We start from the raw sequence: 56,980 nt of genomic DNA, 5'->3' as shown, positions 1-56,980 counted from the left end.
GATATTAATTGAATTTCATCTTTATATTCAGACATTTATATTTATTTAAATGTAGTACATACATATAGATTGGTTTATGTTTCAAAATATTTATATAAAGATGAATTTCCACGATTTATCCCACTCCTTCTTTCCCCAATATTAATAGATTTGTTCACTAGATGACTGACCAAAATTGTGAAAATCATATGAGACAGAAAACATGAAATGATGTTAAAAGTTAAAAAGAAAAAGAATTAAAATAAAAAAGAAAACACGTTAGAAGATGTTGGTTAGGATATATTTTCCCCCTGGAACCTGCCATAGTATTTTATAATATTTATAGATTCCTCAATAATCTTCAATTCCTTTGAAAATGGACAAAATCTCTGAGGTCCCCTTTAGAATTCTGTTTATCAATATTTTTTAAAAATGTATACATCAAAAATCACCAATTCCATATCAAACCATTCCACAACAAAAAGAAATTCCCAGCAACTACTCTAAAACAAATAATTCCACAATTTATCAAACTGCCACCCTTCCAACCCTTAACACATCCTACCTCCTTGGTTTCCTTTGCAGGAATGACCTCCCCAGTCTCCTCGCTTTATTTATAATCCTCCTGATTCCTTGGTAACCTGACAGTTGTTCTATGTTCTATGATCTCTTATTGGCTGTTGAGTGTTTGGCCCTCTTAAGGGAACCACCAGTCATTTCTTTTGAATCAACTCTTCAGTTGCCTTGAAACTCAGAATGGTCAGCCAGCAGTCAAAAAGCAGCAGTAAAAGTTAACAGATACCTCAGCTTAGGCCTACCAATCTTTCCATTTCACCACCTTTATACATTTAATATTTAGACTTCTTTTTCTTTCTTGAGACTTACATAATTTTACTTCCTAAGTTTCAAAACAAGCTCCCCTAGCAACGAGTGTGTAAACAATTCCATTTATCAATCCAGTTAGCCAACAAGTATTTATGGTGGGCACCGAGCTTGAGAGAAACAACCAGCCCTCAAGGAGGATAATATGGCTTAGCCCAGAGGTAGCAAGTACAGAACTGTCTGTGCTTCCTCAGACATATCATATATATAGAAATATGTGTTCTTACAAATTCATGGACTCCTTTTTCTGGCATTCTTTAGAATCTGCTGTTATTGTTTCCCCACAGGTGACTGGGTAAGTTTCTAGGGAACATTTTTCTCATGTTAGCTTCAGTTCCTCAGAAACCATCTAAAAGAATTTATGAGTTTCAGGGATACTTGGATGACTGGAATCATTCATGTAACTCATCAAAAGAAAAGTAACTTTTTTCAATTTTCTTTCAAGAATGAACCAGTTTGGAGGCAGTTGGGTGACTCGGTGAATTGAGAGCCAAGTCCTGGGTTCAAATGTGGCCGCAGACACTTCCTAGCTTGGTGACCCTGGGCAAGTCGCTTAAACCCCATTGACTAGCCCTTACCACTCTTCTGCTGTGGAAACTATACACAGCATTGATTCTAAGTGAGAAGGTAAGGGTTTTTTTTTTTTTTTAAGTGAACCAGGGCTTTTAAACTAAGGCTCTTGTAACTATGTAAAATTAAAAAGAATAAAAACCTTTTATGTAAATGTGAAAAGTGTTGAGAAAAAGATTTTTTTAAAGGAATTTTGTAATGTAATCAACTCAGGGACCCAAACCACTCTCACGTTTCCACATAGCTCCACTCCCAACAGCTAATATGAATTATTGCTGACATCAAAAAGCATGTTTTCTCTAGCTCTATGACAGCAGCAGTAGGCAGAGTGGTGAAGGAAGATCAGTCCTGATCAGAGGACAGTGAAAAAGAAGTATATTGGGGTGGGTTGTTTTTTTTTTTTGTTCTCCAAATATTTGGACTTTAATCTTTGGGTGTTGAGATTGTGGTAAGCTTTCCAGATCCCAGTCTGGAATTTTTGGTAGGTGATGCCTCTCTAAATTATACCATTGTCCTATAAACATCTGATATTCAGTATTTCCAAAGCTGAAATTCTTATTTTCTAATCAGAAAATCTCCCCTCTTCCTCTTCTCTCTCTCACTATTTCATCATCCTGCCTCACCAACTATTGTCTTCTTCACAGGCTCAGTCCATCTTTCCTCCTCCATCCAGCCAGTTGCCAAAGCTTATCTGTGGAGACGTTTCCAACATTTCTCTCTAACATGGCCTGCCCTTCTGTCACACAAAACTTCTTAGCAGGTCTTTCTCCCCTGAAGCCTGCATTATTGCTGCAAAATCTGTTGTATCCTTCCCTAATCCAGTGCTTCCAGCATTGAGCTTTCAAAGAAAGGTATAACTATGTCACCTTATGTCTGTCTTTCTACACAGTAGTCTGTAAAGATTTCCTATCTCCTCCTAGATTTAGTATTAAATATTGTTTGCAATTGAAAATGATTCAAAACACACACACACACACACACACACACACACACACACACACACACACACACAGCTGCCACCGTAACTTCTTATTAAACTTACCTTTGTGACAGAATTTATTCACATGTAAAAGGGAATCAGGCATTCTTGAATCTCCTATTGTTTTAGTCCTGTTGAACTGAAATTTGATTCTTCTTCCTAGGCCACATCATGCCTACAGAAGTCGGTCCCTTTAGAAATACACAAGTCCCTATCTCTGGCTTTAGCCTTTAGAATAAAACTGTCATTGTGTTCTCAGGTTTGTCCTTACTTTCAGCAACAGCAGTCAATGGAGATCTTCCCGTGGATTATTATTCTCATGGACATTCTCAGATCCCAAGAAATTATCTTGGATCATTTATATTTCCATATGCACTAGGGAAACTTAGATGATACATATGATCCTCTAAACCAAGTAACTTTTCCTATTTTCTTTCCTAGTGCACATGGCTCCTTCAGGCCACAGGTCTAAAAACAAAACTAAAACAAATGATCCTTGTGTCTATTAAAAGCTTATAGTAAGAATTAAAAAACAAAGATTCTAAAGCTAAATAGCTCAAGGGTGCTATAGCGTATAGTCCATGCATGTTTCTATAGTTCTTCACTCTTTACAACTATTGCTTCATGTTGTCGATGTCCTAAAGCACGTTTTCCTTTTATCTCTTTGGGAGCAGAAGTGGGCAGAGTTGTTAAAGATATTGTCCTGGGAGAGGACAACAAAAGCACCTCGTTGGCCATTGGTTTAACTGAATAACATTCTTTAACAGATTGATAAATGTAAAACAGTATTTTGGAGCACTTGAGCTATGATTTGGAGAGTATTATGACCAAAAAACTATGGAGAAGTCAATGTAGTAGTTAATGGGAGAAGGTAAGAAGGAGGTCTCATGGGCAATATATATGTATGCACACACACATATCATATATACCGTATAGATATATATTTATTATATGTATAAATTTTTATATACTTTTATTTCTTTTGTTCATATTTGGATTCTGAAGTAAAATTAACAAAGAATAGAGAGGGCTGGACTTGGAGAGAAGAACATTAAGGTTCTGCAATTAATGTCTATTAAGGACTCTGGGACAATAAGAAAGCTGTTGCTTATTTATTCAATCTTTGAGGCAGATTTTTTACAGGTGGTCTAGGCAGAGGTAATGAAAAGTTGAACAAGATTGAAAACATCTAAGAGTTTCTGTTATACTAGGAAAATTGCTTTTGGCACTATTCCTTCAGTTGTACTGAGGAAATTCCATATCCATTTCCTACAAAAATGAGAGCATATGTGTATATTATAATCAGTTTATTCAGAAATACAGTATAATATGTGTAATGCTTATTATGGATGATATTAATAATTTTTCAGCAATGAAAAATTATTCTATATCAAAATAATATGTTGAAGTAGTAGATTAAAGGTAAATATCATGTAATTATATTTTTCTCATTTTTGCTGTATCTTCCAGAATTATCTTTTTGATATATTTAATTGTTAGATTGTATTAATTTTTTTCTGTCTGTTGAATTTTCTTTTTCCCTTAAGGATTTTCTTGCGATCTCTTTTCTTAGTGATTCCAATGCACTTTGGAAAAAAAATTAAAGCTGTTACTTTACATGCATGCATTCAAATGAATATATTTTATAACTCTTTACATAATGAGCCTGAACATTAAATTAAGTATCATTTCTGAAGAACTCAGATTTTACAACATTAGGAAAATATTCAATATCTCTGAATGAAGTAAAAAAATTACATTGTAGAACTCTAAAATGCATTAAGGAATTCACATAAAAACTATCTTTTCTAAGAAGAGTGTTGGTCCTTCTTATTGGTATCATAATTATACTTGAAGCTACATTTCTCATCTATTAATTTTTATTTGCTTAACTGGTTGGGAGCCCAGAGATGGTTGCATTTGAAACACTATACATTTTTTTTATTATTTTTAATTGCATAATTTTCATTTGTCTTCAAATTGAAGAACCCAGAATATCAGAAATTTACAGCTTACAGGTACTTAAGTAGAATACATTAGGAACATTTTAGAAATAATTGTGAAAGAAGCTACATTTTAAAAAATCCTCCTAATATTTTCTTATGTGGCAAATGAATCCAAGTAGAATATATTTCAGGGTTTTGTGTAGTCAATTATCATATTCCTCTAGTACCTCTAGTCAATGACAAAGATGTTATTCTAACCAATATTTGATATTTAAAGCTTAAAATATTGATATTGTATTTACTATAAATGAAATGAAAGCTTGCCATTTCCCATGATTACTGTTTTTTAATCTGTTTCAGTGAAGTTAATCTGCCTGGTCAAAAATTAAAATATTCCTTTTCTGCTTTCCAGTGTTTGTTAATACATAGAATTCTTAAAAAAACAAAGAATGATGGCTCAATAGATGGCGGCTTAGAGAAAGCTAAAGCTCAGATCTCCGGAAAACCCTTCCCGACCGATCTCAAACCAAAAGCTCCTAAGGCGCCGAAATTCAAAACGATCAACAGCACAGACCCTGGGAAGCCTCCTCCTGGACCTGGACCCGGTTCAAAAGGTACGGCTCCCCTCAAAAGCCAGAACCCGAGATCACTCGGACCTCAGGGGTAGGAGCGCAGAGTCCAAGGCTCCCGGAAGCCGCAGCCTGGCCGGGCTCAGAGAGCAGAGTCCTCCGAACCACAACCCTCAGGGCCTTCTACCCGAGTCCGGGTGAAAGTAACAGCAACCCTCAGGGCGGGCAAAACAGCCTCACGGGCTGGATCCTGCTATCCAAGTCTCAGTGAAAGTCCTTGCCCTCAGAGCTTGGGTTATCTGCAGCCCATCCCCCCGCAGGCCGAGGAAACAGCCTCACAGCCAGCGATTCTGAAGGCAACTTCCGGAAAGCGAGCCGGGGGGAGAGTGTGGCCTTGTGGTCCGACCCTTCCATTCCAGTTCCAGTGAGGCATATTCAGTTTAACCCAGGGAAAGCTCATAGAAGGGACAATCTGCCCAGGACTAAAGCCTCTGATCACCAGACAGAGATAAGAAAAGCTAATCATCCACATTCAGAGATGGCAGCAAACTTCACAGAAGCACAGAAGCCCCAAAATACCAAGAAAAATAAGAAGAAAGGGGCGACTTTAGACACATTCTATGGAGCCAAAATACAAAATACAGAGCAGATAGAAGAAGATATACAAGAAAATTCTCTAAAATCTTCCAAAGGAAATAGAAACTCTCCACAAACCCATGAAGAATTTGAATCAGAAATGACCAAAAAGATGGAAGCCCTCTGGGAGGAAAAGTGGGAAATAATGCAAAAGAAATGCATGCATCTACAAAACCAGTTTGACCAAACTGTAAAAGAAAACCAGGCTTTAAAGCAAGAACTAATAAAGCAAAGCCAAAACACCAAGAAATTAGAAGAGAACATAAAATATCTCACCGACAAGGTGATAGATCTGGAAAATAGAGGGAGAAGAGAAAATTTAAGAATAATTGGACTCCCAGAAAAGCCAGAAATAAACACCAAACTGGACATGGTGATACAAGATATAATCAAAGAAAATTGCCCAGAGATTCTAGAACAAGAGGGCAATACAGCCACTGACAGAGCTCACAGAACACCTTCTACACTAAACCCCCAAAAGACAACTCCCAGGAATGTAATTGCCAAATTCCAAAGCTATCAAACAAAAGAAAAAATCCTACAGGAAGCCAGAAAAAGTCAATTTAGATATAAAAGAATGCCAATCAGGGTCACACAAGACCTTGCAAGTTCTACTCTGAATGATCGTAAGACATGGAACATGATCTTCAGAAAGGCAAGAGAACTGGGTCTCCAACCAAGAATCAGCTACCCAGCAAAACTGACGATATACTTCCAAGGGAAAGTATGGGCATTCAACAAAATAGAAGACTTCCAACTTTTTGCAAAGAAAAGACCAGAGCTCTGTGGAAAGTTTGATACCGAAAATCAAAGAGCAAAGAATACCTGAAAAGGTAAATATTAAGGAAAGGGGAAAAATGTTATTTTCTTTTACTCAAACTCTCTTCTATAAGGACTACATTTATATCAATCTATGTATACTAATATGTGGGGAAAATGTAATGTATAAATAGGGGGTAAAGAAAGACCAAATAGAATAATCGTTCTCACACAAAGATTCACATGGGAAGGGGAGGGGAAGAAAACTCCTATAAGAAGGAGAGGAAGAGAGGGTTTGGTTTTTTTTACTTAAACCTCAATCTCAGGGAAATCAACTCTGAGAGGGAAAAACATCCAGATCCATTGGGATCTTGAATTCTATCTTACCCAACAAGGGTAAGGAGAAGGGAAAACCGAGGGGGGTAGGGGGAGAGGGAGAACAAAAAGGGAGGGAAAGAGAGGGGGGAGGGGGAGAGGGAGAACAAAAAGGGAGGGAAAGAGAGGGGGGAGGGGGAGGGAAGAAAAAGGGAGGGACTAAAAAGGGAAACATCAAGGGAGGGGACAAGGGGACTGATTCAAAGTAAATCACTGGACTAAAAGGTAGAGCCTAAGAAGAAAAGGTTAGAATTAGGGAAGGCAATCAAAATGCCAGGGAGTCCACAAATGACAATCATAACTTTGAACGTGAATGGGATGAACTCACCCATAAAACGTAGACGAATAGAAGAATGGATTAGAATCAAAACCCTACCATATGTTGTCTTCAAGAAACACACATGAGGCGGGTTGACACCCACAAGGTCAGAATTAAAGGATGGAGTAAGACCTTCTGGGCCTCAACTGATAGAAAGAAGGCAGGAGTGGTAATCATGATATCTGATAAAGCCAATGCAAAAATAGACCTGATCAAAAGGGATAGGGAAGGTAATTATATTTTGTTAAAAGGGACTATAGACAATGAGGAAATATCATTAATCAACATGTATGCACCAAATAATATAGCACCCAAATTTCTAATGGAGAAACTAGGAGAATTGAAGGAAGAAATAGACAATAAAACCATACTAGTGGGAGACTTAAACCAACCATTATCAAATTTAGATAAATCAAATCAAAAAATAAATAAGAAAGAGGTAAAAGAAGTGAATGAAATCTTAGAAAAATTAGAATTAATAGACATATGGAGAAAAATAAATAGGGATAAAAAGGAATACACCTTCTTCTCAGCACCACATGGCACATTCACAAAAATTGACCATACATTAGGTCACAGAAACATAGCACACAAATGCAAAAAAGCAGAAATAATGAATGCAGCCTTCTCAGATCACAAGGCAATAAAAATAATGATTAGTAATGGTACATGGAAAACCAAATCTAAAACCAATTGGAAATTAAACAATATGATACTCCAAAACCCTTTAGTTAAAGAAGAAATCATAGAAACAATTAATAATTTCATCGAGGAAAATGACAATGGCGAAACATCCTTTCAAACCTTTTGGGATGCAGCCAAAGCGGTAATCAGAGGCAAATTCATATCCCTGAAAGCTTATATTAACTAACAAGGGAGAGCAGAGATCAATCAATTGGAAATGCAATTGAAAAAACTCGAAAGCGATCAAATTAAAAACCCCCAGCAGAAAACCAAATTAGAAATCCTAAAAATTAAGGGAGAAATTAATAAAATCGAAAGTGATAGAACTATTGATTTAATAAATAAGACAAGAAGCTGGTACTTTGAAAAAACAAACAAAATAGACAAAGTACTGGTCAATCTAATTAAAAAAAGGAAGGAAGAAAAGCAAATTCACAGCATTAAAGATGAAAAGGGGGACAGCACCTCCAATGAGGAGGAAATTAAGGCAATCATTAGAAATTACTTTGCCCAATTATATGGCAATAAATACACCAATTTAGGAGAAATGGATGAATATATACAAAAATACAAACTGCCTAGACTAACAGAAGAGGAAATAGAATTCTTAAATAATCCCATATCAGAAATTGAAATCCATCAAGCCATCAAAGAACTTCCTAAGAAAAAATCCCCAGGGCCTGATGGATTCACCTGTGAATTCTATCAAACATTCAGAGAACAGTTAATCCCAATACTATACAAACTATTTGACATAATAAGCAAAGAGGGAGTTCTACCAAACTCCTTTTACGACACAAACATGGTACTGATTCCAAAACCAGGCAGGTCAAAAACAGAGAAAGAAAACTATAGGCCAATCTCCCTAATGAATATAGATGCAAAAATCTTAAATAGGATACTAGCAAAAAGACTCCAGCAAGTGATCAGAAGGATCATTCACCATGATCAAGTAGGATTTATACCAGGGATGCAGGGCTGGTTCAACATTAGGAAAACCATCCACATAATTGACCACATCAACAAGCAAACTAGCAAGAACCACATGATTATCTCAATAGATGCAGAAAAAGCCTTTGATAAAATAAAACACCCATTCCTATTAAAAACACTAGAAAGCATAGGAATAGAAGGGTCATTCCTAAAAATAATAAACAGTATATATCTAAAACCAACAGCTAATATCATCTGCAATAGGGATAAACTAGATGCATTCCCAATAAGATCAGGAGTGAAACAAGGATGCCCATTATCACCTCTACTATTTGACATTGTACTAGAAACACTAGCAGTAGCAATTAGAGCAGATAAAGGAACTGAAGGCATCAAAATAGGCAAGGAGGAGACCAAGTTATCACTCTTTGCGGATGACATGATGGTCTACTTAAAGAATCCTAGAGATTCAACCAAAAAGCTAATTGAAATAATCAACAACTTTATCAAAGTTGCAGGATACAAAATAAACCCACATAAATCATCAGCTTTTCTATATATCTCCAACACAGCTCAGCAGCAAGAACTAGAAAGAGAAATCCCATTCAAAATCACCTTAGACAAAATAAAATACCTAGGAATCTATCTCCCAAGACAAACACAGGAACTATATGAACACAACTACAAAACACTCGCCACACAACTAAAACTAGACTTGAACAAATGGAAAAACATTAACTGCTCATGGATTTGACGAGCCAATATAATAAAAATGACCATCCTACCCAAACTTATTTATCTATTTAGTGCCATACCCATTGAACTACCAAAATACTTCTTCACTGATTTAGAAAAAACCATAACAAAGTTCATTTGGAAGAACAAAAGATCAAGGATATCCAGGGAAATAATGAAAAAAAACACATATGATGGGGGCCTTGCAGTCCCTGACCTAAAACTATATTACAAAGCAGCAGTCATCAAAACAATTTGGTACTGGCTAAGAAACAGAAAGGAAGATCAGTGGAATAGACTGGAGGAAAGTGACCTCAGCAAGACAGTATACGATAAACCCAAAGATCCCAGCTTTTGGGACAAAAATCCACTATTCGATAAAAACTGCTGGGAAAATTGGAAGACAGTGTGGGAGAGACTAGGAATAGATCAACACCTCACACCCTACACCAAGATAAATTCAAAATGGGTGAGTGACTTAAACATAAAGAAGGAAACCATAAGTAAATTGGGTAAACACAGAATAGTATACATGTCAGACCTTTGGGAGGGGAAAGGCTTTAAAACCAAGCAAGATATAGAAAGAATCACAAAATGTAAAATAAATAATTTTGACTACATCAAACTAAAAAGCTTTTGTACAAACAAAACCAATATAACTAAAATCAGAAGGGAAACAACAAATTGGGAAAAAATCTTCATAGAAACCTCTGACAAAGGTTTAATTACTCATATTTATAATGAGCTAAATCAATTGTACAAAAAAACAAGCCATTCTCCAATTGATAAATGGGCAAGGGAAATGGATAGGCAGTTCTCAGATAAAGAAATCAAAACTATCAACAAGCACATGAAGAAGTGTTCTACATCTCTTATAATCAGAGAGATGCAAATCAAAACAACTCTGAGGTATCACCTCACACCTAGCAGATTGGCTAACATAACAGCAAAGGAAAGTAATGAATGCTGGAGGGGATATGGCAATGTAGGGACATTAATTCATTGCTGGTGGAGTTGTGAATTGATCCAACCATTCTGGAGGGCAATTTGGAACTATGCCCAAAGGGCGACAAAAGAATATCTACCCTTTGACCAAGCCATAGCACTGCTGGGTCTGTACCCCAAAGAGATAATGGACACAAAGACTTGTACAAAAATATTCATAGCTGCGCTCTTTGTGGTGGCCCAAAACTGGAAAACGAGGGGATGCCCATCAATTGGGGAATGGCTGAACAAACTGTGGTATATGTTGGTGATGGAGTACTATTGTGCTAAAAGGAATAATAAAGTGGAGAAGTTCCATGGAGACTGGAACAACCTCCAGGAAGTGATGCAGAGCGAGAGGAGCAGAACCAGGAGAACATTGTACACAGAGACTAATACACTGTGGTATAATCGAACGTAATGGACTTCTCCATTAGTGGCGGTGTAATGTCCCTGAACAACTTGCAGGGATCCAGGAGAAAAAAACACCATTGATAAGCAAAGGATAAACTATGGGAGTGGAAACACCGAGAAAAAGCAACTGCCTGAATACAGAGGTTGAGGGGACATGACAGAGGATAGACTCTAAATGAACACTCTAATGCAAATACTGTCAACAAAGCAATGGGTTCAAATCAAGAAAACATCTAATGCCCAGTGGACTTACACGTCGGCTATGGGGGGTGGGGGTGGGGGGGAGGAAAAGAAAATGATCTATGTCTTTAACAAATAATGCTTGGAAATGATCAAATAAAATATATTTAAAAAAAATTCATAGAATTCTTAAAAAAAAAAAAGAATGCTGGCTCAATAGATTAAGAACCATACCTAGAGAAAAGAGGTCCTGGTTTCAAATGTGACCCCCTAGAAGTATGATGCTGAGACAGTCACTTGCCTCACATTGCCCACCCCTTAAAATTCTTTTTCTTTGGAAATTTACATGTTATATATTCTAAGACAGAAGGCATAAGGTTTCAATGAATAAATAGAAATAAAAAGGAATGACCATATGGCAGGAATACTAAAAAAAAGGGGGAACAAATCACATTAAAAAACATTTCTTGAAACTACATTCAAAAAGGTAGTTAACATGTTTTCCTTAAAACCATAAGGTTGTCAAATGGGCCATATATAGGAATCCCATTATTTGTACTGTTTTTCATCCAATGCCCACCATAAAATAAGTTAATATATAATTGTATGTAGCATATATAAAAAGCCAATTCTGAAGCTTACTTTTAATGCATCATTGTCTAATTCAAGAAGTTCTTGACTGCTTACTCTTTTATAATCAAATTTCAGGATATATTTTTTCATTCCAATACTCTTTAACCAATGGCCAACTTGAGTTTCTGTCCAGTCAGACACCAGCAGCTTTGGGGTATAAAAGAAGCAGAGGCGTCATCAAATAGCTAGAGATCAAGAGAGACAATATTTAAAAGCTTAGATTGGCCTATGCTAATATAACCCTTGACAGTGAAAACTGCGAAAGGGTCTTAGAGATTATTTTAAAAGCTCATTCCCTAGTAATTAAAATGGAGATACGCACATAAATCTTTATGACAAATTTCACATAATGAAAATTTACCTTTAGGTCAGTTTCTTCCTGCTTGCGCACATTCTTTACTTGTTTATCATGTTTTTTAAAACAAAAGAAGTTCCTCCAATTGTATCCTTGGACATTGCTAGAATCATCCAAGATTTGAGAGGGAAATAATTAAAGCATAAAATATATTCTATTATGATGCAAAAAGTTACCTAAAGAGAAACACACTATAAAAATTCATAAATTTCAATTCCATAAGAAAGATAAAGCCATATGTTAAAGGAACTTTGGTTTTTTATGGGGCACATGTCTATGTAGGCATATATCGAAGAGAATAGGTATAACCTAACCTGACTTTTATGTTAAGAAAAAGAAACAAACAAGAAATGGAAGTCAATTAAGTTAAAAGTTTTGTGCATGTGGCATGGTATCATCTCTCTCTACCGCTTCCTCCTCTACATTAAACACAACTAATACATGATTTGTCTTGTAAGGAGTTGAAGTTTCCCTGATGTAGATTTGAAAGTAACACTGGATGTCAACTTGTGCCATCCCCTCATTTTATATAGATGAGAAATCTCAAACGTATTGATCAGAAATCACATAACCTCAATCACACAAGTTGAAGTGACAAAGCTCCAATTTGACCCTAGATACACTCTATGTCCTATATTTTTTCCTCTATGTTGGTGTTATCAAACTCAAAAATAAATGGATCTCTTGGGGCCACTCCATAGGCTGTGAGTTAGATACCTCTATGCCAGAGTCCATTTGAGGAAGATGTGAACAACTGAGAAACCATATAGAAATAATGAGGTTCTTTTATATAAAGGAAAAACACAGCAAAATGGTAGCCAATGGGGTAAAATCCAGCAGAAAATAAATCATTTTGTCTGTTAAGAATTTTGTTATCCATTTATAAAAAGCATATCTCTTACCAAAACCAGGAAAACTGCATTGGAGCTTTTCCCATTGCAGGTTTGCCACTGCTGATCTCCTGTTCTAGTAATTCTTCTACTTGTTCTTTTTTAATTGTGATATCTAAGAATATGAATAATTCAATGAGTAGAACAGTATAAGTTTCTTCCTAGGTTTAACCAGAGGCAACAGCAACCTTTAATTGCTTCCTATTGCTAATGACCCTCTATATTATCATGCATAGGTAAGAACATAGAGCATTGGATTTAGAGGCAAGACACTTGAAGTCTTAGCAGGGGAGCTAGTCATCTATATGTATTCTCTGGGCTTCATTTTCCTCACCTACAAAATGAGTGGATTAAATAGATAATTTTTGAGCTTCCTTCTGAAACACTGATCATTTGGAATCTATAAGAAAATATTAGCCAGCTGCAAGGGCAGTTTAAAACAAAGCTAGATTTAAGAAGATAAAAGGATGATTCAGTCAATAAAAAATATGTTCCATCAATTGGTGGTGGTGGTGGTGATCCTTCATTTCAAAGAATACCAGTGACATCACAGGGTAATATCTTAACTTATATGTGAATTGGATTTAAGTGAGTTGCCCAGAGTTGTCAGCCTCACTCTTTCTTCCAGAGTCATCTAAATCCTGTGGCAAGACAAAAGTCAGGATGACTGAAAATGCACCTGAATGATGTCAGTGTCTCTAATAGCCGTCCAAGTTTTAAGCACTCGAAAGTGTTTGCTTCAGCCACCTTCATGGCTACTGAAACAAATTTTGCCTCATCCATCTGTTCTGGCAGGAGAGGTCTTCACAAGCCTAGAGTTAGACATAAACCCAAGCTTAACCCATCTGCCTGGACAGTTTTAACAGGCTGCTGCTGAAAACTATAGCTTGGAGCCACAGGTAAGACCTGGGAAAGAGGTAGACACCAAACGGGAATAAGCAGCCCTGAAAAGCATTCAGCAAGCTCTCACAGTAGAGGTCCTAACCCTCCCTGAACACCAACTGAACATATCACCATAATAATGGTACTCAGCAGCCAAAAAAATAACAGCCCCTGATGTGCATCATCCACTTTCCCACTGTGACTCATTCACCCCAGACTCAAAAGGCTGAACCAGATTGCCTACTGTTAGCAATGGCAATGATGCTCCAAAAGTTGTCATATTCACAATACCAGACAAATTCAGGTAAAGGATGACACCCAAGAAAGTGATTTCTAATGAACCTTCTATATAGATAGGTTGTCTAACATCTATATAGGTTGTCTAACATCTATAGCTAAGAAAGGAAGCCATCTCTAACTTATTTGCCAACAGTTAAATTTAGATGGACAGTCATATAGATCGAAAGAGATAGATACAGATATATCTAAAATATTATTCATTTAAAACATTCAAAAATATATTTTTCCATTGTACTAGGTTTGGGAAAATTATAGCTAAAATAAGTTATTTGCAAATTTCATATGGAATCTATTTTTTATCTATGTCAGTGATTAAAATGTTTATTAATATCAAACACTGATGCTTATAACATCATCTCTGTTCTATAATATCCTCTCTGTTCCATTACAACCACTTTTTCATGATCTTTTCCTTTTCTTGGCACCTGGCCATTCGTTGTTCTAAATTCACCTGTACTTTTAAGCCTTTGCCAGAGTCAAAATAGGATCCATTTCTCTTTTCTCTATTGTGTTATTTTTGTTCTGAAAGAACTGTATTCTTTAAAAAACTTCACTGGTTGGTATGTGGAACTCATTCTTTTCAGAATATGTATATATGTATATGTATATGTAAATGTATATATAATACTTCTTTATTTAATTTGTCCAATATTTTTTCCAAGCATTTCTCCTTTGAAACTATGTACACCAAAAGGTCAGATTGGTGTTCTCACAGTACTACTTTTCATATGAGATTTAAAGAACATGAGTAGTTAAGTAAGTTGTTCAAAGTTCCAAACAGCTAGTAAATGGTATAGTCAAATCTGCAGAAGGCGAAATAGACTGAATCCTCCCCCCACCTCACTTTTCTCAAAAGAATCTTGACCTGCCTCACTTTCTGCATAACTCTGACAAAGGTGATGGTGAGTCTCATTAGAAAGGCAGCTAGAGACTCAAGCTAGAGTTTACACATTCATTTTAAGTAGGGAATTAGAGTGAGTCCCACGCTTAATAAAATCTTAGGGTGACACAGATTAACTAGGGAGAGAATGTATTCCATTCCTTCTTACAATTTGGATTCTGTAATATATCTTTAAAGTGACAATGCATTCTTTCTACAGAATCTTGGCTTGTCCATTTACTAGCTGGGTGTACTTGAACAAGTACTGTCTTATTTCCAGAATCTTCCTGTTTTTGTTTTCCGGAAAATCTGGAAAATGATATTTATGTAACCTCCTCCACAGAGTTGTCATGAAGATAAAACAAGATAATAAGCCTTACAGAGAGTATTTTACATTAAAAGAAATCAGATACATGTGACATTGTATAATGCACATCTCTTAAGAGTATGGCAGCGTTGATCTTAACGATAGGTAATTTATATATTTATGAGTAATTTTCTGTTTTTGCAATCTTTTCCCCACTCACTAGCTTCAGTTTTTTCACCAGCCTAGGTACCATTTGTATGTGTATTTGTGTTTTGTCTGTGTGTGTGTGTGTATGTCTATATGTTTCTTTTTCCCAGAAAATTTACTTATAATCAGCCAGAATATAAACTTTGTGGTAAGACACATGGGATTATTCTTGGCACAGAAGCATATAAGCCAAAGGTAATCATCAGCTCTGATTCTTAGTTTCCTCTTGTAGTAATAGGGATGATAAAGTGTTCTATCTCATCCTTGAGTGTTATAGTTCAAAAACTTGAAAGTCTTTGAAAAATGCACATTCTTCTTTTTATAAATAATATATCTTAAAAAAACAAATTCTAGGTTTTGAATAAGTCAACATCATTAGTAAGTGCCTCAAGTGTTCCAGGTACAGCACCAAGGATACAGAAAAAGACAAAAAAGTCAATCTCTGCTCTCAAGGAGTTCTTGGTGAAAAAAAACATTTTCAATGTCTATGAAAAAAATCTTTAAAATGCGGAAGGCATTCTATGCTCACACATGCATATACGTACAGACATATAGATATGTATATGTATATGTATATATGGATGTATATATGTGTACATATGTGTATATGTACATTTATGTGTATAGATACCTCAGCAGCTTCCTCTCTTTAGAACTGCCCTCTTCACTTTTATTCAGATTTTGCATGAAGACAAAAATTGCATGCTGAAAGATAAGATGTAGGAAGAAAAGGCACTCCATTTCCTCAATGCAAAAACAAAACAAAACAAATTGCCTCAAAACAAAGAAAAGCTGGAGCAACATCTCACTGTAGGTACGAGAAGAGAGCAATCTGATAGTACTGGCAGATCTTGGAACCCAGCTGGGGTCACTCTATACAGGTAGAGAAGGTAAGGAACCTTCAAACTCTCATGTGACATCAGAGCCTTGGGACTCCAAAGGAGTAAAGATGGAACTAGAATTAACAATGAACTATCCACTTCCAAATGGCAAAAGAATCTTGAGGTTACAGGGATGCAAGAAGGGGGAACTAGAAATACAGTGAAGTAATTTGCTTACTTACATGTGGTGGGGGAAAGCCTGGGGCAGTAGAAATCAAAACAGGGAGCCTTCTCCACCCAGGCTACTTGGTAGGGGCAGTGAAGCAACATAGTGGGGACCAGACTAACCCACAAAACAATGGGGGAACTGGTAAGTCATTATGCTAAATATAATTGGATGAAACAGTTGACAACCTCCCCAGAACATGCCAGTACTGCTGTCTCCTTGACAGACAAACCACGAGGAACAAGGGCAGCTAGTCCTACACCAAATACCAGAGAAGAGTACTCTGTAATCTTAGAACAATATACCCTTTTACTCCAGGAACAGAGAAGGATCTCAAAAGATAAATATGGTTACAAAGGAAAGAAAAAAATGGAAAAACAAGTAAAAAAAGAAAAAACTGACCTGGGAAATGTACTTTAGTGACAAGGAAGATCAATATATGGGCTCAGAAGAGGACAACAATGCCATAAAGGAAACATGTGAAGCCTCAAAAGAAAGTGGGCAAGGAGTTTAGATCTTAAAAAGAATCCCTGGAAGAAGTTAAAAAATATAAGGGAATTAATTGAAAAACTCAACAGCTGGGGGAAAAAATCATTGAAGAAAAAAACTTCCTAATTAATTGAATCCACCAAATGGGAATAGAGACCAAACAACAACAACAACAACAACCAAACAAACAAAACAAAAAAACAAATCCCAAACCAAAACAAACAAAACAGAACCTGAAGGAAACAACCCTTTAAAGAAAAGACAGTCAAGTGGAAAAGGAAACCCAAGAACTCAAGGAAGAAAACTCCTTAAAATTAGAATTGGACTGATAGAAGTTAATGAAACCATAAGCAAGAAACAATAAAACAAAATCCAAAATTAAAAAAAAAAATAGAAGAAAGTCTGAAATACTTCAATTGTAAATATGACCAGCCTAGAAAATAGACCCAGGAGAAATCATCTGAAGATCATCAGAATACCTGAAAACCATGATCAATAGAAAATCCTGAATTCCATATTTTAAGAAGTCCTCAGGGAATATTACGATATCCTCAAACAAGAGGGGGAAATAGAAATAGAGAGAATCCACCAATCTCTTCCTGAAAGAGAACCCAAAATAAAATACCCCAGTACTACTATAACCAAATTCCAGAACACTCAGGCCTCAGAAAAAGTAGTAGAAGCTGCCAGAAGGAAACATTTTAAATATTGAGGAGCCATAGTCAGGATTCTCCAGGACATAGCAGTTTTTACATTAAAGGACTGGAAGGCACAGAATATGACATTCTGAAAAGCAAAGATTCAAAGGACTGCAACCTAGAATTATACACCGAGTAAAACCAAGATTAAACTTCCAAAAGGTAACAACTGCTCTTTAATGAAATAGAGAAATTTGGAATTTTCTCATGCAAAAAAGTTGAAAACAAAATTTGATGACTAAATTCAAAACTCAAGAGAGGAATAATACTTGATAGTTTTGCGAAAGTTGAATTGAGTTCATTCATACCTGGCAAGATGATCATTGAAATAATTAAGACATCTATAATATTTCAAAGGCAAGCTAAAGCTAAAGAATCTAAAATACTTAATATTGAAAATAATACATAAGATTAAAGTATCTAAAATACTTAATATTGGAGCAATAAAAGGGGTATGCATCAAAGAAAGGAAGCTAAATAAGATGGGATGATATTAAATGGGAGGGAATGGGAAAGAAGAATAAATGGAGAAGAGAGAAAAGGAGATCTAGAAGGAGGCAAACTATTTCTCATTAACAGGCACATAAACAGCAAATCCAGTGGAGGAGATGTGCTTTAACTCTGATTGGACCTTACTCTCATCAGAACTAGCTCAAAAAGGAAATAACAGCCATATTCATCTGTAGAAACTTATCTTACCCTATAGGTTAGTAGGAGGTTAGAGAGAAGAAGGGGTTGAGGGTGAACAAAAAAGGAGGGTTGAATTGGGGGAGGTGATAGTCAATAACAAAACATCTATGAACATGGAAAGGCTAAGAAGAGAGAAAGAGAAAAATAAACGGGGAAAATAAGATGCATGAAAACACAATTAGTAATGATTATGTGGATTTATGAATGGGCTGAATTTACACATGAAACAGAAAAGGATAGCAGAGTTGTTTAAAAAAACCAGAACACCACATTATTCTGCCCACAAGAAACACATTTAAAACATGGAGACAACACACACAGAATAAAAGAGGCTCGAGTAGCATATACTATGCCTCAAATAAAGTAATAAAAGCCAGGATAGCAAATCTGATTTCAGACAAATCAAAAGCAAAGACTGATCTGATCAAAGGAAATAAGGAAAGAAAGTACATAATGATAAAAGGTTTGATAGATAATGAAAACAATATCATTATTAAACATTTATGCATCAAATGGCATAGCATCCATATTCATAAAGGAAGAATTAAAGAAGTTACAGAAGGAAAAATAAAATAAAAATATTACTAGTGGGGAATATCTCAACGTTCCCCTCTCAAAAGTAGATAAATCCAACCAGAAAATAAACAAGAAAGAAGTTAAGAAGGTAAAGAGAACTTTAGAAAACCCAGACATGATAGACCTCTGGAGAAAACTGAAGGGAAATAGAAAGGAAAGCACTTTTTCTCAGCAATATGTGTGACTTTCACAAAAATCAACCACATAAGTGGTCATAAAAGCCTCACATCCAAATGTATAGAAACAGAAATATTAAATCCATACTTTTCAGACCAGAATGCTAGAAAAGTGACACAAAATGCAGAAGACTAAAAATAAATTAGAAACTAATTTTTAGAATTAGAAACAATCTTTTCCTAAAGAGCAAATGGATCAAAGATTAAATCATAGAAACAAATAACAATTTCATTAACAACATTTATGGAATGCAAACAAAATTTATGGGATGTAACTAAGTACTACATAGAAGGAAATTCATATCTCATAGCTTATATTAATAAAATAGAGAAACAGAACATCAATTAATTGATTAGGCAAGTAAAAAAACTATAAAAGAACAAATTAAAAGCCCATAATTAAACGGCAATTTGGAAATCCTGAAAATCAAGGGAGATATGAATAAATTGAAATAAAACTATAGAACTAACAAATAAGAAAAAAATTTGGTTTTGTGAAAAAAAATCAAATATATAAATCATGGCTTACTTAATTTTAAAAAGTATTTTAATTTAATTAAATTTAAAAGATATTACTGAAATAAAACCAATGAGAAAGGAAACAACAAATCTAGGAAACAACCAATGGGGGGGGGTTATATAAAGTATCTGACTAAAGCCTCATTTCTCAAATATATAGAGAACCAAGTCAAATTTATAAGAATACAAAACATGAAGAAAATAGTGTCTGTAGCCAAAGACAGAATTTTAGAAGCTAAGGACAGATCAAAACCTGACATCTGCTCCTATAATATAAACTTCATGAGATTTATATTGTAAGAGTGATAGGTGTCTTCTATCATCTATGGACAGAAATAATATGGAAGTATGTATAACATGAAAGTATGGGTATATCCTCCTCTCTCCTATTAATCATCTTGTCTGGGAGCGGGAGGAGGGTAAGTAGCAAATCTGAATTTTAAAACGGTAAAAAAAAAAACTTGTCAAAAATTGTTTCTCCATGTAACATTTAAATTTTTTTTAATTTTAAAAAATTTTTTAATTTAAAATTAAAATTGTACAATTAAAAAATTAAAAATATTTGTGTTAATAGACCAACAGAATGCTTATCAGCTAAAATTCCATATTTACATTATAACCTCTGCTGCCTCTTTTCTTGACACTAATTGATTCCTTTCAGCCTAATCAAGAATCAAACTCTTACCTAAACTGATATCCTCTGCGGCCAATAATTGCCCTGTTGTTATATCTTCTTTTACTGTCTCCTCAGGCTGATTTCCGATATTCACTTCAGATATGTTCACGTATTTTTTAAGTTTCTCTATCAAGTTGTTAGTCTGAAATTTGTACAACCATAATAATTCTATTATTTTCAATTTATTCAATCCTTTTTTTCTCCAGCATTCATAACTATTCCATAAATAACTCATTTGTACCTGCTAGCCACTTATCTGGCCTCTCTGCTCTCCAATTAACCCCTTAATACTATACATGAAAAATACTTATACACAAATTCCATGAATAGGTTGTCAGGGAATAATAATCAAAATAGATTTAAGGATTAACATGAAGTTAGGGATAGGGATAGACATTCTTATAGAGGTCGAAATGGGGATGGGAAAGGGAAAGGGGATAGGAATAGACATAGTAGATGAGGTTAGGGATAGAATTCAAAGGCAAAAAGATCTCCCAGTGAAGAATTAACTTTTTGAAGGAAAGTGTCACTTCCATTGCTCTCTAGTTGCAGAGAGTTTCCCAGAGCACTAAGATGTTACCGACTTGGTGAGGTTTAGACATCCAGGATGGACATTAGAAGGAGGACTTCATTGTAGGTCTTCCTTCTTAATATTATAAAATGAAACCACTCTCTGTGTGTAGTATTGTATATGAAAGGGAAAAGACAGATTCTGTCTCCAGGGAGATTATAATTTTGTAGAATGGACTAGTAAAGATGTTCAAAGACAAAATTAGTGAAAGTGCCATAAGAACTGGGAAATTACAGGGACCAGACCATTTGCAGTTAGAATGATGTTAGGAGAGGTTTGATAAAAAAAGTATCCTGTTTTTTGATAGAGGTGTATATATAGATGTAAGTTACACACACAGAGACACATATATAAATGTGTGTATGTATATATTTATACATCTTGTCATGTGTATATAGAAAGAAAAAAATGACCTTTATTAATGCTTTTTATGTGTCTGGTCCTTTGCTAAGCTGTGAGTATATGAGATTTATATGCATATATGTATATATAATAAGATTTATTTCAAGGTAGGGTGGATATTAATCGTAGAACCCTCTGGTTTCAGTTTGGAAGTCACAGAATTTAGATTTTATTCACAAAGAAGAGGGAAAATATTTGAGCCAGACACTGGGTTTTTAATCATAGATACAGTTCATATATATATATATATGAACTGTACTCTCACACTTTCATCAATTTCCTTGAGGTCTTTTTTATATTTCTGACCTTCTTCTTCTATTATTCTTTTCAATTCCATCTCTTCATTTTTTAATTCCAGTTCTCTGCAGAAGAAAAAGGGATCGTTGGGAAAAAAGACCTAAAAAATAGATCCAGAAGAGACAATTTAAGAAACATTGGACTACCAGAAAATCATGACCAAAGAAAAAAGTCTGGATATCATTCTATAGGAAATTATTCAAGAAAACTGCTCAGGCATTCTTGAACAAGAGGATAAAGTAGAGATTGAAAGAATCCACAGACCACCTGCTGCATTTAATAGCTAATTGACAACACCAAGGAATATTATAGCCAAGTTCAAGAACTTCCAGATTAAGGAAAAGATGCTACAAAGAAACCATTCAGATATCATGGATGCACAGTTAGGATAACACAGGAACTGGCTGCATCCACTCTGATGGACTGCAAGGCAAAAAATATGATATTACAGAATATGAAGAAACTGGGTCTACAACCAAGAATCAACTACCCAGCAATATTGATTATAGTCATGCACTGGAAATTTTGGTAATTTAATTTTAAAAAGACTTCCAAGCATTCCTAAAGGAAAGACCTGACTTATACAGAAAATGTCATACCCCAAAACAGAACTCAAGAGAATCACCAAAAGGTAAGAAAGAAAAAAGAAAGAAAACCAAACTTTTTAAGGGACCCAATGAGGTAAAAATGATTTGTATTTCTATAAGAAAAGATATTGATAACACTTAAAAAATGTTATTTTCATCAGGTTAGCTAGAAAGAGGGTACAGTGACAAACTGTATAGGATGATATGTCAAAATGTATTTAAAAAACTAGGTGTAAACATAGGTTAATACTAAGAGAAATTGGAAAAGAGATAAAATGGGGTAAATATATTTTTCATAAAGAAGCTCACGGGGGAGGGGGAGAAGATCAATTCAATGGAAGAATGGAAGAGTTTGGCAACATGTAATACTTAAATCTTATACACACTGAAATTGACTCAGAGAGAGAACAATCAGATCCATTGGGGCAGAGAATTGTATTGTTTCTTATGGAGAAGTAGAAGGATAATAAATGGGCATGTGGGGAGGGGAGCTACACAAGAGAGGGAGAGGTTGGGGGGTCATTTAAAAGGCACTATAGTAAGAGGGGAATAAATAAGAGGGGAGGACATTGGAAAGGGAGTAACATTAGGGAGGGGAAAAGAGAGAGACTGACTAAAATCAAAAAGTTAGGGGGAAGGGTAAGAAGGCTATTTGGAAAGGAAACAAGACTGATAGTTGGTGGGGGAATTGGCAACTGGGAGTGGCAGTTGGGTCTTGTGACTAGCCCTTATTCCTGCCTGGTTGTTACTTCCTTCCTGGTGTTGGAGGTGGGAGGAGTGTTGGCTTCCCAGTCCTGATTCCCAGTGCCTCTTCTCAATTCAGCCCAAAGACACAGGCCCAACCAGTTTCTGAAAGTTAGAACTGTTCTTGTTTGCTTTCTATCTACTGCTAAGATTCTGAAATCAACAAAACTAGCACAGAAGATGGGAGTGGGAGAAACCCTCTGCCAGCCATATTTCCAACAACAATTCAGCAGCAAGACTTAGAAAAAGAAATTTCATTTTAATTGCCCTAGACAATATAAAATATTTAGCAATCTACTTGCCAAGACAAGCAGGAATTATATGAACCCAATTACAAAACACACAATTAAAACTAGATCTAAATAATTGGGAAAGTACAATGACTCATGGCTAGGATGAATTAACATAATAAAATGATACTTCCTACCTAAAAATTAATTTACTTTTTCAGTACCATATTAATAAAACTACCAAAAAAACTATTTTATTGAACTCGAAAAAATAATTACAAAATTCATCTGGAAGTACAAAGGAATATCAAGGGGACTAATGGGGGAAAAATGTGAATGGTGGGAGCCTACCAGTACCAGATCTTAAACTGTACTATAAAGCAGTGATCATCTAAACATTATGGTACTGTCTAAGAGACATTGGAGACTCAGTGGTATAGATTTGGGGTAATTGATCAAATATTGGGTTCTTATAAAAAAAAACCTAGGATCTCCATAAAAGATAACAGAAGGAAGCCCAGAATTAACCTTTTTATAAACCATAGAAACAGGATAAATTTGAAAGAAACATTTTGAATGTATTATATACCAATAAAAATAATTCTAGCTCCATATGGTAGAGATTCTTAATTCTATATACAAACCACTTTTCTACTTTGAGACATGCTCACTTTATGTAATGCTTAAGTTCAGAATAAAGAAATATTTTCAATCATTCTATGACACACTAGATGAATAATTTTAAATAAAAAACTAAATAATTGAATTTTTCACTTAAAATGCCCAACATTAGATCTTGTGACAGAGGCAGGCACTAAACAAAAAGTGCCAGGCTGAAGAGTGTGTGGATCTGATCACTTCATTGGGGAAGGGGCACCAGGAGCAGGAGGTTGGAATCTTGAGGAAGAGAAGGTTATCTTCAGAAGAGCAATTGGTCTTTCAGTGGGGAGAAGCTGAAGAGAGAAGGTGGAATAAGACTTTATCCTGAGGGTTACCCACTTTTTCCTGCTTGTGACAGGAAATTTCCCCCCAACACTTCTCAATTGAAGGGACTGAGGGAAGAGAAACCTGAAAAAAGGCATTTTGATTCTGTCAGGCTTTACCTCAGCTCCTGTTGCCCTGTTTCTGAACTGTGGCCAAGGGGCCAAACCCAGGGTCAGTCAACTTGACTAGCAAGGGACTCAGGATGCCAAAGCTTGAGTTCCCCCAAACTTGAGTAGGGAGAGAAAAGGGTTTTATTTTTATTTATTTTTTAATTTTTATTTGGTCATTTCCAAACATTATTCATTGGAAACAAAGATCATTTTCTTTTCTTCCCTCCCCCACTCCCACCACCTCTCCCACAGGCAACACACAATTCCACTGGGTATCACATGTGTTCTTGATTCAAACCAATTTCCATGTGGTTGGTATTTGCATTAGAGTGTTCATTTAGAGTCTCTCCTCAGTCATATCCGCTCCACCCCTGTAGCCAAGCAGTTGCTTTTCATCGGTATTTTTACACCCACAGTTTATCTTCTGCTTGTGGATAGTGTTTTTTAGATCCCTGCAGATTGTTCAGGGACATTGCATCTCCACTAATGGAGAAGTCCATTACCTTCGATTGTACCACAATGTATCAGTCTCTGTGTACAATGTTTTCCTGGTTCTGCTCCTTTCCTTCTGCATCACTTCCTGGAGGTTGTTCCAGTCTCTATGGAATTCCTCCACTTTATTATTCCTTTTAGCACAATAGTATTCCATCACCAACATATACCACAATTTGTTCAGCCATTCCCCAATTGAAGGGCATCCCTTCATTTTCCAATTTTTGGCCACCACAAAGAGTGCAGCTATGAATATTCTTGTACAAGTCTTTTCCCTTATTATCTCTTTGGGGTACAAGTCCAGTAGTGCTATGGCTGGATCAAAGGGCAGACATTCTTTTATTGCCCTTTGGGCATAGTTCCAAATTGCCCTCCAGAATGGTTGGATTAATTCTCAACTCCACCAGCAATGAATTAGTGTACCTACTTTGCCACATCCACTCCAGCATTCACTATTTTTCATAGCTGTTATGTTAGCCAATCAGCTAGGTGTGACGTGATACCTCAGAGTTGTTTTGATTTGCATCTCTCTGATTATAAGAGATGTAGAACAATTTTTCATGTGCTTATTAATAGTTTTGATTTCTTTGGCTGAGAACTGCCTGTTCATGTCCCTTGCCCATTCATCAATTGGAGAATGGCTTGGTTTTTTGTGCAATTGATTTAGCTCTTTGTAAATTTGAGTAATTAAACCTTTGTCAGAGTTTTTATGAAGATTGTTTCCCAATTTGTTGTTACCCTTCTGATTTTAGTTACATTGGTTTTCTTTGTACAAAAACTTTTTAATTTGATGTAGACAAAATTATTTATTTTATATTTTGTGACTCTTTCTATGTCCTGCTTGGTTTTAAAATCTTTCCCTTCCAAAAGGTCTACCAGGTATACTATTCTGTGTTCACCTAATTTACTTATTGTTTCCCTCTTTATATTAAAGTCCAGAAGTCTGTGAGGAAGGGATCTTGGAGTTTGGACTTCCCTGACCTCTGAAGACTTTTGATGGGATTAAATTCAACTGGGTTCTACTGGATATGTCCTGAGGCCAAAACCTCCTGGAAGGCTAGAGCAATATGTGGAGTCTTTGTAGCTCTGTCCAGGTTGCCCGCTCAGTGCTGTAAACCTTAGAAATTCTCAGAACCTACTTCATAAGGTTAGGATTGTAAACCTTAAAAAATTCCCAGAAGCTACTTCATTTAAATGTTATATTGTCCGAGTTTATTTGAGCAAAATTTGAACCAAGACACAGACAATATAACATTTAAGCGATTTGCCCAGGATATGAGTAATTGAAACTAGATCTGAACTTGTGTCTTCTGACACCATGCCCGGCATGCTAACCACTTCTTCCCCTAATTGCCTCCAACAACATAAAGGGTATAATGAATATTTAGATGTCAGGGGGACCTTTTTAGTTTTTTTGTTTCTTGGGAATGTATGCTTGAGAGTAAAATATTCAAAGGGCATAGACATTTTAAGTCACTTTTTCAAAATTATAATTCCAAATTGTTTTCCCAAATGGATATGCCATGTCAAAGGTAGAACAACTCATTGTGCTAATTTTTATATATCCTCTCCAAAATTGGCAGTTCTGACCTTTTGTAATGCTACCTCCTGAGGTAGAGCCCCCATTCTGTTAATGCATACAATTTTATTAACGATTTGCAATCATGTTTAATAAAGTTGATGATAACTTACAATTTTTCTTTTGAGAACTGTAGTTTCAGTCCCTTGATGAAGGATTTTCCATCATGAAATAGTGGTTAATCTTAGGCATTTGGGGTACTTTTCTTATTTCAGAAACATTTATTGTGATCATAATGGAAAGCCAACCAAACAGACCCATCTATGAACTGGCATAGGTTGATCTCCCTGCAGGCTGTGGAGTATTTGCAAGGTATTTGTCTTGGGTCCTCTGACAATGTGGTGAAGAGGAGCCTTTTTGATGGGCTGTAGAACTGGGGTATACTCAAAAGTATCCAACGGGAAACATGGTCAAGGCCCTTCCCTTCCTGTAGAGTGTGTGAGGATGGCCAGTTGCCATAGGGCTCTCAGATCATGTCTTACCTGGATTTGAGCTAAAGTTGGGAGTACATGCCATGCTGTGACTTTTGTCATTTTGTGTCTTTTTTGTCTTCTTTTAGGTGAAAGAGAATGCAGATGGCCAGGCCTTGTGCATTTTAAAAGTTCAGAAGCTCTAGCCACTTACAGAAAGTCTGGGGCCTGGGGTCCAGCCTGGGCTATGCTTAAAAGCAAAAAAAAAAAAAAAAAAAAAAGAGAGAGAGAGAGTCTTCCATTGTTCAGTGAGAGATTTGTAAGTAAATTTGGTGGATCAAATCCAAGTTAAGAATGATCTTATCCTTGCCTGTGATTGTGTTGAAATAGGAGAAAAGGTGTTGGGGTAATATTTGGAATTCTTTTCTTACTATATTGTTGAAGCAAATATCTCTTACCAAAGTCTAATTGATGTTCATAGTGTTAAAGTAACCAGCTCCTAATCACCTAATAGGGTAAACATAACACACTGATATGATGTCTGAAGACTTTATTATTAAGGGATCATACCAGGACAGCTGGGTTTTTCAATGGTTAGAGAGCCAGACCTACAGACAGGACCTGCATTCAAATTTGGCAACTTTGCCTAGACCTTACTGTTCTTCTGCCTTGGAACTTTTTACTTAGTATTGGTACTAAGATATAAGGTAAAAGTTTAAAAAGTATAAAAAAGGATACTACCCCCTTAGAACTCATAGTAAGAGATGTAGCTGGCCTTACTGTGGGAAAATGGGGTAATTAGAGGGAGGCCAGAGGAAGGGAGTGATAGTCATATACATAAAGATATATATCACATATATGTATTTGCATACATATTTTAAAATATATTATATACCTTTTTAATGTGGCTAGGGATAGAAATTTGAAGGCAAGCCCACAAATTGGGGAATGGCTGAAAGTTATGTGATGGAAATATGATAGAATGGTATTGTATTTCAATAAATAACGGAAGAAGGTTTGAGAAAATAATGGGAAGACTTGTAAAGTGTGAAGGAGAGACAAGTAAACAGAGCCAAGGAGAACAATATGGTAATGACAAAAACATTGAACAAATTAGGAATTCTAATCAGTGTAATGACCAACCATCATTCAAGATGCTTAATGAAAAAGCATACTATTTACCTCCTGATGAATCAAAGACTCAAGAGTACAGAATAAGACATTCGTATTTTTTCAACATGGCCGATATAGAAATTTGATTGACAATATAAATTCATAAAAGAGTTTATTATTCATTTCCCACATTTTATAGGAAAAAGAAAAGACAATTTAAAAAATTTGAAATAACATAAAACAATTTTAAGAGACATAACTTGGAAAACCAACATGACTTTTTAATTGATAAACTTTTAGGTAAAACAGGAAATGCAATTGGAAATTGTAAGGATGAAATAACATACTAAAATATCTGAAACGCAGCTAATAAATAGAAAATATAGAAAAATGAACTATGAAAAATTAGAGAAAACTAAGTAAAAAATCCACTTTGCAAATGATGAAAATAATGCATAAAACTACAAGTTGATTTTTTGAAAAAGATGAACAAATTTGACAAATCATCAACATGATTAGAAAGATGGAAGAAAATCCAATTAAGAATCTAGAATATATAATAAAACACAAAACTGGAATCAAATAATTTCCAACTTTATATGATTTTATGATGATAAAACTGAAAATACAAAATAGAGAAAAATCTTCGAGCATGTTAAATATCCAAACTAACAGAATCCCATATAAAGTTCTTTAATAATCAAATTGAGAGAAAGAAATCAAAGTATAAATGAAATGCCATGCCAAAGTGGGAATTCAGGGGATATTGGTGAAAAATTCCTAGTCTTGAATTGAGTCAAACTTTCAAAGAATAATTATAGTATTACTATACACATAAAATATTTTCAAAACATTGAGAAAGCACTATTAAATTTCACTGAATAATTATAATCCTAACACTTAAACAAGGGAAGGAAAAATTACAGAAGTCCAGACTTTTAATGAAACTTAATTTAACAATTTTTAGTAAAATTCTGTCAACAAAATACAGTGATTGATCCAAAAACCAATCTGTGATTAAAAAAATTAGATTTATGCGGGGAATACAAAAGATAGTTTAACATAAGGAAAAGAGTAAAGACAATCATATAGAAAAGAAAAACGACCTAAACTACATAATTTTTTGATATAGAAAAAAGCCTTTGTCACAATACAACAAACATTTATGCTAAACCACCCTTCACTGACTATATATACAAAATTTCATTTTCAATTTTTTAATCATTAGAGTATGGCTTTGGTGATTGCTTCCATATAACAGTATGAAGTCTGGACTCAGTATTTAATTTACAGACTTTATATTTCCCAGTCTTCATTCATTATTCCCCTTTATATATTTTTTTTTAATTTGAGTTGTTATAATTCTATTGAATTTCATAATGTAACCTTTAAAAATCTGATTGCCATAGCACTAGAAATTGGTTAAGTAGAGTAGCACTGACACTTGCCCTAAATTATGATCACCAGTCATGAATAATGAATATTCCCCTCCAGCTATTTACAGTTTTCTTTTCTTCCTGAAGGATCACTTTATAATGTTGTTTATACAATTAGTTTGTATATTTCAGTAGTTTGATCCTAACATGTTATTTGCAGCTATTTATAGTTATTTACAATGTGATTTTTATCTCTATTACTACCCATTGAATCTTTTTGGCTATTATATAGAAATAGAATTGATTTTTGAGGGTTTACTTTGTAGAATGGAAATTTGCTATAAATTCTCATCTCAGTTACAATATCTCCTGATTTTTTAGGATTTTCTAAGACATCTGTCAGTTATAAGCAAATAAGAATAACTAGATATACTCCTGTTTTCATCCCTTTAGGTCCTGGATTTGTCTTTCTTATTACTATTGGATTTCCAGAAAAATTTCAAATAGTATTGGGGAGAGTTGGTATTTTTTCGTTACTCTTATATTTATTGGTATAACTGCTAGTGTTTCTCAGTTTCATATGATGCTTATTTTTTAGTATAGATTATTGTATATATGTGTATACACACTTAAATGGAAATACATATGTGTGTGCAAGTATCCATATTAAAATATTCCCTATCAGGAGGAAGTGTCCTGTCCAGTCAGTTTTATGATTACATCTAGGCTGCTCACTTAACATCAATGGATGCCTTACATGTTACAATGTCCTTAATGAGGATAGTTTTGGGATATCTCTTAGCTCTAATTTCATTGCCCTCCAACGTGTTCTGTTCACCCATGTCCCAAAGCATAAGTGCTGCCTGTGCCTATGTATGAATCCTATAGAGGTATCCTTATTCCACTGAGCTTTTATACCTTTATGAGAGAATGAACTGAAATTTTAAGGGGGAAAGTTTTATGAAGTTATTTTCATTGTTATTTAAAATACTTTGATAGAAATTTAAACTAAATTCTATAAGAGAGTGATGAATATAAAACTATACTTTGTAGCTCTTAAAATATGATTTGGAGAGGATTATGACAAAAAAGTAAGGTAATAAGGAGATTCTCATGAACAATATGTATCCTTACAGGAAATCTATAACATGTACTGATTTTTATATGCATTTCTTTGGTTTATATATAGATTCTGAAACAAAAGTAACAGAGCATCATGAGGGCTTGACTAAAGCCTATTGAGTTCTCTGGGATGATGAACTAATAAAGAATACTTGAGACAGATTCTTTAAAGCTGGTGGCAGTGGCAATGAAAAGTTGAAAAGGAAAAATAACTAAATATTTTGTTAGATTAGAATGATTGCTTTTTACATTATGGTCATATGGAGGAAATTCCATATTGGTTCTTATAAAAAAGTATACGTGCATATTATAACCATTTTTTCAAATTTTATATGTATGATACTAACAATTATTAACCTGTGCAAAAATTATCCTCTATCAAAATAATACTTACTTAAAAATGAAATAATTAAAAGTTAATAATGAAACAAAAGAAACATAGAAGTGAAATGATTAATAGTTAATAATAACAAAAGTAACGGTAATAAAATGATTAAAAGTTCATATAACAAAAGTAACATGGAAGTAAAATCCCTTAAAAGTAAATATAACAAAATTAACATGGAAGAAAATCCCTTAAAAGTTCATATAACAAAAGTAACATGGAAGTAAAATCCCTTAAAAGTTCATATAACAAAAGTTACATGGAAGTAAAATCCATTAAAAGTTCATATAACAAAGGTAACATGGAAGTAAATCACTTAAAAGTTCATATAACAAAAGTAACAAAGAAGTGAAATGATTAAAAACTTAGTAATAAAAAAAGTAACATGGAAGTAAAATCTCTTAAAAGTTCATATAACAAAAGTAACATGGAAGTAAATCCTTTAAAAGTTCATATAACAAAAGTAACATGGAAGTAAAATCCCTTAAAGGTTCATAGAACAAATGTAACATGAAAGTGAAATGATTAAAAGTTAATAATACCAAAAGTAACCGTAATAAAATGATTAAAAGTTCATATAACAAAAGTAACATGGAAGTAAAATCCCTTAAAAGTTCATATAACCAAAGTCAACATGGATGTAAAATCCCTTAAAAGTTCATATAACAAAAGTAACATAGAAGTGAAATGATTAAAATTAATAATAACAAAAATAACATGGAAGTAAATCCCTTAAAAGTTCATATAACAAAAGTAACATGGAAGTGAAATGATTAAAAGTTAATAATAACAAAAGTAACAGTAATAAAATGATTAAAAGTTAATAATAACAGAATAACAGTAATAAAATGATTAAAAGTTTATATAACAATAGTAACATGGAAGTAAAATCCCTTAAAAGTTCATATAACAAAAGTAACAAGGAAATGAAATGACTAAAAGTTAATAATAACAATAGTAACAGTAATAAAATGATTAAAAGTTAATAATAACAGAATAACAGTAATAAAATGATTAAAAGTTCATATAACAAAAGTAATATGGAAGTAAAATCCCTTAAAAGTTCATATAACAAAAGTAACATAGAAGTGAAATGATTAAAAGTTCATAGAACAAATGTAACATGTAAGTAAAATCCCTTAAAAGTTCATATAACAAGAGTAAAATAGAAGTGAAATGATTAAAAGTTCATATAACAAAAGTAACATGGAAGTAAATCCCTTAAAAGTTCATATAACAAAAGTAACATTGAAGTGAAATGATTAAAAGTTAATAACAACAAAAGTAACAGTAACAAAATGATTAAAAGTTAATTATAACAGAATAACAGTAATAAAATGATTAAAAGTTCATATAGCAAAAGTAACATACAAGTAAAATGATGAAAATTCAATATAACAAAAGTAATTGCGTTTTCCATTTTTGCCATATCTTTCAGGTTCTGTGTCTTCTTTCCATCAATTTCTATAGTAAGACCCAAATATGATTTTTTTCCAAAAAATCTCTAATTTTCTTAATAGCCTTAAGTATTTTCCGGCGGTCTTTCTTCCTGTTGACTTCGATTTCCTTTGGAAAGAAAAATTAAAAGTGTAATTTTGCATCTACTTATTCAGATGAATAGATTTTCTAATTCTTTACATAATGAACCTGAAAATGAAGCTGCTATAGGATCATTTTAAAGAACACAGATTTTCCAACAATAGAAAAATATTCCCTAGGTCTGGATGAAGTAAAAAATTACATCGTACAATCCTAAAATACATTAAGGAACTACCATAATAGTTTGCCTTTGTGAAACATTTTGGGATTTCATGCATTAATTGTTATTTATCTAGATGGGAGTCCAATGATGCTTGTGCTATTGAAACAATCCCGAATTGAAAAAAAATTAAATGGAAAATTAAATTAATTAAAACATTCCTGTTTACTTAAGTAAAAGAAAGAATAATAAAATCAATCAATACTTAAATGTATTAATAATTTATTTTTAAAATTAAAAATTAAATTAAAATTGAAGGCTCAGAATATCAGACATTTACAGCTTAAAGGAACTTAAATCAAATACTATATTTTAGGAAAATCCTAGAAACATGTTATGAGAGAAAGTATATTTTAAAACCCTCAAAATTATATTCTCTTAGGAAATAAATGAATCCAAGAAGAATTTTTTTTGTCTAGTAAGTTATCATATTTCATGGATCAAGTATCTCTAGTCAAAGACAAAGGTATCATACTAACCAGGATTTGCAATTTAGGCCTTATAAAATATGAGATTCTATTTACTATAAATGAAATGAAATTTTGCCATTTTCCATGATTAATGTTTTTTAATCTGTTTCAGTGAAATTAATCTGATTGTTCAAAAACTACAAACCTGCTTTCCTGGTTACCAGTGGGTTTTTTTTTTTTTTAATGCACAGAGTTCTAAAAAAGAATGAAGGGTGGCTTAGCAAATTGAGAGCTAGGCCTAGAAACAAGAGGTCCTTAACTCAGATATGGCTGGGGAGGTAGACTCTAAATGATCATCATAATGCAAACACCAACAACATAGAAATTGGTTCTGATCAAGGATACATGTAATACCCAATGAAATTGAGCAACAGATTCAGGAAGGGTGGGGAGAGGGCAGGGAGGGGAAGAATATAATTCTTGTAACCAAGGAATAATGTTCTAAAAATTGACTAAATAAATTAAATTTTTTAAAAAGTCATTAATTCAAATGTGGCCTTATATACTCTTTTTTTTTTCATTTCATTTCATTTTATTTATTTTTTAATTTGGTCAATTTCAAACATTAATCCTTGGTTACAAAAATCATATACTATTCCTCCCTCCCCTCCCCCTTCCCACCCTTCCCATTGCTGATGCGCAATTCCACTGGGTATTACATGTGTCCTTGATCATAACCTGTTTCCATGCTGTTGATGTTTGCACTAGGATGTTCCTTTATGGTCTACATCCCCAAACATATCCCCCTAGACCCATGTAATCAAGCAGTTGTTTTTCTTTGGTGCTTCTACTCCTACAGTTTTTCTTCTGAATGTGAATAGTGTTCTTTCTCATAGATCCCTCTGGGTTCTTCAGAATCACTGAATTGCCACTAATGGAAAAATCCATTACATTCGATTGTACCACAGTGTATCAGTCTCTGTGTACAATGTTCTCCTGGTTCTGCTCCTTTCACTCTGCATTACTTCTTGGAGGCTCTTCCAGTTCCCATGGAATTCCTCTATTTTATTATTCCTTTGAGCACAATAGTAATTCTATCACCAACATATACCATAATTTGTTCAGCCATTCCCCAACTGAAGGGCATCCCCTCATTTTCCAATTTTTTGCCACCAAAAAGAGTGCAGCTACGAATATTCATGTACATGTCTTTTTCCTTATTATCTCATTGAGGTACAAACCCAGCAGTGTTATGGCTGGATCGATGGGCAGACAGTCTTTTAGCCCCTTTTGGGCATAGTTCCAAATGGCCCTCCAGAATGGTTGGATCAATTCACAAGTCTACCAGCAATGCAAATATCCCAACTTTTCCACACCCCCTCTCCCCATCATTCATTACTTTCTTTTGCTGTCATGTTAGCCAATCTTCTAGGTATGAGGTGAGTTGTTTTGATTTGCATTTCTCTGATTATTAGAGATTTAGAACACTGTTTCATGTGCTTATTAATAGTTTTGATTCCTTTGACTGAAAATTGCCTATTCATGTCCCTTGCTCATTTATTAATTATAGAATGGCTTGATTTTTTTTGACAATTGATTTACTTCTTTGTCAATTTGAGTAATTAGACCTTTGTCAGAGATTTTGTTATGAAGATTGTTTCCCGATTTGTTACTTCCCTTCTAATTTTGGTTGCATTGGTTTTGTTTGTACAAAACTTTTTTAATTTGATGTAATCAAAATTATTTATTTTACATTTTGTCCCAAAAGCTATGATGTTTGGGCTTGTCATAGACTGTCTTGCTGAGGTCACTTAACCCATGTCTATTCCACTGATCCTCCTTTCTCCCTCTTAGCCATTACCAAATTGTTTTGATGACCACTGCTTTATAGTATAGTTTGAGATCTGGTACTAAAAAGGCTACCATAGTTTGAGATCTGGTACTACAAAGGCCACCTTCCTTTGCGTTTTTTTTTTTCATTATTTCCCTGGATATCCTTGATCTTTTGTTCTTCTCCAAAAGAACTTTGATGTTTGATAGAATTCCCTTGTTAATTCATCAGGCCCTGGGGATGTTTTTCTTAAGGAGATCCTTGATGGCTTGTTCAATTTCTTTTTCTGATATGGGATTATTTAAGAATTCTATTTCTTCATATGTTAATCTAGGCAATTTATATTTTTGTAAACATTCATCTATATCACCTAGATTAGCATACTTACTTTTAGCGAGTGATTGTCCAGTATGAGGAGTTTTCCACCATTTATTCCTTTACAATAAAATTTTACAACATACTCCTCCATTCCAATGCTCCATAACCAATTACCAACTTCAATATTTGTCCACTGTGTTGGCAATGTTTTAGGGGCTTCAGTAGAATAAGGACAGTAATCATCCAATACCTAGATATCAAGAGACACAATATTTAAAAAGCTTCCATGGCTATATGTTAATATAACAATAGACAGCAAAAACTCAAAGGAGCCTTAGAGACCATTTTTCCAAAATCATCCCTCCTTTCACAGTTCGTTTTTTTATAATTTTTGCTTTTCAAGGCTGCTGTATTTCTTATCCCCACCACCCTTTTCTTTCATCTGTATGTCAAAAATTCACAGAACAACAAGAGATCTGAAGTGAGTTTTGTAAACCAGGAAAAAACTTTATTTTTTGCAATGAAAATACTTTGGAGCCTTTTTAAAAATAGCAGTATTCTAAAACAGGCAAAATACTCGATATATTTTCACTTAAGGAGTGATGACTTTGTAAGGGAATGTATTAATACTAAAATGTTTCCACCTAATCCAAGTTAAGACAAGATGAGAGGAAAATTATCTACATCCAAAGTGTATTCAGTTATTCTCCATGGCCAAAATAAATTGAACTAAAATCTACCTTTACCCAGGTAGTTTTGTCTCTTCTTTGGCCAGGAACACAGGCCACTTTACCCAATATCCACCCAGGAAGGAAGTTGAGGCAACTTGGCCTGGTAGGAGCTGCTGGGGTTTCTGGGTCATGGGAGGCAGAGGAAGAGTCATCATCAGGTTCTAAGACTAGAAGTTAGATTAGCTAGGTGTTAGCTAACTTTAGAATCTAGTGATGGTTCTTATAAAGGCAAAGAACCCTCAAGTCCTCAATTCCATCTTCCAGTGTCTGATATCCATAACTTTCCAATTGAGGTTACCATATCAGTTGAGAAACTGGTCAGGAACTATTAAAGTGCATCCTAGTTTTTTGTCTATTTCTACTGATGGGTAATATTTCTAGAAAGTAAATGGAAACAAATCTTACTTTTTTTACAAGATTTTGGCAAGTTGACCATCATGATTACAAATACTAAATATATTCAATGTTGTCACCTTTAGGTTTGGAGGAAAGCTTGTATTTTATTGCCATTCATTATTTTATAAGTAAAAGAAAATTGAAAAAAATATGCCCATCTCCATTAGACAGTGTGGTGGGGGTCCTTTTTCAGTATCTATTAAGAGATGGGACCATCCTTGGAGGATTCAAAAGAATTCCAAATGTGAGGCAATTCAGAATTTTATTCTTGCTAGCTAGAGCACAAACAAAATTGGGCAGGTCAGAAATACCTCCTAATGCCTGGTGGGTGATGAAATCTTTAGTTGGACTTAATCATATGTACATGTGTATCTATTTATTTATGTATGTGTAAAAATATGTGTGTGAAGATCAATAGATATTTTCTCAATTGACCTCATACCTCATATTCTTTTTTTATTTTTAATATTTTTTCAAGTTTATATGATTCATTTTCTTTCCCTTTTCCCCTCCCAGAAGCAATAAGCAATTCTACTGGATTGTACAAATGTTATCCCTTGATATCTAATTTTATATTATTCATTTTTACCATAGAGCTCAAACCCCAAATCATATATTCATATAAACAAGTTCTAAGTGTTAAGTCTTAAGTTTTTCTTTTTCATTTCTATTCCCATAGTTCTCTCTCTCAATATAGATAGGATTCTTTCTCATAAGTCCTTCAGCAATGTCCTGGACTATTGTATGCTGCGAGTAGTAAAGTTCATTATGTTGGATAGTTCTACAATGTTTCACTTTCAGTGTATATCATTCGATTGGTTCTGCTCATTTCACTCTGCTTCAGTTCATGAAGGTCTTTCCAGTTCATATAGAAATCAAGTAGGTCATCATTCCTTATAACACAATAGTATTCCATCACCAACATATACCACAATTTGTTTAGTCATTCCCTAATTGAGGAACATCCCCTCATTTTCCAATTTTTGCCACCACAAAGAGCTCAGCTATGAATATTTTGTATACGCATTTTTCCTTATTATCTCTTTGGAGTACAAACCCAGCAGTGGTATTGCTGGATCAAAGGATCAAATGTGTTCTTTTAGAGCCCTTTGCTCATAATTCCAAATTTCCCTCCAGAATGCTTGTATTAATTCACAACTCCACTAGCAATGCATTAGTGTCCCAATTCTGCCATATCCCCTTCAACATTTATTATTTTCCTTCATTGTCATATTGGCCCATCTGTGGCTCTCATGTTCTTTTTTTGCTCAGTAACACAGGCACAGTCAATCAAGACATACACATGCAATCTCTCCTCTTATTTTGCCAACAACCGACAGTGGTATTTCTTGGTAAACTTTTACCATTTTACCTACCTGTTATTTTTTAAATATTGTACAGCCCCTTCAGAGACCCCTTCTGTCTCATGGAGGGAAAATTATCCTAATATGTTATCACTTCCTACCTGCATCAGCCCATAACAATTCAACTTGCACTTTTCTCTAGGTTAAGTGTATTTCAATACTCTGTGCCATCATTTTAGAAAATTTTCAGCCAACAATATTCTGAGGCCAAAAGTTGAATCAATTATCCTTTGTCCTTAGAACATCCAAATACAGAGAATTCAAATGTTTTAAGAGTTCTTAATCATTCCCTTTTCTTGAGAGAGGTTCTTGAATGATCTCTGGGAACAAAAAAGTGACTTCAAGGCCAAACAGTTGCCGCTATGGTACTTTGGCTCCTTACTCGGGTAATTTTATTCCTGATTAATACTGATTATTAATTATGACAGAATGTTAACTCCTCAATCCAAGGTAAATTATAGTTTTCTAATTCAAGAAAAAGCTCACTCTCTAGTAATTTAAATGGGGAAACAAACTTAAATCTTTGATAAATTTAACATAATGAAAATTTACCTCTTGATCAATTTCTTCCCACTTGTGCACATTCTTTACTTGTTTGTCATGTTTTTTAAAATGAAAGAAGTTCCACAGCTTGCGTTCTTTGATATTGCTAGAATCATACAACATTTGAAAGGGAAATAATTATTAAAACACAAAAATACATTCTACTATGACACAAAAAAAGATCTTAAATAGATGCACACTATAAAAATTTCATGAATTTCAATTCTGAAAAAAAAGACAAAGCTACATGTTCAAAGAGTTTGGAGTTACACTTTTTGTAGGATACGTGCTATGTCAGCACATGTATTAGAGAAGGGGCAAGATCAAATTTGGCGCTATAGGTAAAAATATAAAACTAGATATGGAAGCCAGTTAAGTTAAATATGTGTGCGTATGGCACAATATCATTTCTCTACTTCTTCCTCCTCCACATTAACCACAACTAATACATGATTTGTCTTGTAAGGAGCGAGGGGGTCACTGATTTAGATCTGAAGTAACGCTAGATGTCAACTTGTAATATTTTATAGATGGGAAGTCTGTAACCTATTGATCAGAAAATACTTGAATTTGAACACATGACTAGGTGATAAAACTCCAGTCTGAATGCAGATAACTCAGATTCCATGTCCTATACTTTTCCCACTAAGTTGTTATTATCAGACTCAAAAAGAAATGGATCTCTCTGGGTCACATCCATAAACTGTGAATTTGACACCTTTACTCTATGCCAGCACCCATTTGAGGAAGATGTGAACAACTGAGAAAATTCATATAAATAATGAAGTTCTTTTGTAGAAAGGGGCAAAAAACATAGCAAACAGTAGCCAAAGAGGTAAATTACAGGAGAAATAAAATGTTTTGTTTATTAATAATATTGTTATCCATATATAAAAAGTACATCTCTTACCGGAACCAGGAAAATCCCTTTTTAGCCTTTCCCTCTGTAGGTTTTCCAGTGCTAATAATCTCTTCCTCCACTACTATTTCTTCTTCTTCTTTTTCTTTTTTTATTTGGGTCTCTAAGAAAAATAAATAATTCAATGAGTACAACAGTACACAAATATTTTACTAGGATTAGCAAGGGACAACAGCAATCTTTCATTGGTTACTATTGCTGACCAAGGCTTAGACATCTTATAAAGTGAAGAACCTACCTTTGGCCTTGATTTTAGAGCCAGAAGCCATGAAGTCACCGCTGGGAAGGTAACTATCTGAATATCTTCTCCGGGCCTCATTTTTCTCACCTACAAAATGAAGGGATTAAAGTGGGTGGTCTTTGAGGTTCCTTCTAAGACTGATGATCTAGGATATCTACCAAGAAAATACTAGTCCCGCTGCAAGGGCAGTTTAAAACAAGTAAAGCTAGATTGAAGAAGACTTAAAAGGATGAGACAGTCAAAAATGTTGATTAATCAGTTGGCAGTGGTGGTGGTGATCCTTATGTTTGAAAAGTACCAGTGACATCACAGAGTAATATCTTCACTTGTGTATGAATTGGATTTAAGTGAGTTGCACAAAATTGTCAGCCTCACTCTTTCTTGCAGAATCATCTAAATCCTTTGGCAAGACAAAAGTCTGGATAACTGACACTGAACCTAGTTGATTGACACTGAACCTAAATGACTTTAGTGTCTTAGATGTCCAACCAAACTCTACGCACTCCACAGTGCTTACTTCAGCTACATTCATGGCTACTGAAGCAAATTTTCTCATCCACCTATTCCAGGAGGAGGTCTTCACAAGCCTGGAGTAGATATCAACCTAACTTAACCCATCTGTTCAGTTTTAACAGGCTGCTCCACATGCTACAACTTCTTGGAACCACAGGTGAGAGCTGAGTGACAAGTAGACACCAAAGGTAGATAAGCAGCCCTGAAAAGCGTTCAGCAAGCCCTCACACTAGAGGTTCTAATATTCTCTGAACAACAATCATATTAATTGTTGGTACTTGGCAGCCAAAAAAAAGTCAGCCCCTGAAGTACAGCATTCATTTTCAAACTGTTGCTCAATTCACCAGTATTCATTCTTCCAGATATCAGATTCATAAGGCTGAACCAGATTTCCTTCTGTTAGCAATGACAGTGATACTCCAAATGTTCACAGATTCACAGTGCAAAAGGAATGCAAGTAATGGATGGCACCCAGGAAAAAGGTGTTTTCTAATGAACAATTTATACAAGTGATATTTATAGCTAAAATAGGAAACCTTCTCTATTTGCCAATAAATAAATTTATGGAGTATGGCATATGATAGATATAAACAAATTTTTGCCTAAAGAATAAATGGGTCAAAGAATGAATCATAGAAACAATCAATAATTTCATTAAAGACAATGATTATAAGGAGACAACATATCAAATTTTTTAGCATGTAGCCAAAGCCGTACTTAGAGGAAAATTCACATCTCTTATTGCTTATATCAGGTAAAGTAGAAAAAGAGCAGGTCATAAGGGAATTGGTGATACAACTAAAAATCCTAGAAAAGGACAAATTTAAAAATCCTCAATTAAACAGCAAATTGGAAATCATGAAAATCAAGCAAGGGATGAATAGATTGAAAGTAAGAAAACCATAGAACTAATAAAATAAGACAAATAGTTTGTTTTATGAAAAAATAAAATAAATAAATCATCGGCATACTTGATTAAAAGGGCATTTTGATTTCATTATATTAAAAAGGTTTCGCACAAATAAAACAAATGTACTTAAGATTAGAAATGAAAAAACAAATTCTGAGGAAAAATTTATAGCAATTTTTGATAAAAGTCTCATTTCTTAAATATAAAGAGAACTGAGTCAAATTTATAATACACAACATTCCTCAATTGAGAAATGGTCAAAGGATTTGAATAGGCATTTCTCAGAAGAGATTAAAACTTTACATAGCCATATTTTAAAAAATTCCCAATCACTATTGATGAAAGAAATGAAAATTAAGCCAACTCTGCAAAATGATCTCATACCCTTCAGATTAGCTAACATGACCAAAATGGAAAATGATAAATGTTGAAGAGGAGGTGGGAAAATTGGAACACTAATAAACTTCATTGGTGATAGTGTGAAACGATACAACCATTCTAGAGACTTATATGAAACAATACCCAAAGGTCTATACAACAATCTCACCCAAATGGATCAAAGATAGAATAAAAGGAATTAACTGTGCCAAAATATTATTATCAGCTCTTTTTATAGTGGCAAAGAATTGGAAACTGAGGGGTTGTCCATTATTTAGTGGTTGAATGATCAAGCTGTGGAATATGGTTGTAATGGATTACTATTATGCCATAAGGAACAATGAACAGGATGAATTCAGAAAAAGTGAGCAGAACAACTATAACTAGAGACTATAACAGAAATATTATACAATGATCAACTGTGAAGGACTAAATCATTATCATTAAGCTTCCAAGGTAACACATGAAGAACATACTATCAATGGTCAAGGAAGCTACAAAAAAAAAATCTGAGTGTAGATCAAAACTTGACATCTTCCACTATAATAGTTATATTATAAATTATAAGTTATATTATAAATCTTCATGAGATTTCTATTGAATATGTGTGTTCTGTGTCTATCATGATGGGAACCATATGGAAATAGGTATTACATAATAGTATGAGTATAACCTATATCAGATTCTTCACCCCCTCAGGTAGGGAAAGGGAGATGGGGGTATCTGAATTTTAAAATGTCAAAAGAAATGGCCAAAATTATTCCTATAAGTAATTGAATTTAAAAAAAAAGATTTTGTTGCAATGAGACCAACAGAATGTTGATAAACCAAAATGGATGTCATTAAAGTAGGATGGATAATAGACTCTAAACAAAACCATGTCCCAACGATGTAATAAGAAATCATATAAAGATTGTCTTCAGGCTAAACATGATCATAGAGATTAAAAAAAAGTCTTAGGTGGAAAATAAGTTGATTTTATAGGTCAAATGGATAGTAATAGGGAAAGAGGAACAAGATCTTTTTCTGTATTATTTCAAAAGAAGGGAAAAGGACTAAATTATAAAAAAAAAGCCTGAGCAAAAAAAATTGTACTGAAATCTTTTCTAAAAGCTTAAGTAATTTAGCAATAGTGTGGCCTGGATGTTGAGAAAATGAGATTCCTATCACGGCATATTTTGAGGCAGAAGCTAAATGACATTCTGACATACATATAGCATAGATTTCTATAGCAATTAAAATGTTATAGTAGAATATTTCCAAGGTCCCTTATAGTTCAATCACCAAGAGAGTGATCACCAATAGTTGAGAAAGCCTTATAAAGCAGCTAGCATTCTCATTATTAGAGATATGAAGGGAAAAGGAATAGAGACCAGAGATTCGGTGAGTGATAGAAACATTTGTTCCAAATTTCTCTTTTCTATCAGAAAACTTTAGGGTCAAATGTTTTGAGCAAGGATATATGTCTTACCTGAATTGAAATCCCCTTGGGCTAATAATTGCCCTGGTGATAAATCTTCATTTTTTATCTCTTTAGGTTTTATTTTAAATTGTTCTAGTAATAATTCTTCTTCTGGGGCCAATGGTAAAAATGTGCCTTCTTTATTTGATTCATCAGGTTTCTGTTCCATATTCACTTTGTATGTGTTCATGTCTTTATATTTGTCTTGAAAAATGTTAGCCTGAAATTTACCAAATGAACCAAAATAAATCTATTAATTACACGTTATTCAATCCTTTTCCTCTCCAACAGTCACAACCATCTCATTTATTCCTGCTAGCCACTTATCTGACCTCTTTATTCTCAAATGACCCCTTCAGATCTATTACATTCAAAAACATATGCACAAATTCCATGACTAGTAGCTATTGAGTAAAACCAATCAGGATAGGACGAGAGATTTACATGAGATTAGAGACAGGGATAGGTTTGGGAACTGAGATGGGGACATGGATGGGAATGGGAAGAGGGAAAGAGATATCATGTAGATAGGAATGAGGTTAGGGATAGAATCCAAAGCTTAAAAGCTCTCCCAGTTAAGAATTGTGTTTTTCAAGGCAAGGTGACACCTTCACTGCCATTTAGTTGCAGGAAGCTGCCAAAAGCAGTAAGATGTTACTGACCTGGTGAGCTTCAGACATCCAGGATGGACATCAGGGGGACCACTTCAATACATATCACTTCCTAACACTACAAAATGAAGCTTCTCTTCCTGCATAGTTCTGTATATACAGGGGGGAAAGAGAGTTTCTGCTTCTAGGAGGATTGTAATTTAGTAAAATGGACTCCAAGAGATGTTCAAAAACAGTCAGTGGAAATACCATAATAGCTGAGAAATTACAGTGACAAGCCCTTTTGCAAACTAGAAGAATGTTAGGGCAGGTCTGATGAGTAAGTAACCTGGCCTTAGATAGAGGTATAGATATCGACACATACACACATACACATATATAAATAAATGTGTGCATGCATTTATGTGCATATATATGTATATACAGACACAAATTTACATGCGTATAGAAAAAAGGAAAAATGATATTCACTACTAAGAGCTTCTTCCATGTCTGGTCTTCTGGTCCTCAGCTAAGCTCTGGGTATATAAGATTTATATGACTACAAAGATATAGATATAGATATATGCATATATATATATATATATATATAATAAAAATTTATGTCATGGTACTCTGGGAATTAAGTATGGAACCCTCTGGTGTCAGAATATGGAAGGTACTGGGTTTAGACTTTATCCAATAACAACAGGAAAGCCTTGATAATATGTGACCGAGACACTGGGTTTAATCCTCAAATACAAAAAGAATTTACTGATGTGATAGATGGCAGAACCAGTCTAACTAATCTTTGTGAAATCATTGCCAAATGGCGCTTGCTATCCATTCCATCCATTCTACCACTGAGACCCCAGGACTTCTGAAGCATTCCATCTTGTGCTTCAGCTGAACCTTATTTTAAATGTTGTACTTTCCACTTAGAGTATTGAGTAAGAGTGTCTCAAGATCAGGAAATGTTTCATTTTTTCTCTTTATGTCTCCAGCGCTTAGCAGCATTTTGCACACATCCAGAGGTACTTCAATTAGTAGTTACAATGATAGCATAAAAGTAGGGGAAATCGATTGTAAGGCCTACATTCTAGCAGACTTCAGAGGCACATTCACAGAGAAAATAATAATAAAAAAAGCCTGGTGGGCCTTCTTCACTTCAGAAGGAAGAAAGATACTGATTCACATCTTAAGACCTAAGAGTAGTTAATAGCTGCAATGGAGTAAGGGAAGCAAGGAAGAAGGATACCCCAGCCGATGATCCTTTCTCTTGATCAAGTAGACACAATTCATGGATTAGTAGTAGTAGTAGGCTGGGGTTCCCAAATGATTTCCATACTGGATTTTCTAAAGAGTGATAAGTAGTACTAGGCAGAGAGTAGTGATATGGGAGTTTTGGTCAATTCACCTTTCATAAAGCAGTCCTCTTAGGCCAAGAAGAGTTTTAGTAAGATTGAAAAGTTTTGTTTCGACTGATCAAAAGAATGGATGAATGAAATAGGAAGCATTTATTTCATGCATTATTATGGGCACCATTCACACTGACTGCTTTGCTTTCCACCACTTTTATCACTGTGAACACAACTAACATTCAATAAAACTTGATTAATGGGGAGGAACTGTGCTGTCTTACCTGCTCAAAGATAGCTTGGATGTTTTTTCTACATCCCTGATCTTCTTCTATTAATATTTTCAGTGCCCCAATAACAAATTTCAGGTCACTGTGGAAGAAAAGGTAGCAGTTTCATACAACTGGCAATCAAACCATCTTGGAATTAAAGAGATTTGGACTCAAGTTCTAGTTCTAGAACCTAGTTGTAACTTGCCACTAATTAGTTGTATTTACTTGGGCAAGTCACTTAGCCTTTCTAGGCTAGGTAGGAACATCTATTTGGTTCTCTACCTTTTAGTTCAACATTTTTTAAAATATATGTATGCATATATATTTTAAATATCATTCCAGAAATCTCCTAGATATCTAAAGTAATTTCTGTAGACCTCTTAAAATTGCAATTGAAATTCTTAGCTCATTAAATTCTCTAAAGGTTGTATACAAGTTGTAACCAGTTGTGATGAAGTCCATCCATTATCTATGTGACAAATGCAGCACACCCCTAATGAGTTATGATTTTGCCACTGAAAAAGGTGTTTATGGGCTTTCATAATGATGTTCTTCAGTACAGTCAGAGGGGAAAGGTACAAAAATCAATATAATAGAATATATCTAATAGGCAAAAACATTAGCTTGAAATGATTCAGTATATCAGAAAGATATTGATTTGATTAACATATGAACTTTAAAAAAATTAACTCAACACAAGCAATCAGCAAATAAGCGTAACAAAGACATAGGCAGGGACGTGAAAAATCCTTTTCTCCAATTCCAATAGACTTCTTTTAACTCTCATGGAGGTTAATAAATTAAAAGTAGTTAGGAAACAATAAACTTCCAGATCTCTTTTAAAGTTTATTCCCCTCCGCACTATTTATTAACTATTTGCACTTCATTTGTCAGAACTCGGAAATTTCTGATAGAAGCAATGGGCAGGATTCTCTACTCTGTGTGTTGAGAATATTTAAGAATATCAAAACTTTTGACATGGGCACTGTACCCCCAGAAACTCAGGCAAACTATTTTGGACAGAGAGACGCACCTCCAGGCTACACCAAGATCCTATCAGGCTATATCTCAAGATATCTTTTTGTTAAGGAATCTTCATGCCTCCAGGCAGACCCAAGTCAGATGACCACCTCAACCCCACCAAATGCCTAAGTGATTATTAACACTCTAGGTCATGTCCACACCATGACATAGCATCTGTTGTAAAGAGTACAAAATCCCCAGAACTGATGTCGTCTGGGGGGACAGCTTTTCCATCTATGCTGTCCTTAGGGGAGCAGCCTTTCCTTTCATGCTGTCCTCCCAAGGAACTGCTCCCCATCTTGCTGCTCAACCTTGCTATCCTCCTGGCCATTCTCAACATTGCCTCCTAAACTAATAAATTTCTCGTTTTGTTTTTAAGCTAAATTTTGGAGTCTTGCATTCTTGCCAAAGGTATCCTTCCTGAACCCCAGGGGTACACATCTGAACCCCATAACACTTTGTCAGAATATTTCAGTTTGGTCTCTAATTTAAGCAGTCTAGCCTGTTGCATATTCTTTTTTTTTTAAACCCTTACCTTCCTTCTTGGTGTCAATACTGAGTATTGGCTCCAAGGCAGAAGAGTGGTAAGGGCTAGGCAATGGGGGTCAAGTGACTTGCCCATGGTCACACATCTGGGAAGTGTCTGAGGCCAGATTTGAACCTAGGACCTCCCGTCTCTAGGGCTGGCTTTCAATCCACTGAGCTACCCAGCTGCCCCCTAGCCTGTTACATATTCTTGAGAAGCAAACAAAATGGGAAATATGCAGTGCAAATACAAACTGCTAGTAAAAAAAAAAACAAGAACTAATATGCACTAGTTAGAGATCAAGCAATTCAAACTGTTCTGTGAGAATACCTAGCATGCTTTGTAAAAGCATTTTTCCTCCCCCCCAAAAAAAAAGGGAAGACTGAATGGATTTTATTTAAAGAGTAAACTCAAAGAAGGGCAAAACTTCAAGGGAGAACAATAGCATATTTTCATATGAAAGAAAGATTAGTCCTCGATGTTTTGGGTAGGAGGCAGAAAAATAAAATCTAAAATCCATTGATTTGTGTTAATGTGCCCTCAAAAAAAAAACAGCAGAGGGGTCCCCTTTCCTGTGAAAAAAATCCTGAGTTGCAAGCCGGGTGCCAAGTGTCAGTTTAAGAAATTCAGCTTATAAACTAAAAGGGGGTGGTGCTGAATAGCATGGTGTCACTTTTCCTCATTGAAAAATGGCTAGCACAGGCTCAAAAACCCACCTGGAGTGGGGAAAAGACTGGCCAAAAATTGGGGAATCTCACCCTCTGTGCAGACACTTGAATCAGAAATAGCAGTGGGAGACTGCAGCTGAGCACTCTTCCCAAGAGCATGCAGGGGGAGGAGAAACCACTGCTAAGATCTGGTGGTGGGTGGCAGCAGCAGTAGTGGGAGGAGAGCTGGTTCTTATGCTTTGGAACTGACACTTAGCTTCAATTATAGGACAGAAGGTAAAGTTAAAAAAAACATTCTTTTTGTTTTTGTTTTTATCTGTTCTATTTGCTATACACCAAAGTGTATCAAGATGTTTCGAGATTTCTTCTATTCCTGATATTTACTTATTTTAATGCATTATATTATTTCATTCTATATATTTATAAGCCAGAAATGATGAGGCCATTCCTCATCAGGAAAATATTATCCAAAAAACCCACTGAATATATACATTTTTTAAATTGAGTCTCCAATTTGGAAATCTTCCCAGTAAATGGAATTTAGAGGCAAAAGCATATTGTTATTTTATTATTAACCTTTCACTAAGTTTTGTCTAAAAAAACCACTAGTTTACATATTCAATAAAAGCTTACATATATATCTTTATACCTATATATACACATATATATATACCTGGCCATCCAGTACCATGGTACTCTTGGACTTCTACAAATACTTGCTTGTCCTCTCACAATAGTGATATCTCTAATTTTTTCCTTTAAATGGAGAAAATGTTTAGAAAGTGTAATTACAATATAGGCCTAAAGCTCAGAAATCTCAAGAACATGCTTAAAATAAACAAACAAAATCCACTCTCCTAATGTGCTAATGTTTAAAGATTTCATAATTGGATAGGAAAGAGGTTTTAAGGAGGCAGTAGTAAATACTTTTATACTTTTTGCAAAATGAAATATATACCAATATACCCATATACACACTTTGAAAGATTAAATATATTCTTTGATCTTTCTTCCAAAGACATTATCATTATTAGAGGAAGGATGGTCATTTCAAAATTATAGTAAAACATTTTAAAGAGTTTGCCAAAACATCTAGCAAAATAGCACAGAATAAAAGCAAGAGCCTGCTTATGCATCAGCATAACAACATGAACAACTAATTCAATCATAATTTCTTAAGCATCTAAAAAGTGCAAGTCCGTGTGTTGTCCTGGGGATATAAAGATAAAACATTCCTTCACCTCCAGGGGCTTACAGATTGGTAGACCAGCATTTTGGGGAAAGCCTTAGAGATAGGATACAGAAAGACATAAGAAAAAAGATTGTTGGTCAGAGATTGTTGTGAAAAGTAATCTTAATGGAAATGTTAAAAACAAGAATAATAAAAGAGGTCTAAAATTAACAGGTCCTCAAACTGAACCTTCAAAATTAATAAAATTACTCAGGATTACTTGACAATAATTAAGAGTTCATAAAATATTCTACCATGAGGAAGTCCCAGAAGATAATTAACTCGGCAATCCAGGTGTTCAAAAACCCAAAAACAAAAATGAGAGAGGAAGGATTCTGTATTCTGGAAGGCCTGAGAAAAACTGGAAATCATGTGATACAAATGAAAGTTTGAATAGGAAAGGGCTATAAAATTTACCATAATGAATTCAAGTTGCATATACAACCTTAATATCAACCAATACCCATACAGCATTCAAAATTAGAAAAACAACAGGAATAAGACCTCTTAGACCAATATTTGTGAGGCATATTGATGGTAAAAAACTAGGGGGTTTGTGATCATAATAAAAGAAAAAATAGGAATTTTGCACTACTGAGAAAGATTTAACACGAACAAAATCAATGCAACTAGAATAGAAGTGAAACCCCAAAGTCATCAAAGGCAGGAAATCAAGGGAATATGTGTACACTTACACATTCTTTGTCTGAATACAAAGTGTCCGTTAATTTGGGAAAACCTGAACAAATGCTGTGATATATTATATAATGAGATATTATTAAGTTTTTGAAATTAACAATAAGAATTCTACAAGACATTAAAAAACCCATATTAAATAATGTAAAGTAAGCAGAAACAGAAGGCTCTTTAAAACTAAGGTAAATTAAAGCAGTATTAAAAGATTGCCATCCTCTGACTAATTGTAATGGAAAATCTTAGACTGGGACAAAAGCTAGAGATATAAAAATATACATACACATACACACATGTATATATCTCCGTTGTTCAGAAAGGAGCAAAACTATCAGATTCAGTTGCTGTATTTATTGTTCAGTTTTGCTTAATTCATTCTCTATACTACAAATGATAATTCAGTGGTGAAGGTTGGAGTACATCAGAGAAGATTAGAATGTAAATCTCAGAGACATTGATAAAATTGCATAAAAGAGCAACAATAAAAAAGTATGTAATAAATTAAAATGAAGTTACTGAAGAGTAGGAAAGGAAACGTTTTAAAGAACAAAAATTTTATTTTAATATTGTTATGATAAAAAAAAGAAAGAATTTTGCGTTTCTGCATTTTTTTATTTGATTCACATAATACCTGTACTATGAGCGAATCCATAAAATATTTCTTCCTTTCCTCTGACAACTCGAGGAGTTCGATAAGTTCTGACTTGACTTCAGGTGGTTCGCGGCCAATTTCAATCCTAGGTACAAAATATCCACATTTAATTTATGTACTTTGGATTAAGACATAGCCATGCAAAGAGCAGAATGGGGAAATTCAGCTAAGCTTTCATTCTTACAAAAACAAAACAAAACAAAACAAAACAAAAAAAACCTCTTCAGGTTCAAGGAGCATTATTTGCCAAGAAAATAAAAATTCATTAACTAAAAATAAATGCAAATGAAAATCAAGGGTTTGCGTGAGATGTGATAGAGTATTCAGAAAGGAAGGTGCAAATGGGTCCTAAAATATCTTGTGAACTGCTGAACAGAAAAAAAGAGGGTCATTTCTTAGCAAAAGAAGACAAAAAGAGAAACTATTTAAACATGTTAATTAGGCTTTCTTTCTCCCCAATTTTTCTGTTTGAACACATTGCTAAAGAAATTTCCAAATCAAAAACAATGATCTAGCAATCTCTGCATCTTAAAGAAATGTGGGAAAATTTACTTACTGGAAAGGAGAATCGTCCATTTTTTTAAAAGTAGAGACGATTTCTGCTTCATCCAATCCAATTAGATTGATGTCACCTATTTTAATAATCTGGTCAAATACACGGATACTGAAAAATAGAATTGCATAGTAATTAAAATTACATTGAAGATTTTTATGACCTAAAAGTCCAATGCATGTGTATGATTAGAAGATATGGTACTAATTTAAGAGATAGACTTCAATGACTCATCATACCATTACTATAATGGCTGCCACTTACAAATTTTTCAGTCACCACTTCTCTACAAATTAATCAGAAGACTTAGGGGGCTGGTGTGTCTCAATAATTTCATTACCGTGCAGCCTGTCTGGGGATTCTTCCAGGGATTCATCCCTGAATATTTTTTTTTTTAAGTAGGCTTCAAGGATGATTAGTGTTCATTACTGGGTCTGTACTCCAAGCCTTTCCAGCTGGCTAAGTCTCAATAATGAAATGAGATTGAAAAAGGAAAGGACTTTGGCAGATCTTGGAAAACACAGTGAGAAGGATCCAAGAGAAATCATCCACAAACACAGATGCCCTCCTACAAACAATTATCAGAGTATTGTTTCAATTTTAATATTCTTCAGAAAGTCAATAGGATCTGCAGAAACTAAAACAAATGATTCTTCTGAGGTATCAGACAATGCCCCACTGACTGAAGACTGAGTAAGGAGACGATAATTCAGAAGGAAACTTCTAGTTGATATTTTTATTGTAGAGACCTTGGGTGATAATAAACAGATAAATGTCATCATAGAAACTGAGGAAAAGAAAACAACTTTGGGAGGTTAAGAGGAGAAAATTTCCACCATTTATTTGGGATATTCAGGATGGGCAGCTAAAGAAATCAATTCTGTTACAATCTAGGAAGCAGGAAAAAATTCTAAAACCATCTGGGCTAAGTGAGTTGGGGATGAAGAAGTAATGAGCCTCAGGCTTTGAAACAGAAAGCCTGATGGCATTTTTTGCTTTCAGTTCTATGTAACAGAGTGTCATCTCAGGAAGAATTCTATTTTAAAGTCCAAAATTACATCATGAGCAAGGACATAGAGGGTACCATTTGACCCCAGTTGCATAGTAAATTCTTACAAGGTTAAAGTTATGATTTGGCAACCTATTTGCATTTCTTATTTTTTTCCTTTCTCAAGGATTCACTTTGGGCAGTTTATACTAATATTTTAAATGTATATTCCTACATTCCTATATCTAGGAAGCCCTCTCTCAATTCAGGAATTATTTTATTGTATAGTCAAATTTCAATAATCTCTGAAGATAGTTGCCAGTGTCTCATGGATACCATTTTTTCTAATACAACCAAAGTATCCCCCACACCCAGATTTTCTCACATTTATTTAGTATAGATCTTTTCTGCACACAATAGTAATTTGTTTGTTGCCTAGTCAATTCAGTTTTTCATTTCTCCAAATCAAGAACTATTTTCCCACTTTCTTTATATCCCTTCATGGAGAGCACAGGTTCTGGAATGGTATAGATTTATAAATACTTGTTAATTTGACCTGATTTGGAAATAGCTGGGCACATGTTTACAATGGGCTCATTATGGCAATTATTAAAGACCTTCTCAATTATCAAGAATAAAGTCACAGTTTACAGACCAAGTTGGAGTGGAATTATAGAATCTTTGTTTCCAAGCCAATTCCATTTCCTTACTAGCTTGGTCATGACAATATTTTTAAAGTTGATATTTCTGTATTTTTCAGAGATTTTATTTGTGTAGTCACTTTCCATGTTTACAATATTAACCCTTTTTAGAATGAAGTTAAATCCTCCCTACAAAGTCAATTCTTATAAAATTACAAAACCAAACTCACCATCCAAGTTTGTGAACTGCACCTCCTTCAATAATTTCAGTTATAAAAACCCCTGGTTCCTTTCCATCCTCATCTGCTGGATCAAAGAAGATACAAGTACAAAGCCCCAGTTCGTTGTCACCTATAAATACAAAAATAATAATAGTAATAATAATGAAAGCCTAAAACATCTGAAGCAACAGTAAGAATAAAATTTCCTCCCAGTACAGTTGGCCTGGTCACTCTAGCTTTGCACTGGAATTATAAGCCATCCACTTATACTTTACCGGTATCTTTTCCTTAATAATTAGCAATATATATATATATATATATATATATATATATATATATATCTGACTCTGTTTACAGTCTCCCCTAGACCAATGATGTTGCTGAACTTTCTACCTTTCAGCATATAAGCACATTAAAATATTTTTAATGATTAAAATTTTTTCTAAGGACATATAAAATCTATTTTAAGTTCCAAATTCTTTCCTACTCACCCTGGTCTCCAACCTCATTAAAAAGGTAAGCAATTTGATAAAGATTATACATATGCAGTCATGTAAAACATATTTCCTTCCTCATTCATCATGTTGAGAAATAAAACATACCAGGAAAAAAGGAAAATAAAGTAAAAAACAATATGTTTTGCTCTGCATTTAGATTCCATCACCTTTTCCACTGCAAGTGGATAACATTTTTCAGTTTTTCAGAACTGTCTTTCAATCTTTGTATTTCTGGGCATAGCAAAGTCATTTACAGTTGATCATTGCATAGCATTGCTGTTCATGCACCCAGTGTTCTGCTTCTGCTCCCTTCATTATGTATCAGTTCATATAAGTGTTCCAGGTTTTTTGAAATCATCTTAATCATCATTTCATGTAGCACAATAATATTGTTGCAATCACATACCACAAATTTTTCAGCCATTTCACAATTGAATGTTATCCCTGAAATTTTAAGTTCTTCAACACAAAAAAGACCTGCCATAAATTATTTTGTACATAAAGGGACATTTTTTTTTTCATCTTTTAAAATTTTCTAATCTCTTTGGGATACTGTCTTAGTCGTGATATTGCCAAGTCAAAGAATATGCACAATTGTATAGCTCCTTGAGCATATGTCCACATTGTTCTCTAGAATAGATGAATCAGTTCACAATTCCACCATCTGTACCTTAGTGTCTCAAATATTCCCCCATCACCTCCAACATTTTTCATTTTCCTTTCCTGTCTCGTTAAGAAAATTTGATAGGCATGAAAAGTAAGAGTTGTTTAAATTTGTATTCTTCATAGTGATTTAGTGCTTTTTTATGTGGCTAGAGACAGTTTTTATTTCTTCATCTGAAAACTGATTATTCATATAATTTTAGCATCTATGAATTGGGGAACAACCTGTATTCTTTATAAAGTTGATCCAGTGCTCTATATCTTTGAGAAATGAGGCCTTAATCAGATCTTTAAATTTTTTCCCATTTTTCTTCTTTCCCTCTGGTTTTGTGTGGAAAACTTTTAAAGGTAATGAAAATGATCCATTGCACCTCCTATAATGTTCTCTGTCCTTTATTTGATAATTCTTTTCCCCCTAATTTAAATCTGGCATTACCCTGAATGCATAAATCAAATGCCACTTTGACCTTATCTTGATACATGATGTGCGGCATTGGTCTACATCTAGTTTCTGCCAAAATGCTTTCTGGTTTTCTCAGCAGTTTTTGACCCAGTGAGTTCTTTACCCTAAAATATGGATTTTTGCATGTAAGAAACACAACATTACTAAAGTCATTTCTACTGTGCATATTGTGTGTACCTACTCTATTCCACGGATCCACTACTCTTTCTTCATCAATAATAGATTAGTTTGAAGATAAGTACTTTATAATAATACACTTTGATATCTGGTATGGTTAGATCATCTTCTATCATATTATTTTTCACTAAACAAGGACAAGAATATCAATGGAAATAGTGCCTTATTAATATAACTCACCTTTCTGAAATTATTTTTAAAGTTATGATATCAAAAATATTAATCAGTTAAACTTACACTCCTTAATCTTCATTTGGGAATTATTCCTAATGTTTTTAATATTTTCTAGATTTGATGTTTATTGATGTGAAAAACAAATTAATAAAAATAAAATTGATGAAAAATGGCATACATGTATGAAATAAGCAATTTTATAGTTAAAGCTTACCTTTGTCTATTTGACAAGAAAATAAATCGAGGTTCTGGACTCTTCTTTGCATCATTTTTTCACAGAGAAGATTAAAAGCTATCAACAAGCTTCTTGAACAAGAAAATATTCGATCTTTACTTGAAAAAAATTAAAAAAAAATTTAAGTGCATGGGGAACAAAATATAAATAATTTCAAAGTACAGTGGTGTGTTAATTTTATTTAGAAAAATTAGTTTTCTTGATCAGTCTTTTGACATTAATTGATACGCCCCTTAAAAATTCTTTTTATCTTAGTGTTAGACCCCAAGATACACAAGAATAATATTTCCATTCACAATGTATCTCATATGTTCAAATTTACTCCTGTATGTTGATTAAATTTGAGGGGGGAAAATCAGCATTATACCTAATGGAAGGGGAGGAATTCTAAAGGTATATACAATTTTGCTATAGCCTAATTAATGTTTATGGTAAGTGGTACAAGGCACATTGACTAACATTCTTTTCTTTATATTCTAAAACCATCCTTTAATGTTAATTAAATATTAATATTAATTAATGAATTCTAATTATTAATGATCATTAATAAATTATTATCTTCAATTAATCAGAATTTATAATATAATGATTATATCCTATCCTATCCTATCCTGTCATATTATTATATTTATACAACATAACACATTATATTATAATAATTTAATTATTACATAATCAATTATTGATTGATTATCATTAATAATTATTATTAATTGACTATTAATTCTCAACCATTAATTAATAATTGATATTTATTATTAATTATTGTTAATTCATTAATAGTAAATACTAAAAGATTTTAATTAATAATAATCAATTAGCAATTGTCATTAATTAGTAATAACATCAATCAATATTTAATGATTAATACTTTACTATTTTAATAAGTTAATATATACTTTATTTAAATTGATTTAAAAGTTAAATTAAATAAATTAATAAATAAATAAAATTAAATTCAAAAATGAATAAAATATATTTATATACATATATAAAAAGAAAATGTATTTAAAAATAAATAAATTAATTAAATATACTCTAAAATACAATAATTTAATAATCAATAATTAATATTAATCAATTATTAATTAGGGACATATACTAATTGATGATCATTATTCATTATTATTTTCCACAATCATTATTATTTAATATTAAACAAGTATTTATTAAAGATAAATTGATGATCATCAATAATCTGTTAATATTAATTATTAAACATTATCAAATAATAATTGGTTAATGTTAATTCATGAAATAAATCAATCATTGTTTGATGTAATTAATAATAATGACTATAAAATAATTAATATCAATCACCATTAATCAATAATTACTTATTATCACTTAATAATTATTATGAATAATTATGATGATCAATTATTAATTAATAACCATCCATTAAATTCACTTAATATAATAAGTAATCAATGATCATAAATAGATTCATTAATGATCATTACTTATTAATTGATTAAGATTAATTTTAATCAATGCTGATTAACCAATAATTGTTTAATATTAATGAGGGTTAAAAAAATAATCATTGCCAGTTATTAATTAATGATCATCAATTAATGGCTGTCACTAATTAATAAATAATATTATATTTTATTTATTATTTTAATAAATAATTGAATTAAAATACCTATAAAAATTAAATTACATGAATTTATAAGTTATCTTAAAATAAATTAAAATAAACAATTTAATAAATAATATATAAATATATAAAAATAAAATTTATTAAAAATAAATTAATTAATCAAATGTATATAAATAAAAATAAAATAATTCAATAATTTAGTGGTTTATAATAAATAATTTATATTAACCAATTATTAATTTTTGATTATTACACCTTGATGATCATTAATTAATCAATTACTGGTTAGTGACAATTACTAATTGATAATCATTAATTAATAATTGATATTAATTGGATATAATCTTTATATTCAGACTTATATATATTTATTTAAATGTAGTACATACATATAGATTGGTTTCTGTTTCTAAATATTTATATAAAGATGAATTTCCAGGATCTATCCCACTCCTTCTTTCCCCAATATTCTTATATTTTTTCACTAGAGGACTGACCAAAATTGTGAAAATCATATGAAACAGAAAACATGAAATAATGTTTAAAAGTTAAAAAGAAAAAGAATTAAAATAAAAAAGAAAACACATTAGAAGATATTGGTTAGGATATATTTTCCCCCTGGAACCTGCCATAGTATTTTATAATATTTATAGATTCCTCAATAATCTTCAATTCCTTTGAAAATGGACAAAATCTCTGAGGTCCCCTTTAGAATTCTGTTTATCAATATTTTTTAAAAATGTATACATCAAAAATCACCAATTCCATATCAAACCATTCCACAACAAAAAGAAATTCCCAGCAACTACTCTAAAACAAATAATTCCACAATTTATCAAACTGCCACCCTTCCAACCCTTAACACATCCTACCTCCTTGGTTTCCTTTGCAGGAATGACCTCCCCAGTCTCCTCCCTTTATTTATAATCCTCCTGATTCCTTGGTAACCTGACAGTTGTTCTATGTTCTATGATCTCTTATTGGCTGTTGAGTGTTTGGCCCTCTTAAGGGAACCACCAGTCATTTCTTTTGAATCAACTCTTCAGTTGCCTTGAAACTCAGAATGGTCAGCCAGCAGTCAAAAAGCAGCAGTAAAAGTTAACAGATACCTCAGCTTAGGCCTACCAATCTTTCCATTTCACCACCTTTATACATTTAATATTTAGACTTCTTTTTCTTTCTTGAGACTTACATAATTTTACTTCCTAAGTTTCAAAACAAGCTCCCCTAGCAACGAGTGTGTAAACAATTCCATTTATCAATCCAGTTAGCCAACAAGTATTTATGGTGGGCACCGAGCTTG

The 56,980-nt window shown here is 33.7% G+C and overlaps 1 protein-coding gene across 1 annotated transcript; it reads right to left on the bottom strand.

Annotated features, from left to right (window-relative positions):
* Window positions 1-31,442: 31,442 nt before the first annotated feature.
* On the bottom strand, window positions 31,443-52,185 carry LOC130453611 (uncharacterized). Its single transcript, XM_056793258.1, has 10 exons — window positions 51,872-52,185; window positions 49,439-50,123; window positions 47,557-47,639; window positions 44,679-44,766; window positions 42,456-42,666; window positions 39,181-39,270; window positions 38,934-39,045; window positions 38,033-38,129; window positions 35,060-35,239; window positions 31,443-32,237 (listed from the first exon to the last, which is right to left on the bottom strand). Exons 2-10 carry the CDS (start codon window positions 49,457-49,459, stop codon window positions 32,136-32,138), a joined length of 984 nt encoding a protein of 327 aa, XP_056649236.1. The 5' UTR covers window positions 49,460-50,123; window positions 51,872-52,185; the 3' UTR covers window positions 31,443-32,135.
* Between the last annotated feature and the right edge of the window lie 4,795 nt (window positions 52,186-56,980).

This window comes from Monodelphis domestica, chromosome 4 (assembly GCF_027887165.1).
Source record: "Monodelphis domestica isolate mMonDom1 chromosome 4, mMonDom1.pri, whole genome shotgun sequence".
Classification (NCBI taxonomy): domain Eukaryota; kingdom Metazoa; phylum Chordata; class Mammalia; order Didelphimorphia; family Didelphidae; genus Monodelphis; species Monodelphis domestica.
This window is presented reverse-complemented; position numbering and strand designations above follow the sequence as displayed.

What these genes read in the sequence shown, in the direction of transcription:
- LOC130453611 (XM_056793258.1), bottom strand. Translation starts at nt 49,459, where the DNA reads ATGGATTCGCTCATAGTACAG. An exon ending in AAGGGATTTTCCTGGTTCCG is followed by an intron (nt 38,130 to 38,933) that starts GTAAGAGATGTA and finishes GTATGATTCTAG; the next exon opens with CAATATCAAAGAACGCAAGC. An exon ending in GGGAAGAAATTGATCAAGAG is followed by an intron (nt 35,240 to 38,032) that starts GTAAATTTTCAT and finishes CTTGATATCTAG; the next exon opens with GTATTGGATGATTACTGTCC.